The 72,089-nt window shown below is 38.6% G+C and overlaps 4 long non-coding RNA genes across 5 annotated transcripts; 1 reads left to right on the top strand and 3 right to left on the bottom strand.

The window, feature by feature from the left end:
* Positions 1 to 18,186: 18,186 nt before the first annotated feature.
* LOC127387960 (uncharacterized) lies at positions 18,187 to 20,099 on the bottom strand. The gene is made up of 3 exons (XR_007890255.1): positions 19,959 to 20,099; positions 19,570 to 19,696; positions 18,187 to 18,350 (listed from the first exon to the last, which is right to left on the bottom strand). It is a non-coding gene; the product is annotated as an uncharacterized LOC127387960 (long non-coding RNA).
* Positions 20,100 to 27,934: 7,835 nt separating this feature from the next.
* On the bottom strand, positions 27,935 to 37,960 carry LOC127387961 (uncharacterized). The gene is made up of 3 exons (XR_007890256.1): positions 37,902 to 37,960; positions 29,425 to 29,731; positions 27,935 to 27,959 (listed from the first exon to the last, which is right to left on the bottom strand). It is a non-coding gene; the product is annotated as an uncharacterized LOC127387961 (long non-coding RNA).
* LOC127387959 (uncharacterized) lies at positions 30,565 to 48,635 on the top strand. Of its 2 annotated transcripts, XR_007890253.1 has the most exons (5): positions 30,565 to 30,744; positions 30,859 to 30,957; positions 31,952 to 32,009; positions 39,211 to 39,358; positions 48,268 to 48,635. It is a non-coding gene; the product is annotated as an uncharacterized LOC127387959 (long non-coding RNA). The 2 variants fall into 2 exon arrangements; XR_007890254.1 differs by lacking the exons at positions 39,211 to 39,358; positions 48,268 to 48,635 and adding an exon at positions 35,121 to 35,179.
* Positions 46,834 to 56,021, bottom strand: LOC127387958 (uncharacterized). Its single transcript, XR_007890252.1, has 4 exons — positions 55,946 to 56,021; positions 51,394 to 51,604; positions 48,619 to 48,778; positions 46,834 to 47,017 (listed from the first exon to the last, which is right to left on the bottom strand). It is a non-coding gene; the product is annotated as an uncharacterized LOC127387958 (long non-coding RNA).
* Positions 56,022 to 72,089: the final 16,068 nt, after the last annotated feature.

Here is a 72,089-nt window from a genome sequence, read left to right as displayed (position 1 = left end):
TTTTATACAGCAAAGGCATAAAAATGCCAATGACAAAGTGAGTCAGAGTTTCTTCATGTGGAAGCAGATTTCCAAAACACCCTAAGAAGAATGAGGTAGTTGCCCTGGGGTTGGGATGGCGAGGATCCTTTCTTTAATGTACACCTGAACAAATGAACAAATCAAATTTGCACACTACTTGACATTGCCAGAGCTTCTTTTGCCTTTTTAGCCATTTTTTTTTCCAAACTTGATTTTACTATCTTAAGTGAAAGGATATATTTCATCCCATATCTAAGCTAGTGGTAAAACTTCCATTTCCTCACCTTCCCCCTTTCCCAGCTGTTACTAGTTTATAGAAGATACTTGGGCTACACTCATGTAGACTCTGTGTATTGGGATGTGCAGAAAATCATTTTCACCAAATAAACCATCTCATAACGTCAGACTGGCTGTGAGGTAACATTCTTTGAACTGTGATTGTCTTCTAAATACAGCCTGAAGTGATCCCTAATTCTTACTTGTTTGCTTAATCTGGGTCAGATTTGGGGAGATACTAGGTTTGGCCGTTTGCTTTCGCTTAGACAATTGTTTTATTTGCTGTGCTAGGAATGAAAGCAAGCATTTAAATCTTTGACTGGCAGCTGTGCTTAGTGGCAAGTGCAGTTACAGGTCATAAAAATGGACTAAAGAACTTTAGATATATTTTGAAAGTTACATGTTTGCATATCACATATCACTTTATTTTTTTAGCTCTGAATTAAAAATATGGACTGTGACTGGTAAGTCGTAAGAAATATGTACAGATGCTTAAGATTTGTAACAGAATTGAAGCATGAAAGTTGCAGAACTAAAGCTTATTCCTGTAAAATAACCACAGGAATCACAGAAACACAGAACATTGCACAAATAGAGACCAATATAACAAACAAGCATAAGTATTCTTAAGGAAGAAGGTGATTATGAAAAGTAATGGAAAACTTATGCTAGTATAATTTCAAAAAAAGGAGAACAAAAGAATGTAAGTATGAGAATTAACTTGAATATTGGTACTTTGTCAGAAAAAAACTAATTCCCTCAGGCTGTTGGCCATCTGGTGCCTAGTGTATCATACAAACCAAGGTCATCTCAACAAATGTGTAAGGGTGTTCATAGCTAACAAGATTTGTAACTTGCATTGTTTTTTGTGCTTATATGATGGTTATTTAATTGGCTGTATTCCATTGAAAATTAAGCAGTGATTTCATAAGCTTTTTAATTTGTTCCACTTGTTTAAATTGCCTACCTGTCCTTCCAGAAATTTTGCATCTTAACTATTTATGGTGACTAGCAGGAGGAAAAGCTGAACTACTCATGATTTTAATCAGTATTAGGAAACTATAATTGATTGTCAGTATTTTGGTCACTTTCAAAGTCTCTATTAGGCCATTGGGGAAAAGTATATTTATTTGGTCATCCATTCAACACTTGGGATATTGGAAAGTGACCATCATTACCGTAACAGTGAATGCAAAACCAAATTTCCATCATTGCTGTAATAAGTTAAACAGGGTTGTCTTTTTCCTCTTCATTTCCTAAATCTTTCCAAAGTATGATTTATTGGAAGTCTATGCATGCTTTTTATATAGAATGTAAATGCTCTTTTCCAGTACTAAGGAAAAAAAATCCTGTGATGTGTGGGTTGCTTATACAGCTCACTTCACCAGGTAACCTTTTGGGGTCAAAATCTGACCTATTAATTTTTGCTTACTTTAGTACATTTGCTCACATTTAATGCCTCATCTCCTCTCCCTCAGGATTTCTGTGGCAAAATTTGCTCAGTTTTCAGGATGGTAAAGATTCCACTCAGATTCTGGATAGAAAGAGAGTTTAAAATAGTATGGTGATTTTGAAGTCTCTAGCTGTTACAGTTGAGTAGTAGAATATTTGGAATGTTCCTGTACTCTGTGTTTCAACCAAAAAAAAAAAAAAAAAAAAAAAAAGAGGTACAAGAAGGTTTCGGAGGGCAGAGAAAGTGCATTCCAGTAGGAGATTTCTGTTGAGCTTGCAAAAAAGGAAGTTGAGCCTGTATAAACACCTTTCTGTGAAGAAAATATTAAATACTACAGAGTTCTTTAATCTACCAAAGAGACATCCAGGAAGAACCAGTAGCTGGGAGCTAAATCAAGGCAACTTCAAATTAGAAGTTAAGCACGTGCTGTTGCTTTTTTCTCTCTGCTTCACAACTTAGAAGCTGGTTACATTACAGTAGAAAATAGAAGATGTCATATCTCTGGAGGCTTTCAGATACACTCTATCTACTTTCTGAGAGTTGTTTTTTGGCTGAAGACAAGTTATGGGGGCTCAATATCAGAGGTAATTGGATGGAGTGTATCTGTGAAACAAAAGCTCAATATAGATGAACTAATTTCTTCTGGCCTTAAATGTATGAAAATATAGATTACATTACTGAAATGTGTTTGTTTCCTATACTTAATTGGTTTTCTTTCAGGGCTCAAAAAATTTTAGTTACTGCAGCTTGCATCACTAACCTTTAAGAATTCAAAACAATGTTCTTTATTGCTTGCTGAATTGTCACATGCTATATATCTCTAAATCCATCTGAATGTGTGATTTCCACCTTCTGATTAGCACCAGGAGCCCAGTCAGGGATGACAAAACAGCATTCAATTTGCTGATCTCTGCTACAATTACAGCAGTCAAAAGCTGCGTAAGTGCCATCCTACTGCTTAAATCTCTTGAGGAAAGACTGCTATAATGCAGGGATTGTTGATGGAAATAAGGTGATTGCCATAAAATTTTAAAAATGAACCCTTCCTAGGGCACATTTTAGCACAAAGATGTAATCTACAAAGAATGGGCTCTCTTGAGTGTGAATCTGCATGGGTGGATCCCCTACAAAACACTGAAGGTGCCACCAGAGACAGTTGTACTACCTTCACTCCTAAAGCAAGGTGTTTCCTTAACTCCAAGGACACACTGAATATTTTGATATAAAGTTTGCCTGTTGTCTCTGAGCAAATGTTAAATTGCACTGAGATTGTATCAGGTGTATGACAGCAAGAGCAATAAAGAGAATTGTTGGGGTGGAGTTAAGCCATACTCTAGCCATGTCCAAAATGCGCTTTCAGAGAATTTAGATAAATGCTTCTGATAGAGGTGTCAGCTGCAGTTGCATCACTGATTTAACACAAAAATGTGAGCACCTACTCTGCCCTAATCCCCACTCTTCCTTATTATGCCTTGCTGTATTCATTTTCTTCAGCTCTTACTGCCAGAGTGTAAGGGATCCCACTCTTTGAAGCCCTTTTTGTTTTCATTCATTTTGTCTCATTGGATATTTATCTGCTTCCTATTTCCGATTGCCTCTGAAATCCTTTCTCTCAGAAGATAAATTCATTAAGTATTCTTTTTCAGATTTTATTAATGCCAGGTCAGGAGAAAAATAAAATAAAGAACTGTGACTTTAGACTGTTCACTGGAATAAATTGTTGAAGACTTTTAAGAAAATAAAGCTGTCTTCTAAACTATGATCTTTGCAAACAAATGAAGTATACCAGCATAACAGCATAGATAATATAATAATATAATATAATAACTGCTGCCTAAGCTGTCATGACAGGTGTTGAAAATGGAAGGCTTTGGTTGCTGCAAACTTGAACATGGACAGATTGTTGACAATTGGCTTCTCCCAGCTCCTATCTATTCATAAGGACCTGTTATTGGTTTCCATTCTACCTCCATGCTTCTGACCTAGATTTTGTTACAGACAGAACAATGGTAAGAGGAGGGATTTCTCACAGAAAGGCCAGCAGTGCTTTTACTTCTCCCAGATAACTTTCTCTTGGAAGGAAGAGTTACAAAAAAAAGTCCTGACTGACCTTCAAGCCCAATTCAATCCTTTTCGTGGGTTTGACCTTTCCAGCTGGTGGGATGCCTGAGGTTCAGTGCAAGAGTCAAGTGTCCTCATTCCCTCTTGTCTTGCATGTTTGAATTCAGGGGTAGATAGTTCATCTGAGAGCACAGTTAATTTTTTAACTTTTCATTAATTTGAATCCTGGCTTGTGCATCTTGTTGTAAATAGAATGCATTATCATCTCTTCTTTTCACCACATCCTATTCAATAGGTACTTCTTTGGTAAGAAATTGTCTCTGTTAGCATTTCTGTCATGCAGAACAAGTGTTGTGTCAGTGTTGGCAGCTCTCTTTTACTGCAGGTCTCAACTGTGGATTATATTTTATATAAATTTCATGCTGCAACTTAAGTTGTCTCCCTTGAAAAATGACTCTTTGTAACATCCCTTTAAGTGAAGACTCCTTGAAGAGTCCCGACTGTGGGACTCAGTAGTGGAGTTTAAAATCAAGAAGCAGGTTTTAGGTGAAATAGCATTTTATCCAAATAATTTTGTCAGTGACTTAAACTGTTTCCTTCTTGAGGAGGAAGGCTAGCTATGATTTTTTATAATGCCAGGTATTTCTGATGTTATACATTCTGAAGCATCAGTTCACAAGTGTGAAACTTAGCTCTAAGTCAGTAAATCATTCTGCTTTTGAAATCTTCTTCAAAATATCCTTCACATGTAAGGAAGGATAAATTTGGACATCCAAACAGCAGCACATGTGTCATGCTGGCTGTATTTCTTATACATCCTGTCCCTGCAGAAGACTTGGGAGAAGCTCAGGGAAAAAATGTATTTATTTATTTATTTGGTGCTGTCCAGGATTTCACCCCCAGAGCACTAGTGGTACCTCACAACATATACTCTTTAATAGTTTTGTTCCCAGAAACTCCTCTTTAGAACACAAAGAAACTAAAAAACCTTATGAAAAAAAAGTTCTCATTCAAAGGCCAGTAATCTCTAACCTCTCTTCTTCCTGTAGAGGAAGGAATCTGAAAAAGCTGCAGTTGAAGACGTATATATTAGAAAACTTTGTGATAGGACTATTTTGCAGAACACTTTTAAGAAGAGCCTTGATCAGTACAAATTGCAGTGCAGATTTATAATCATGCTTCCTGTTAAAAGAGAATTAAGTTAATTCATTTTCCTATTGTGACCTGCAACATTTTAATTTACCTTATACTATTCTGCTTGTTAATACAGGCTGGACAAAAACATGATAACTTCAGGTTATGTTAACTGTCTGATTTGTGATGCAGTCTGCCTCTGGAATGACTACACCGTTCAAATTAATTAATAGCAGATCATTATCTTTAGATGGCTGGCAGATGTTGAGGTTATGGTGTTTGTGAACCCTAAATGCTTTTTTTTTTTTTCCTGTGCAGATCACAAGCAGTTGCTATATAAATTGAGGACCCAAGGTCTAGGCCTTCTGGCAGTCAATTGGATTTGTAATTATCTTAGTAATAGTTCTCAATTATTATTCAGTAAAGGTCGTCTTTCCTCTGCTAATGGGTCATGGCACCCTCTGGGGGACCCATAGATGGGTCAGTTCTCCTTTTTCTCATGTAAATGACTTACCATCTGTGTGCCATGCAGGTTCATCCAAGGCACTTCTGAAAATACTGTTTATTAATATCAAAATTGCAGGTTCTGACAAGCCTTTAGAAGGATTTTTATTATTTTAAATGATGGGATTTTTCCCCCTAAAATTCTCCAGATTCATTATTAAATGTTGTGGGCAGATTAGTGGCAATTTTCTTGAAGTAGTGCAATGATTAAAAATCCAAAGTTTTTTTTGTTTTGAAACCAGATCATGTATATTCTATCTGCTTATCTCTATCATATATCTCCAATTTAATTCACAAATTCTTATGTTTGGGACACATATTGGAAATGCTTTTCCTCTGAAATTAGTTTCAGTCTGTAATGTTAATATTCAGACAGATTATTTATCTACATGGGTAAGTTCCCAACCTTTGGAGTGTTTAAATATTTCCAAGTCCATTATTTTAAAATAATATTTCAGGCTTTTAGTATGGTGGGGTTTTTATGCCAGTCAATATAACTTCTGTATATGTTCATTCAATAATATTTTGGGTTTTCATAGGTACAGATGAAATGCAAGCTCCTCACGGTTAAAGGGTAAACTATTCTTTTTTTAAAGAGTAGTGATCACATATTGCAGACTATTTCTCCAGAAAAATACAGACTTAGATTTTAATAGAAGCTGTGCTCCAATATGAGGTGGTTATACTGAATTTTCCTGCTGTGAAAGTCACCATGTGTGTCCTTCTGGTTCGCTTTTCTCCCAGTCTGATAATTTTGTATTTCTGCTGACTGCACAAGCTCAGACAGGCTCTAAATCAACAGGCTTAAGAGACACACAGGATTGGTGTCTTCACCCACTGCCAGGTGCTGTAGCAGGCATGAGGCTCTGAACATCCCCATCTGCAGCCACCCTGCTCTTCTCTCCAGCCCTGGCATTAACAAAATGATGGTATCACATGGAGGGAACCTGCCCTGCCCTGCCTCTCTGTTGTCACCACTGCTGTTATTCTCTGTGATGATGTCACTCTGCCTCTCCTTCCTTTCAGGGCCACTTCCAGCAGGCATTTATGGCTCACAAACCCCGATGGTCTGCCTGCCTTTATTCCTGCCCCATTGTATTTATTTCTTGATTGCCTGAGGGAGGTTAGTCTCCCAGCCAAAATTATCAGAATTGCCCAAAACTTTTTTATTCCCTTCACTGCATCATGTTTACATTGCAGGCAGGCTAACAATGAATAAAATGAAAAAGTTAACAAAACTGATAAAGTCATCATTTGCTTCTACTCTATTGTAACAGCCATGCTGTAATTGGCACTGTTTCATATAAAATTACCATACAAATTGCACCATCCAAAGCTGCAACAGAACAGCAACAGTATTTACAATAAATGGCAAATCCTTGTTAATTATTGATAGCCTAATAAACACACCATTATAATTCATTCTTATTATTCATTATTAATAATAACTCTTATTTAGTATTCATTGTGTAAGGATCAATTAGGATTAAATGTTCTAAAAATGAATGGTCCACGTGAACATTTCTATTTCCAGAGCCTTTTCCACTGAAGGAATGACTTTTCATATTAAAATGCACTGTGCAGTCAACAGGCCAAAACACGACTACATCTAAAAAGCCAGTCCAGTGACCTTACCCTGGTGTCTGTAAAAAGCTGTTACAAGCTCTGTCAGGAGCAGTTAAGGGTGTTGTTTCTTTGAAGACCATTACTTGCCCCTAAAGTGGTTGGTTGTTGACCTGAATCATGAAGTTACGTAAAATAGTATTTTTTCTACCTATGGATGTCCATAAATTATCCTAACCTGCACTTGAAATGTATTGGCCCTTTAGGATGGGATTCCAGTGAGTATACAAGGGAATATAACACGAGGCACATGCAAGTTATCTAGGTTTCTCTATGGGGTTTTTTATACCAAATTAAAAAATCTAGCTAATGTTGTTTAAGGTATACTTCACATCATCTTAAAGGAAGTGTTTGCATTTGGGCAGATGACTAGTACCTTAAAGTCCACTGACTAGATTTTTGTTGACTAGAATAGGAACACAGAAAACTAGTTCAGATGGAGGCATGTATATCTTATAAATATGTTCATTTAAATGAGACAATAGAATGGTAGAATAATTTAGGTTGGAAAAGACCATTAGATCATTGAGTCCAACCATTAACCTAGCACTACCGAGTCAACCACTAAACCATGTCACATCCTAGTGGCTTCAAACTTTTCTGGGGAAGCAGGCTGAATTTCAGGCAAAAGTCCTTGTGTGGATCTGCAGAGTGAGAATCAGGCAGGGTATGAATGGAGCTGTCTTCTCCAGAAGCAATAGATGAACTGAGCTCTTGGTTTTACTCTTCTCATATGGATGCAACCAGCCCAGTCTTTCTAGACTGTGTTGCTGGAGTTTAGCCATCTGGAGATGATAGTGTCACTGCTGGCTGTGGGAAGAACAGGACTAGAAGTATCCACAGCCAGTACTATAGATGATATTTTCTTTTTTTTCCACCAGGTTTTATAATTTCAGACTTCCATTTCAACAGATAATTGCCAGTAAGAAACAGCAAAAGAGGTTTCTTACAGTGCAGACTTAATGCCTACCTTCTTTTTTTCAGCTTTTAAGCTTTTGACCAGAGTTTGGCTCATTTTTTGCTTTGTCTTTTGCTTCAGGTTTTTGATGCCCTCCTAACTCCACGGTATCTCCTGTTAGACGTTACATGCTCCAGTTTCCATCTCTTAAGAAGCACACTACCAGCCAGTGCCCACCAGTGCATGTGAAATGTGCCCCTAAGAGTGCCACAGGCCCGGGAAGTGCCCTGGAGCTTTCGCAGTGACTTTAGTTGAACAGGGGGCAGAAGTATGATCACTGCATGCCAAGGTGAGACCTTTCTTCAGATGTGGCTGCATTTCAGACTGCTGGATTAGGGGGAGTTTAAAGTATACTGCCTGCAGGCAGCATTCTTGACGTATCCAGAGTTTCCTGGCACGGAGTAATTTCTGCATATGTACATTTGGTTTGACAATGGTTCTCTGCTGTCTTTCCCCAGCTGCCCACTTCAGAACTTAAAATATCTGATATGCTCTGTATTGTCCCATGATGTGCCAGTTCTTACCAGCTGTGGTTTTCCAAATACAGTGATGCACTATAAAGGGGCCAACTGCCTTATAAAAAGATAAGAATTTGTGTGCCAAGGAGAATTTAGCATAATGATTCAACTGCAAATATAAAATAAAATTTCAGGGAAGGAAGAGAAGAAATTTGAAATATATAAAATATATATATTTATAAATGTTTTTATATTTTAGAAGCCCAAGGTTCATTTTTTTTCAAATAATGTCTTACCCTGCTCTGTATGTAGCATCCAAGACATAGGAAACATTTTTTAACAGATAAGTAATGATCCATTTAGTTTGTGGATGCAAAGTAGCGCATAAAACATGTAGTTCAATAAATGCCTTGTTTCCAATTCTTCTACGCATTATATTGTGATATATCTGGAAGATTTCCAGAAGGTCCTTTAAGGGTGGTTCCTGACAGCAGAACGATACTGCCAGAGCAGTCTGAGCAATCCCTGGCCCCCCTGTCCCCAGCAGCTGAGCCAGGGGGAGCCAGGGCAGGATGGAGCTGGGTTAACACCACCTACGTGCCTTGTGCTTCACACCTTCCCTGAAGCTCTGCAAGGCAAGTGTCACCACTGCTTCCATTGCCCGGGGGAGGTGTCTGGCATGCTTAGTTGCACAAGTCATGCCTTCCTATGGAGGCGTTGACACATCTTAAATAAGAACAGTATTTGATCTCTCTTTAGCTCTTTCCATGGAGTCCTTAGGCAGTTCTCCTAGCTGTCTCCTGAGGTAATTAACTATTGATCTTGCCCCTTTTACAGATGATGAAAAAACTCATGTTGTGTTTCAAGAAATGATCGCTTTGACACAACCTGTTATTTTTCCTCATCAAGTTAGCAAAATGCACAACTCTGGAAAAATATTTTTTAATCTGGTTTTGTCATGCAAAATTCTAAGTGCACAGCCTCAGAATTTAGTCTTGGTCAGAAACAGTTCTCAGGGCAAAATTTATTTCTGTCATCTAAAACCCTATGGTAGGCTGAGGACATGATTCTAAGTCCTCTGATCACTCATGACGGGTACGAATATGTGTAAATAAACCACTTTACAATTGTCATAAACCCAGAGTCCACAGCTTTCATTTCTCCTTCATCAAGAGACTTGAGACTTACTGGATAATAATAGTAACAACAACAACTTCTTAATGAAATGGTAGTTTACATATTTCAATTGACATAATTTTCTAATTAATGTATCTCTAATTGGGCCTTACAAAATGTCTTCCCAGGAAAAAAAAATAGCTCTAGAAATACCATCTAATGCTATTGAAAACAGTCTATGTAACCGTTATGCTATTTTAAATTAATTTTCTAAATGTCAGTGGTATAAAGAACACTACTAAGAAGTTGCAATTATTGTATGCACTTCTATTATGCAATCTAACTAAAAAAGAGTATTGTGCTTAAAAACAAAGAAGCAAATAAGAAATGAAGGATTTTGATCACAGATAAATCAGTTTTATCATGTGTAGTAAATATTACTGAGGCAGCAGCATGCCTACTTTTCAGAAGCCAGATAATGAACAAAACAAAGTGAGAAATATCATGAATCATAATTTGTTGTGAATGCAAAATATGCAATATAGTGAGTCCTTTTAATGTTTTTAAGTAAAGAAATATACATATTTTAATTGCTTTCCTCAAACCTCAAAACTTGGAAATACAGCACCAATGACATGTGAAAGCTACATCAAATGCTTGCTGGAAAGTGTCTTTGTTGCTGGGGCAACTGCAAGAGCTTTCACTATTTTTTCAACTGACTAACATGGGCAGTGTTTCCCACCTAGTGCAGGAAATTGTGGCTGTTTGCATCAACATATATTTAGGGCTTAAAAAAGCCACCTTGAAAGTCTGTCCAACTGTTAGTGTTGATAGGGGAGCTGATGTGTCAGGAAAGTAGCTGCCTGTTTGTCAGCTTGCAAGTTGCAAATCTGCCATTGACATTAGTGAAACAAGAGTTAACATTTTACTCCTGTTAAGGCTACTGTATAAAACTCGGGTGCAGTGTACTCCTTTTCCATCCTCCACATTTTCTTTTGTGTATGGTATTATTATCAGTTTTGTTATAATAACTCTTGCATCTAAGTATTATACTTATCTGAAGGCAACCTGGGAGATTTTATTTTTGCAAAAATCCATTTCATCCTTTTGTAATAAAACTGTAAAGTGAACCTAGGGTGCACAAGGCAAATATCAAACTGTCTGATATTTAGAAGATAAAAGATGAAGAGTATGATATAATCTTGTAAATAAATGAAGACTGGTGGATAAATGAAGGCAACTAAACTACTTAAGCCCAATACACAATTATTTGGCAATTTAATGACTAGAAATTTAATAAATACTTCCTTCTTTGTCAGATGAAACAGTAAGTTAAATTAGGCTTCATAGCATGGGAATGCTAGAAAAGTTTTTCTTTAACTTCATTTTTCTATTTCAGTTTTTCATATAGGCAGATTTTGATAACCTAGGAAAGTAGAACTGTGCAATTTGTGAGTGCCTTGGGAAAATCACAGCACCAAGGAAGTTATATTTTAACGTTTTACCATAGAGATAAGTTTAATAACCAGGTCAGCTTTCCTAGGAGAAAAGAAAGCAAATAAACCCAGCCTCCCACCTGAACTTAATTTGATGCAGATGAATGAAACATCAGTAGGCTTTTAGACATAAGTGAATAAAAAACCAAATAAAAGGCAGTTGTTGTTTTTTTGTGAGATATATTTTTTTTATTTTACACTTCTAGGATTTAAAGCCTGCCTGAAAAAGTGGAACTCAAATATAGGTCTTTGTTTTTTTTAAAAAAACAAAAGCTTTTCTGTTGTATGAACAGAGGGATATAGATATATCACATTTTTATACTAGCTGAGATTTTAAAAAAATATACATAAATCTGTAACGTTATGCGCTGTATTACTGTTCTATATACTAGTTTAATAGCAATCTAGGAAGGTCATTATCCAGGACTCAAGTGTAGTTGTTTTGCATTTTGTGTTGAGGGTTTTCTTGTTGTTGTTGTGGGGTATTTTAAAATTCACTGAATGCATTTTATTAAGGTTTTATTAGGGATCCTTTTACCAATGCAATTAATCTCAATTCCTTCATTACATGTGATGGCATCCACAATTAACATTTTCTGCCTTAAATTCTATAGCTCTGGAAGGTATCATAGGAGAGTTTTTAGCAAGTCTAAATTATAGATATAATTTCAATTTTCCCAGTTTGAACTGTGAATAAATTGATATTTGGAAGAACTGAAGCAGCTGACTGACACTGCTAGACTAATGCTTTCCAGGCATGTCTGTACAATTCTAGGTCTGACTTTCTCCATTCCTACTGCTACAAAAAGGACCTTCCCAATTTAATGAAAAAAATGCTTGGTTTCCAAACTGATGGAGAACTAAGCTCCATAATAATATTATTTCAAATTCTTGATTTAGTGAAGGTCAATTCATTAGAGAGAAAACCTGACACTTGCCTTCCTCAGGGTGTATGCCAAATTTGTTTATATGATCACTTACTAAGGACTTTCAATTTACCACATTTCCAGATAGCAAAGAAAGACTCATGCCTCAATCTCCCATCCTTTTCATACAATACTGAAGACAGCCCTCTGTACATTGGCTTCATGGCTTCAAACTGAGGGATGGCTTGCAAGGGTGTGATGGAAACTGCCATAAACTGAAAGTGGTGCCTAACAATAATTGAAAACTTCAGCCTTTTTTACCCCATTCTCAGTGCAGGACTTCGAGCTTCTCTCACTGGGACCTCTTCTAAAAGGTACAGTATTAATTTGATAATTAATAATAATATATAATATTATATATAATATATGTTACATCATATATATTATATATAAAAATACTATATATATTATAAATTATATATTATATTGTATATTATATTAATATATAATATAAATATTATATGTTAAAATATATAAATATAATATATATGATATATATATTTTATATAATATTATAATAATAAATAATAATTAATCAGTTCTTAGTAGTCTTGTCTTAGTAGTGTTGTCTTTGCAAGCCATTGGTTATAGAGCTGATGAATATATAATATTGTTCAATACACCCTGACCTAAAAAATTTCCTCCCTGGAACTTGCACACACATCTTCCCGGGCAACCAAGTATGGACCTTGTGCTCTTCCAGCCCTGGCATGCCTTTGACTTTGCTTCTCCCTCTCGTTGCAGATAAAGCATCTTTTCCTGGGTCAGTGAAAACAGCACTGCTCTCCTCTGGATGACTCCTCTGCTTGCGTCTCAGGGTGAGAAGAGCCACATGTGTGACTTCTACATTTTGGAGGGGACAGGGTGGGTAATAGAGAACATGCTGTTAAGAGCAGGTGGAAGAGAAGAAAGTCCTGAGGCTGGAGTGAGTGAGGGGATTGATCTGACAGAAAGGAACAGATTACAGGAGTGACATGAACTGGTTCCCGAGCACCTTTTGCTGCAGTTTTTACTAAGGTGAATAACTTCAATGGCAATAGCTCTGCCAGTGGGGGGACCAGGAGCTGTAGTGAGTGTAAAATAATTGAAGGGTCATTTTATTCTTGTGAATATTCAAGTATTCCATGTATAGAAGGTGCAGTTAATATCACAATACTTGGAAATACTTTGTTATATTTTCTAATATTCCTGGTGAGGAAGAAACAAATTAACCTCCTTTCAATTCTGGCAGTATGGAAGTGCCTCTGGCAATCAGAGCAAAGGACTGAGTGTGAAAACAGCAAAAAGCCTCAAAATGCTTCTCTAACCCCATATTCATAATGAGCTCATCCACTGCCCCAAGCTTTCTAGGAGGGCAGGTACACACAGTGTTCAGCACAGTGGGGGCTATGGTTGGCTGCACTCACTGTGGGTGCTTCATAACACTGACAAATGACCTTAGGGATTTAGTTAACCAAGAGCACGAATGATTAGAGAGCTAACACATACTTTCTAACACTGCACACTATATTTTGTTTGTTTTTAATAGTGTATCCAAAACGTAAAAATGGATGTAGGATTCTTAAAGCTTCCCAATAAAGAGAAAACATTGTTTGAAGCCATGGAAGCTGCATATCCATTGACACAGCAGCTAATGCAATTTGCATCTCCAGAATTGCTCTGAACTATCTTTAGAGATTCATATATAAAATGCAAGTATATAATCTGCCTTAAAAGCTACAGTAGTGCCTTTGGCAAGTTTCCTTGGCGTGTAGCAAGTTTCCTTGGCCTGCAGAGGATAGTTACTTGTGGAACGCAAGTACAGCTCCAGACTGGATCTGGTAAGATATCCAGCTTTTTATCATATAGTTGTCATGAGTTTTATTTTTCCTAATAAGAGTATCTGTGATATCTTGATGTGGAATTTGACTTTTAAGAGCCTAATCAGGCTTCCCTTTAGCAAAAGAAAAAAAAAAAAAAGTAACAGCAGGGAGATACTTTTCCCATCAGTTGCAAAAAGGATTTAGATTTGTACAGAGCACTGTCCAGCCCTGCTTCCATTCTGGTGTTGTCCTCCAAGTCAGGAGTGCAGCTGGAGATGTGAGTGGGCCAGAAGGGCTAGCTACTTCTGGATGGAAATGTGTCTACAGCAAAGGCAAGCTTGGAAATAGAGCTTTGTGTTTTAGCAAAGTTCCAGAGTCACATCTTAAATGTTACATTGAACAAAATGTACTTAGGCCTGCTTATTCATCATTGCTAACCACAGCTGGCTGCTTAGAAGGGCCTTACTTTCAATATTTTATAGGAAAAAAAACTTTATAGGCAAAATTGTGAATGTTTCTATGTGGTTCCCGTGAATACCCTGGTTTCTATGAGTATTATATATAACAAGAACAAAGAGACAGGTGCATTTTCAAGAAGCTTCCTCAATGTATTAAGATAATTTTGTGATTGGATATTTTTAGGCATTTACCAATGTTTTAATGGAATTATGGGATTTATGCTTTTAAATCTCCCAGTTGGTCTTTCCACACCAAATGGTCTTCAGTTATGGCTAATACCTGAGACAATCAGAAATGTTTAGCAGAAATAGCTTGTGCTGGAAGAATTATGATATTCCCAAACTATTAATGGAAATATGTGAATTCTGATAAAACTTTACCAGCTAAGTTGCTCCTGTCCAGGATGGAGTTTTCTGAGGAGTTTAAATGAGAAGATTATGAAGGAAAGAGAAAAGAGATCCAACAATTAGTGAACTCAGATATGGAGGAATGAGATTCAAGTATCATTTATGCAGACAGAGTAAGACACATATGCGGGAAAAGAAAACATAATTATACATTACAAAAATTACTGGATAAGAAAATGAGCAATTTGATATAGATTTACTGGGTAAAATTTGAGGTGCTATATTTGTAGTTAAACATTTATATAAGTGAAAGCTGTGTGTATATTTCTGTACCAATGATGAAGGTGACCCTGCTTTAAATCACTCAAAAAAAGAGCATTCAAATATGTGAATCGGAGATGAGCTAAGTTTAGGGTTATCAAAAATGCCTGGTATCTTTGAACATGAACATATGCTCACTATGCTAATTCTGTACACTCCTTATAGATCAAATGCTGGCATATTTCTGTGTTTGGCATGGCTTTACATGTTGATTTTGGATTTCCTCCCCAGTTTTTGGTTTTTGTATGTTTTTTGTTGTGTTTTGTTTTTTTGTTGTGGTTTTTTTTCTGAAGGGAAAGGTCTTACTGTATTCCTCTGTTAGACTTTAAATGCTACATCTTCCTGGTTACTGACTGTTACTGAGAACTCTCCAGAAGAATAAGAGACCAGAACTTGTCCCCTCCATAAACTCATAAGTAAATTTTTTATTGCAGAGTGGATAAAACTTACTTAAATGTTCCTCAAAATATATGCCTTTAAAAATACAAATATCAGAGACCCCCAAATTTTTAAATACATTTGTGTCTTGAGGTTGTTGGTGGCTGTATGTATTTGAACACTAGTCAGTAATTGGTTTTGGAGATTATATTGGTCAGAAAATAAAAAACAGATTTCATGGATGGAAGTGAATTCCTCACTTCATGTTTGTACAAGAAGATTTATTGCAGGTTTCTTCCTCATCAGTTAGAGAAATGGACTGTATGGCATAATGATAGGATGAAGTTTGCTGTTTTATAAATCTTATTGCCATTTGGTTTTGGTGGTTTTTTTTCTGTACGATGAATATAATAGCATGGTGAGAGGTTTATGTTGTTGTTTCTTGCACAATCCACAAAACATTTTTCTATTAGTTTAAGCACTCGCATCTCTGTCTTTTGTGCCCCCCCAGAGCACTTTCATTAAGGTGTAAAAATGTTCCTAAAATAATGGAAGTGCCATTATCACCCTCTTATTCATTTAGGTGCCCAGAAAGAGAACTGAAAAGACATTTAGCTAAAAGCATACTTTAGGTATAAAAAGACAGCATTAACAGAAGAATCTCTGCAGATCATTAGTCGTATTATTCTCTAATGTATACTCTCTTGAGTGTTGTTTGCCAGAATACAGTGTGAGATAAAAATGGCAGGCACATCTGTGAACATACACTAGAAGTTTTCATTTCATTCACCTCTGTCTCCCAGCGCGGGGCTGATCCACATCCTTATCTCCAACCTGAGGAACAGTCTCCATGTGGAACCTGTATGGCTGAATCCCTCCAGAAAAGAACAGATCACTTAGAACTAAGTCATAGTGTAAGACTGCTGACTTATAGTTGGTGAATAAAAACCAAAGGAGACAATAAACGTTGTAGCATTAATCCCTAATTTTTTTTTTTTTTCCTTTTTTTTTTTTCCCTAGAGAGTAGGCAGCTGCTTCGTTTTCCATTGTCCACATGGTGTTCCCACATGGCTCCTCCTGGAACGACAGAAGCACGGTACGTGGTGGGACCTCGTAAAAAGCCTGAAGTAATAATAATATAAAAATAATAACAATTGCAAAAAGGTGGAAAAATATTTCACCTAAGAAAAAATGTTCTAAATTTTTTAAAATTCTTTTTGAGATGACAGTATTTTAACTTTTTGGAAGAAAAAAATTAAAATATTAACTATTTTAATGAAATTAGTAGCCCCCTGTGGAGATTTTAGGTGTGTTAGTATAAGTTGTTGCCCTAGGTAAATTGTCCTGCTGGTTACTTATCTGTAGTATATGTATTAAAATTGGAATTTATCTAGCATTAACTTCTAGCCATTGCATGAAATGACCCTTTTTCCTACCCTATATACCAACTGTAAAAATGTACACCAGTCTTGGAAAATTTTACAAGAGGAGTCTGCCAAATCAGCCAGGCTCCTGGTTACTATACCAGTGTTTCAAATCTTAAAGCATAAACAAGTAGCTTCAGAGAGCAGCCCTGTGGAGAAGGACTTGGAGGTACTGGTAGATGAAAAGCTGGACATGAGCTGGCAATGTGCACTCAAAGCCCAGAAAGCCAACTGTGTCCTGGGCTGCATCATAAGAAGTGTGGCCAGCAGGCTGGGGGAGGTGATTCTGCCTTTCTACTCTGTGCTTGTGAGTCCCCACCTGGAGTATTGTGAGCAGGTCTGGAGTCCTTAGCGTAGGAAAGCCAGGGAGCTGTTAGAGCAGGTCCAGAGGAGACCTATAAGAATGATCAAAAAGAATGGAACATGTCTCCTGTGAAGATAGGCTTAGAGAGTTGGGACTGTTGGAGAAGGGTCCTTTTGGCAGCCTTTCAGTACTAAAAGGGGACCTATAGGAAAGATGGGGACAAGCTTTTTAGTAGAGCCTGGAGTGATAGAACAAGGAGTAATAGTGTTGAACTAAAAGAGGGTAGATTCAGACTAGATATAAGGAAGAAATTTTTTACCACGAGTGTGGTGAAACACTTGCACAGGTTGTCCAGTGAGGTGGTAGATGCCCCATCCCTGGAAACGTTCAAGGTCAGGTCAGACAGGGCTTTGAGCAACCTGACCTAGTTGAAGATGTCCCTGCTTATTGCTGGGGGGGCTGGACTAGATGACCTTTAAAGGTCCCTTCTAACCCAAACCATTCTGTGAATCTATGATTCCAGAGACAAAGGTAATGGTTATTAAGAGTTGCTGTGAATCTTGTCTTCATAGCATGGACCCAAAGTACAATGTTGTTACCAACCCATGTGCAAATAAAATAAAACAAATAAGCAAATAACAAACTTTCAAATATTCTATAGTCCTTGTGCTTTAGAACTAGAATTGGCAATGCCTGTCTAACACAGAGTTGGATTTTTGGTCGATGAGCAGCCAGTCGCTGTTCTTGGCTAAGGCTGCACTCTGATCTTGGATGCTGTATCAATTTAAAGAAAGCTAATGCAGATTTGTGGAAAATTGTCTGGCATTTTTCCATTACTGCTAATAGGATTAGGGAGTGATGAATTGCCCACTGGAGGTTTTGAGACCTCTGACTAGAGAAGACAACCTGCAAGCAATACTTGCAACCTAGCCATTCCTGTTTACTGTGCTACATTGTTTGGATGGCAGTGCTGTTTCTTTTTCACTAACTATAATTTCCATGACCATTTTTACAGATTGATCCACACAGGTTAGTCATCCTTTTTATACCTAAGTGTTGCTTTGCAGTATGTCAGAAGCTTCAGGAGACAGGTAGTGAGGATCAGTGTTCACTTTTCATAGCAAGAAAAAGAGAGAGAAAACAAGGAGAGGGGTCACAGATTTCTTAACCTAGAAATTACAGGCTTGTTGAGATGATCAACTCACCGTTTGGAGAGTCAGCCTCTGACACTTGTCCAAGTGCTTGCTCTCAACTTGAGGAACATGTCAGCTAATGTGAGTTAGTGCAGCCTGTGACAAGAAGGTTAAGCTGTACTATTTTCTCTCTGTGTTTAGCATCCTGCACTAGCTTGCCCTGGCTTATCCATCATGTAACACTTATTTGCTAACTAATGTGTCATGAAAGCAGCACTTTGTGAGATTTTAATAGTTTTCCTTATTATGTTTTGTTCACTGACAATAGATGTGACGAGAAGGAGGAGGACAGGACCCAAAAATGGGAGCAGAAGCTCAGTCAATTTAACAGAATAATTTAGAAAGATATATAGCCCATTTTCACTACCACATAGTACCAGAGCAGCAAAGCAGCAGAAGTGACGTGTACATCATTGATTTTTATCCTTTTCAGAGCAGTTTTTCATAGTGCTTTTAATGAAACATTAAATGATTGTAATGTAAACTGTAACAGAATGGCATACTTTTATAATTGGATGCTAATATCCATGTCAGTATTTGCATGAAAAATGGTGTACTAAGCCAAAATATCAAGGTTTTTAAAACTCATAATCATTCTTCTGCTGATACCATCTGTCAGCTTAATCTTCACCTCCCAGAATTCAAGGAAGAGGGTGCCTTCAGGGAGAGGAAAAGGAAAAAATTGCTGTTATGAAAGTACAGTAAATTGAGTTTAGACCATGGACTTGAAATCCCATGTGATTAGATAGGACATATTAGTTATTAATTGTCAAAGTTGGAAAATAATCAAGAATTACTGTTAGGGCCCTGTCACTCCTCCTGCCTCAAGAAGCTGCAGGGCTCCTGGAGCAGGCGATGGGAAGCAGCGCGGAGGCGCAGCCGGCACAACAAGCCACCTGCAGAGGAGTCTGGCGGTGTCTGTGCCAGCACCTGGCTCAGCTGAAATTCCCTCACTAGCAGCAGAAGTTTATGTATCCCCTGTGCCCCCATGGAGGGCAAGGGAAGGAGTTTGAATCACATATGCAATGTGCTTGATTCTTCTTGAGCTTGTCATTTTTACAGCAGCCCTACATATGCATAACCTGCAGATAGCTATTGCTTGGTACAAGCCACCTGGTACTTGGCATTCCTAGGATAAACATCCTTCTTCAGTGTACCATCAGATACTCACTAAGAAAGCCAAATTCTCAGGAAAAAAAAAAAAAAAAAAAAAAAAAAAAGGAATTAGTGGAGCTGGAGAACACATCACCTCGTGCAGTTTACTCTGAAATTAGAAGGTATGTGCAAAGCAAGCACATATCTTCTCCAAGATTACCTCAAATCTCTGCAATATTGCAAGGGCTACAGGCCAATTCTTTCTCAACGAAAGGAAGAGGTTGCATTTTCAAATATCTCCAGCTGTTAGCAAATCCTTTGACACATAGCTACTTTACTAGATTGCCCTGAAGAAATGGAAAAGCAGTTATTCTCTCAAAACTCCGTTACTGTTCCAATTTAAAAGACAAACAAATGCAGCGGCTCTTTAATGTTTGTGTTTGTACAGCAGCAAACATGAAGCTGCAGGTAATCTCTGCCCATGGGACAGCACAGGCAAGACCTGGCTCGTCTCCATTGCCAGTGAGAGAAGCTACAGAGCAAACCGGTTGGTGTTGAAGGCTGTACCCTGCGTGTTTGGGGCTCACTCTGCATTAGCTCTGGTCTTACCACTAGGCAAATGACCTCTCAGTGGGTGGAGTGAGTTATGTGTTCTTCATGCACATCCTCCACTTCAGGCTCATACAAAAGGCATCTGCTTCACACACTGAAAGAGAAATTTGCAAACAAGCCATTATGCATGGGGAAACTGGTAAGAACTGCTTCAAAGTTGCCCACCTAATCCAAGTGAAATAAATGCTAAGTACATTTTATTTAATTCTTTTCCTTTCCTTTAAACCAGTATGAGCTCTGAAAAAGAAAAAATACAGGGTATTTTTAATATTTTGTTTTTCCATGAACAAAGAAGTCAAAGGGATTTTAATGTTGAAATGCTTCAATTTTTCCTCTTTTTTTAAATTTTTTTTTATTTTTATTCTCCCCAGCAAATACCTGCAGTTTTTTACTAAGCAAAGTTTTTCATACTGCTTTGATAGCTGGTCAGAGGAAAAGAAGAAAGTAAAAACTGCTATCTCTCTGCTGCTGATGCCTCGCAAATATGGGCCACAAATAATAAAGAAAAACCTAAAGCAGCAGGTAAGTATTGCATAGCCTTTGGCATATGCCTAGCGGGTGGCATTTCCAGGAGCCTCCAAGTCAGTATCTATGGTGCCTTTGCTTTAGGTTTTGCAGCTGGGGCAGGAGAAACAATGGGAGGGATGTAATTCAATGAAGGGGAAAGAGAAATTGAGTTTTCATACTAAAAATTCTTATTTTGGAAAAAAAAACCCAAACAGCACCCAAATTGTTCCAGCAAAATTAATTTTCTGAGTGATTTGTCCTATATTTGCTTATCTGTAATCCCAGAAAGACGTCAAATTACTTAAACCGACTGAGCAATTTTCCCAGAATTAGATCCCTCAGATTTGTGTTCTGATAATTTAATGGCAGAAGACTAACTTTCTGAATATCGAAAAAAATAGGATCCCTGTTTTGCACTTCTTTTCTCTTTTTTCCTCCCCACCCTTTCACTGAATAAGTAATTAACAGATTAAAAGAAGGAGAAGAGCGTTTCATGTATTCCCTTGTAAGCAGGTTTAAAGCTCAAGTAGTTTATCCTACTTCCATTTATTAATACAAGACAGTCTGAAGCACACACAGACCCAGCACTTACATTCATTTGGCAGTGACAGGTTAACCAGACTTTCTAAACAAAGAATATTAAACACTGTTCAATCAGTGTCATCCTCTAGTTCTTTTTTTTTTTGATCCATTATCTGGAATCTGAATGAGGAATTAAACTCCCACATCAGATAACACTCAGTCATTCTGATGCAAAAAATTTTCCATAATTTATCCTACAGGGTGAAATTCCACCCTGTGCAGAGGACCACGCAGAGACAAATGAGCCACTTCAGTCTGACATAAGTCTATTGAAGCCTCCAACAACACTTAAGGCCCTGTGCTGCTCCTTGCAAAGATTGTTTTTTACTGCAAGACATCATATCACCTCCCTTCTGGAGAAGTTAATTGTGGTTATACCAAAGGCCAAATTAATTTCATCATCAGCTTACAAATCAAAGTTGGGTCAATACGGACTATCATACTACTTCAAATAATAAAATCCCTTAGAAGGTGAGGAATCATTTACCCTGCCTCTGAAGTATTTCTCTTGGGAAATGAAATGGAGAAGGGCAGTGAATGACAACTCCATCTATGTCATACATTCTCAGTGTCCTTTCACATATGTTAGCCTCAAAGCCAGAGCTTCTTGGCTTTCCATGTTGTTTAAAAAGGTATTTGAAACTTTTTTTGTGAACATGCTGCTCTTAGTTTTGTGTATCACTGACATATTTCTCTAGAAGAGGTCTTAGCCTGAACTTTAACTCAGGACCTAGCAAGTAATTTAGCACTTATTTATTGACACATGTGGATAAGCCTTAAAACCATCAGATGGTTCCAGCACAAACATCTGTCTTCTGAAAAAGATAACACCCTGTCAAAATGCCCTGGAGCTGAATCTCTTCCTTTGGTTTGAAGCAGGAGCAGTAACAGCTCTAGTAGTTAGACAGCAAGTATTTTTGGAAGGATGACAGCTGGGTTGTCAGACATTAATGCTGAATTACACAATGCTTGTATGTTACAGCAGAAATGTAATAAGCAATTATTCTTACATTATCATATATAGGGCTGCCAAAGTACTGTCTGAGAGATAAGATAAAGGACTCGGGCTCTGTACCAGTTCTGTTGGTATTCAGGGGTTTCCATCAAATGTAACTGATGTTGCTTCTATTTTCACTCTTGTCATGTAAGGAAATATCAGCTTAAACATCTGTCATGGAAAAAAGATATCAACGAATAACATCTCCCAAGGCAGAATTACCCCCAGTATGAGAAAAGCAGGCAAGCTAGTTACTGTAACTGCTGCTGATGAGAATTTAGCTTCTTCATCCGCAGATTTAGTATACAGAGTAAAACAATATTTACTTAATCTTCAGTGCTGGAAGGCTCCAGCAAATTTCTTTGTATTTCATATAAGTCATTTTTACACAGCACCATTAAAAGAATTCACTGCAGTCTTCAAAGAAATTAAGGGGTTTCTGGGTAGTATTTATTTAGATCTGTTCCCATCTTGAAACAGGAAAGAAAAGAACTGAAGTCAGAGAGAAGAATGAGCAAATAAATTGAATGGCTTCTTTGTCAAGAAAAAAAAAAAACAACAAACAAACAAGCCTAGAGCTGGAAAAGAGAACTGAAGCTGAGATGACACAGGTTTGTGCAATCATAAATGAAGAAATTAATAGAGAAAAATTATTTGTTGTTTCTCAAAATAGAACTAGGGGACAACGAATGGACTGATTAGGTAATAGGTTCAAAACAATCAGGAGATAATTTTCCAACATCTAGTTAACCTTAGTTTAGTTGACTAGTCAGTTAAACATCTAGTCAAATTCATGGCTATTAGCCAGAAATATATTTGAGGTAAAAAGGGCAGCAGCCAGACTGATGGAAGAAAAAAGATAATCTATCAAGATCTTGGAAGATATACTCTCTGCCTCAGCCACAAAGTCTTATTCTTATATTTTTTCTCTAGATATACACTGCTGATCCTTACTGGAGAGTGGCTAATGCCCTAGACCAGACCTGACATGGCTTTTTTCATGCTCAAAATTGCAAAGCTAGAAATTCAACTCAATTCAATTGTCAGGAGCCCACTGAACTCAGTTAAACTCTGCAGATCTATTCAGAGGACCTCTCTGCATACTTTTAACAAACTGTCATAGAAAAGGAAGGCACTTAGGAAAAGAAAAAAAATATTAAAAGTAAAGGAAGACAAAAAGCTCTTCAAAAGTATTTTCATTACCTTAAGGTATGAACTATTAGAAATTCTATTTGAAACACTTGCGTGGTTTTCCAAGGGTCAACATTCAGCAACTGCTCCATCTTGCCTCTTGGTAAAGCTTAGAAGAGCTAAGCAGCTCTCCAGACGTGCCTTTGCTAAACCAAGGCAGGGGGTTGCCTCAGATTCTCAGTTTCAGATGTGCTGGGGTTAAAAAAAAAAAAAAAAAAAAAAAGAGTCCTCCTCTCCCCAGCTCTTGCAAAGCCCTCCAGGGAGTCCCTGTCCTGTCACATTTAGTCTTTCTGTAGCTTTCTGGTTGTTGAGGTGTCTTCTGAATAACAGCAGGTCTATCTATTTTATTTGCTCTTACACACTTGCAATTTAAGGAAAGTAATTGAAAATATGGCATCTCACCTTGCAGTAGCTCTGTAGTTTGAGCAGACAAGTATATAGAGATCAAATTTCTGCTTATCAGCTGCATAAATGTCATCCAAAGCCTGGAGACATCAGTGAACTCTGCAGGAGCTCACTTGCTGAGCAGGTGTTCATGGCCCATCACAGGAAAAGAAGTTTGGGATAGAAATAGCTTTTTACCTCTTCAGACTGTGTAGATTTTGCTGCAAATTGCATCTCTGGACCTACCAGTCAGATCAGTAACATCCAGCTCACTTTGAATCAGACTGGCAGGCCAGGCCAAACACAAGAGTGAGGCATCACACCAGTGTGTGTCTCCTGCCCAGGTGTTGCTATGCTCATAACCTGATGAAGCTGCAGGAGCTCTGTCTTGCCATGCTGGAGCCACAGCAGCTTCAGTGAGAGCTTCTTTCCATGCCATGATAATAGACTTCTAGGGCACTTGCTGCCAGATACTATTTCACATTTTTAGACAACTGTTTATGTTGGGTTTAGCTCTGCTTATTTTATATATATATTTTTTTTTTTAAGCAGAATGCTGATGTAATTAATTTTTTACAGATAACTTCTTAGAAAAAAAATCAATCACAAGTGTTAAGCTCCTATAGAAATGATATAGAAAACAGGCTGTTCAGACCTCATCAGACAAAATAGTCTTCTGTTGAAAAAAAAAAGCACCCTGCTATTTCCCAGAAATTGAAATATCTCACGAAAAACATCCCTGCTTCTAGAAACAGAGCTCTGAGCAGTGATTCATTAGGCATCTACACTGCCCTCTACAAAGGAGAGAAGCTATTAGCAATCGGCAAGACTTTGAAGACCTTCTGTCTCCCAGGCAGCTTCTTCCTTGAGGAACCTCAGCAAGGTGTTTGTTAAAGACTGTGGGCAGCCCTGCCTGCAGGTCACCTCTGAAACCTGGCCCTCTGTGGGCAGCTGTGTGTGGGTGAGAGGGAATACTCACAATTTTTAAAAGTTTTAGAATTTTTACTGTTTATTTGTTGGGGTTTTTTTTGGGGGGGTTGTTTGGCTTGTTGGTTTTTTTTTCTCACAGTGGTGTTTTCCTTGCACTGAGAACCTGGAAACCAAGAGCAGGAACCCAACTGACTATTTGGCTGTTCTTCTGGGGTCAGCTGTGGTGTCTCAGGTCTTCAGAGCTGAGAAAACACTGAAATTTTCTTTTGAAGTCTGTCTGAGCTGCCCAGGATTTTGGAGAACACTTCAAATAGAATTTACTCCTTCTACCATGGAGTAAAATTTGGTTGTACCAGCAATGCTCTAAGTTGAGGCTCTTCTTGTAAAACTCCAATGCTGAATGAAACAATTTTGGACCTTGAGCATTTATGAGAGAATTCATTTTCCTGGGCATCTCCAGTGCTGTGCTGCTTGTTTCTAACTCTGTGCTGACATTCTCTCCTTGCGTTTCTATTGACAGAAACATTTAGAAACTTCAAGCTGATTTATTCTTTTAACCTAATGACTGCATGTTAGGCTCGTGAAAGTCTCTTCCAGGGATTTATGCTTCAATTTAATTCTCAAACTCTCAGTCTTATTACGTGACAGTGATCTTAGAATATTAAGAAGTCAATTACAGGATGATTTTAGTAGTCCCATCTTTTTTCAGACCCTCAGAAATTATGATTTTGTTATTATGGTCCCTGGTAGGAACCTGTTCTTGGCGTGAGTGATAAGACAGGTGTTTGTCATTTTGAAGACTCAGGTAAAGATATTTAAAGGCATTACTTAGCAGCATACTTGTGTGTTCTCTAATTATGTGAAATGTTAAAGAAGATTTTTCTATTAAATTATATAAATAGACTAGGGAAATTATCTCACACTCTCCAGACTGGATTATTTTTTTAATGTCTTTTCATAGAGCAGTTAATATCTGTATTTTTCTTTAGTAATAGCAGGATGTAAACCCAGTTGCTGGCTCTTTCCAGAGGCAGGACTCTGGATACCAATGCCAGTGCAGACTGTAAGTTACAGGGGCATCAGTCACCCAAGCAGGTCTTTGCACCATTGCTTGGGATCCCTGCATGGTGGGAACTTTGTGGTTCCAGAGGGAAATAAAGGATCCCAGTGAGACACCAGCCAGAAAACAGGCAATTCAGGGATGGAAATGCTCTCTGACTACTGTGCTTCCACTGCTGTACATTTTCTTGTGCTTTTGTCCAGCTTGTTTTGTGTTTTACTGATTCCAGTGAAACAGGGTTTTTTTGTTCCCTTGGGAAACCATCAGGCAGCAACCACACAGCACTTGCTGTCAGATAATTTTTTTTAATTTTCACTTAGTTTCATCTCTCCTGTTCACACGCTGTTTCATAGCTTTTTTCTGTGCATTTCAGTTCTAAGTATTTCCCATGCAAACATAGCTTTAAAATACCTGCTGGCTGCTTTCCTTGCCTCATGTTTTAGCTGCATCTAAACAACCTTGAATTTCTTTTTTTTTTTTTTTTTAATCACATTAGTGCTTCAAATTCTACAGGCAGGTTTTTATAGATTTTTATAGGTTTGTATATTTTGTATGGGTTTGTAGTTTGTTACCCCTCTCAGTGCCACCTCCCTCTCTCCTGCCATCAATGGGCTTCTGGCCCTGTGGTGTCCAAAGGCAGCTGCTGGATCACATGTAAAGAGCTCCCCCTGAGCTCCTGGTGTGGCAGTGCTGGCACAGACAGGAAAAAAAGCTATTTTTTAGGCATTGTAAGATAAAAGAGAGCAGATGCAGCAGCACTGTAAGAAGCTAGAGTGCTGCTCTTAGTGCTCTTAGTTGAGTGTGGCTGTATGCACACTTTGCCTGGACTGCCCAGTCCTTATGTTTTAGTCAACTCTTAGAGCGGGGCCTCTTCTTTTTAAGATGACCAAAAAAAATAATAGAAAGAAATCAGGTTTCTCAGCAAACAGGACATACAAGTGGAAGGTTTAGATAGTATGTAACCATTAAAAAAAAAAAAAAAGCTTCTAGAGTCAGAACTGAAAATGTTATACATTTTTGATATTTTTCTTATTTTACGACCAACTCTACTAAACAATGGAGTATTGTGATAAAATACCCTATAAATATCTCTACATAAATGGAGTTGAGTAGATGTATTTACTGCCTAAGGATCTGGATTAGTATATAGGTTGAAATATTCCTATATTGCTTTAAGAAAGTAGAGAACCTAAATATTATTGCTGTGCACCAGAAGAGATGGGGTACTTGAGAACATGACTGGTAAACAGTTCCTTAGATTAATGAGCTGGGTGTCTGCAGTCCACTGAACAGCGGTGTCACTCAGACACTGAGATAGATACTGCACAGTGAGGACATTCAGACCAGAAAAAATTAAATATCATGCTCAAAATCCATAATATTTTTGCTAACAAATGAAGCTTGGAGTCATGCTCAATGAGTTAATAAACTAATTAACAGAGGAGATAAAAAGTGAGTGGGAGATGCATGACTAGAGGTATAATTGGTAAGAATAAAGAGTAAAATGAATCAGAAATATTAAATGGATTTAAAGGGGGATTATTAACTGGATTTTGACCTCTGAGGATGTTACCTGGCTATCTCGGTACCCTCTTACACTTGTTATGTTCTGTTCTGCCTGAGCAGAGGGCTCTGCACAGCAAACCCAGTCCTGAAGGCACCTGTGTTTAGAGGTAGCTGAGTGAGCCTGTGTTTGGTCTTTTGCAATGAAGATATTTGTTTCAGGAACTGCAGAGAGAAGGAGGATGAAGAGTCAAAACCTGAATTCCAAGATCAGTTCAGACTCAGTTAAGTGACCTTTCTGCCTTTGCAGTTCTCTGTATCTTGATAGACAGTAGTTAATAATTTTAATTATCTGCAAGCATCTTGATATGAACGACTTGTCAGGGCAGGTAAATGCACAGGGCTTTATAAAGCTGACAGTGACTCTCTAGGCAGCAACTGCTCTTGATAGAGGGTCCCTGAACTGTTTCAGATATGTTTGAAATATTAAAAAAGGAAATGGTTGTTTTGTTTTCTGGCAATCTCCAGTTTGAGTATTAGATCATGTCAAAGTCAAAGTGTATTGGCTAATGGTCAGTGCTTGCTGTGATGCTGAACCTTGAGGGATTAAATGGGAACAGGGGATTAGGACTAAACCGGCATATCTTCTAGATCTTGGGAAGAGAAAGGCAAGCAGAAACTCTCAGGAAGGGGCAATGATAATGTCCCATACTTACCCGTCAGTGCATCTCACTGAAAAACAGAAAAAAATAAATGTTGTTATCAGTGAATGGATGATCCATCCTCTATGCTTGTGCAGCAACTGGTATCAATCACCGTGTCAGACTTCAGATCATTACTGGCGCTGTGAAGATGTCAAAATTTGAGGTTATTTTCCTTAATCCACCTCCAATTTGTTTCATCCAACAACTTGTCAAATAACACAATGACAAGTTTGGATAATTGTATCTGAATTAATTACCAATATTTCTCCATGCCACTGTTCCAAAAGGTGGAGGAAGAATACCTCTAACAAACACATTTTCAAGGAAATTATAATTTTCTTTGTGTTATGAGTAATGAAATATTAAGCACATACCTCAGCTCTTGAATTATGTCTGCAACTTTGATGTTAGTGATCAAATATTCATTACCTTGATTATTTAAATAATTAGTCATTTTATCAATTTTCTAAAAAGCTCAAAATAAAAAGGCAAATCCCTTGAAGAGGTGTTCAATATTTATTTAACTGTAAGTAGAAGAGTCACCTGTCAAGAGGATTCTGTGATGGGAAAAAAAGTGTTTGTTGCAGAAGGTTTCAAATTTCAAAGTGAATGCTTGAAAACTTTCTCCATGCTGTAGGTTCTTCTTACTCCAAAATTGAAGGCCACATCCTCACCTGGGGACACTTAACACAGCTTCAGTAGCTTTAATGGAAGGAGAGCCAGGTCAGCCTGGGGAGTGCTGGTCTTGGATTAAATCCCATACGCAGCTTCGGGCCATTCCAGCACCCATTCTGCTCTGACTTAAATGGTCTTTACAGACTATACCAAGAGGCAAACTGCATTTTATCATCGCAGAAGAGGTGATGAATATGCTTAGAAACAGGCTTAAAGATCATGTATAATTAAAACTAGTTACGTAAATCCCTCAGTCTCTATGAAAAAAACAAACAGGGGGGGCAATGAAATGTCACCATTTTTTCAGGTTATAATTTAGTAGTGACTTAAAAAGAAAAATTACATATTTAGATCTTTACTATGCTTAATTTTTTCAAGCTTTCTGGCTATTGTGTGGATATCAAGGAAGATGAGAATAAAATCAGCTCAGTGCTTCAGTGCTCATGCATAATGTGTGAGAAAGTTTTTGTTTGTTATAATTAGTACCCTTTCATATTAATTGTAATCAGCAGAGAATGCAGGTTCTAGTTGACTTGCTAATGATAAATACAAATATAGCAAGTGTTCTTCATTCTTTTTACTTCTTTCACTCTGGATGTTCTCCATGCCAAATTTATCTCTATAGCAACAATGGCTGCTTGTGAGTGCCCATGCCCTGCAGAAATGGGTGTGTATAGAATGTAGGTATGATATTTTTCTTGAGAGAAAATATATAAACATGTTAGACCTAAGTACAGGTAACCTTATGTATATAAGTATGAAATGAGTTTAGAAAATAAACTGGGGAACATGTGAGATCTATCAAGTTGTTTCCAGAATGTCTTTTCTTTTGGGACAGTGCATATCCATCACAGCTATATCACAAAAAGCAGAACAGTGACAAACAGGAGAAAAATGTAACTGTAAACATGTTTGCATGGTGCTTCTTACCTTATCAAAGGCTGTGAAGGTCTGGAAACTCATTTAGCCTTCTTCTGTACGTTTATTCCTGACGGACCCACAGATTGCAACACTGCAGATGAAATGTGTTTTGGGACAGGCATGTGAAGTCCTCAGGGCTATGGGAGCAGAAGGTGACCAGCCTTGCAATGGAGGAAAAGTCTCAGGGTAGGTGGCCAGGTCTGGTGCCCACTAATTACTGCTCACACACTCCACAGTTACAGATGCTGGAAACGTCAAACCAGGAATATGCCAACAGCCCTGGAGCCATTTGGTTTCAGTGTCCTAAATTACTCCACTGCAGTAATAAATAATACAAAGAGTTACAAACAACACCTCCTTTTTTTTTTTTTTCTTTCTTCCCCCCCTACCTTAAATGTTTGAAGTATTTTAAAAACATGCAAAAAGTTAATTGATTTCTGAAGAATACATGCTAATCCATATTCAAACACTACATTTTCAAGAGTCTTTTTCTTTTTCCTAGATACTAGATCAGAAAAAAGAATATTGCATTTGTTACAACGAGGAGGAAGAGGACGACTGGGAGCATTAAAAGCAGGCAAGTGTTTTTATTTTCATTTTGGTTTTGTTACTCTTCAAACTAAGACATGACCTCACTGTGTTCTTTCCTTCACCACTGATTTTCCATTCATAGTGAAAGAATCCAGGGTTTCTATGTAATTCAAACAAAATGGTAAAATAATTTTTAAGCAATATATTAAAAATTAATTTTCCTGTGAAGTCCAAACAAGTTTGAGTACTAGCAAAGGAATGCACTGTCACTCTCTGATGGGCGTTATTGCTGCTGAACAGCATGGGGGTTGCACAGATTGTATTTATTGCCAGCAAAGGGACAGAGAAGATACAAGTCAAAGGAACACATTCTGGAAGTGCTCGCTTGCCACAAAGCCTCACCATTCACTCAATTAAAACAAATTAAGAGCCAAAGGGCAGCAGTTGTTGTTAATTCATATCACTTGACATAAGGAGCAGCAATCATGACATTAGTTGACTCTCTCCTTTATTTTCAGATGTTTGTAGCTAGTTTGTAACTCCTTTACAAAAGGTCCATCAGTAGCAAAGGTGACAGACTACTGATCAGAATTTTTCTGCTTAGGATGTAGGAGCAGAGGTTTTGCTGTTTGCTGACTGTGGTTACCCTATAATCACAGAAGACCAAAGAAGGAGGAGGGGAGGCTCATTGTCTCTGACAGCTCAAAGAAATGGAGCAAAGAATATTTATCCTCTACAACAACCCACAGGGGAGATGAAATTCTGCACAGCGGATGCTAAATCTGTCAAGCAAATCAGGTCAAAACATGTAACACCTACAAAACCTTTCTGAGTTCTTTCTTGGGGGGTGATCTCTGCATGGAGTGGCTTACAAATTCAGTTAATGGCTGTGCTTTTCTATTCCTTGTGTAGTCTTTAGTCACTGCAAGATTTTACAGAGAAGCCTGCAACAGTGAAAATGAGCAAGAAATAGAGCCACAGAAATACTCTGCTTGGAAGTTACTTAAGCAGGTAACTCATTTCAATAGGGAGAAGCAAGTAAACAAACTCCTAAGTGGAAATACTACAACGTATTTTTGTATTATTTTTCATAACAAGATGTAACCTTCATAGTCCTTCAAGTGTTTAGAAAGCTGCCTGTGTAGTTCTAGAACAGACCTTGTCCTAGAGAAATTGCTGAGCACAGCTTTTATATTGTTGTATTAATGCAATTTATTTACTGTGAAATGTTCACATTATTGAATCCTATTTTTCTACCAGCTGGTCATGCCGTGAAAAGCAAACCAGCCAGCTTAAATAAATATAACACCATTGTGCTGGTAAGTGAGAAGGTAGGCTATTCTGTGTAATGGAAATGCAAATATGAATGCAATAGTTATTTCATGGATAAATGGAACTTAGAGAAAGGTGATGCAATGATTTTCCCTCTCTTTTGTTCATATACTCGTTAGGTCACATACTAATCCATCCTTTGCTGTGTACCATACATTTTAGTGCCCTCTGTTATACAAAAGTGGTATTGCAGAGGGGCTTAAGAACATTTATTTTCTGATCTAGCAGCTTGGTGACCAGAGGTTGAGGTATTGAATTACCAAAGGTCTATAAAAGTTGTTTCATAGACACATCCTTTGGCTGAAGATTACTTGAGATAATAGCTGTTTTCCTGTGGGTCTCTTTCATGTTGGGGAGCATTCTCAGTGCAGCATCCTTGTGGGCACTCTCAGCACTCCAACCAATAAGGTGATGCTTGTGCTACTTACACTCTGTATCCTTTGCCTATTTTCACACTCATTTCAAGATTCAGGAATTATGTTAATTAAGATAAAGAATTAATATATAGCTAGGAAAACTGAAGATTACTTTTAACTTTCCAATAAATATTTTTGTTGCCACAATTTTTTTTTTTATGTTAAAAAAAGAGGTGCATATCTTCTAAATACTGATGTTTTTCTTTTTTCTTCTTCTTCTTTTTTTTTTTTTTTTCTGCACAAACTGAATTATGCAGCTGAGGTTCAGAAGGATCTGGGGGTCTCAGAATTGGAGGATTGCCAATTCTAAGTAAGGTAGGTGGAGGTGTCATGTAACTATTGAGGGACTGGAGCTGCAGGCTCTGAGCAGGGCAGACTTCTGGATGACAAAGCAATGCAAAGCGCAGTACAGAAAGTGTGGGTTTGGCAGTTATCATATTAATCTTCCTTTAATACTTTTAATATGTACTCTGGCCTTGAAAATGGGGGCCTGTGTACAGAACATTCCTCCCTGTCATCCCTGACTGTATAGCTCTCAGATGCATGGTAGACCCACTTGAATAAGCAGCTACATTTCTTGGTGCTTATCCAAGGCAACTGAAATTGTGAAACTTTTGAGGATCACCTTTCACATTAAATCTGCTTTCTTCAGGAAATAAATTCTCACTTCAGCTTGGCCTGTGCTATATGAGTATACAAATCAAGACATTTTTCTGATTGAAAGGGCACACAGATATAGCTCCAGGCTATTAATACCATTCTTGTGTGGAATAAAAAGAGATAACCAAGAGAGAGCTCAAAAGAGATAGTACCTGCACACTGAGAGCTATTCTTCCAACACAGTACTTCTGCATCACCACTTACTCCGGGAAATAGTGTTGTCTTTATATTTAGTGACACTTACAAGGATTCCTGCTAAAAGGTGCAATGGTAGGATTCAGTTCCTGTATTAAAGCTACATTATTTGAAAATTGGCTGATGAGTTACATTAATGGTACCTCAAACAAAATCTGGATGAGAGCAGCAAAATATGATAGTTTTAATCCAGAATTAACACTGAAATGGAAGAGGAAATTCCAAAGTAACTTCCAACCTAGGACTTTTATGGCCTATCCTGAATAGTTTTGAATCTGAATTTAATTTTTTGTACCAGTTGAGTATGATTTGGTTCTCCTGTAAATGACAGGGAATTTTCCATCTGTTTCAATGGGTTAAGTGAGGTGTTATGGGCAAGGTCAAACAGGTGAGTGAGCATTTACAGAATCAGGTAGGAGCATTCACAAATCACAAAGGGATTACATGGGAATACAAAACACCCTGTGGAAATGCATAGCACTTGGAGAAGTATGTTCATCAGGCCAAGTCCTGCTTTACAGCTGGGCCTCTCTCCTCTGAGAACATTGCAGCCTATTCCACACATCCAACCACGTCAGCTTTATGCTGACACCCAAGAAATAGGGGGGATGAGTATGTAGTGGGTCCTGTGTTGCCAAACAGAGCCTGAACCAGTTCAACATCCTTTTGGCCCAAGAGGGGGTTTGTGTCTGAATGGATCATGCTTTGAGATAGATATTTTTAAATTGCATTTCTTTTCTATATTCTATTTCTTTAATTCAGTATAGTAGAACCAATAGTGTTACAGGACACTTCTCCTTTCAGGCTTGTTAAATATTTTCCCAAGTTGTAGGTAAAAATGTCCTTATCTCCAAGAGATGAGTGTAGGACATAGTCTTGTCATATAGATAACTTTTGCTTGCCTGTCTAGAATTCTTATTGAAATGCCATATCCTCCACAGGGCAGAGAAAATTACAGGAACAGTCTGGACACCATTCTCCAGTGCCTGCTAAGGTCCTTAGCCTTTAAATTTTTCAGGCAGCATCTCTGATTCAGAATGAAAGTGGAAGGAAAATATGGACTGAGTTTTTCAGAGTGGCAGTTGTGATAAGAGCTAGGATGAGACTTATCGGGGTATGGAACAGGTTTCTAGTGGGAAGTTATGGCAAATTAGCCTGAATATAGTACTCAAATATGTGGCAGGAAGCAACTCCAGAGAGTTATAGCAATAAGCAAAGTAGCCTGTGCCTTTTTCATCTGGACAGTTTGAGAATGAGTCTGTGGTTGGTTTCTCTCACAGTGCAGTCTGTAGCTGGTAAGATAGGAAGGAAAAAAATGTCAGTTCTAATTTTTTATTTTTTAAGTGTTCCAAATATTTTGTACTCTGGCCACTAGGTCATCCTATTCTCCATGTACTCATTAATGTATCAGCTGAGTTGCCCACTTACCCTATAGCACTCTGGAAACAATTTTTATTGTAGCAAAAAGACTCAACAGGACCTTGGAGGTGGTGGCAAGAGAGTAGGAGGGGACAAAACCAGAAGGGAAAGTCCAAACCAGTTCATCTCATCACTCCCCTCACTGCCATAAGAGCATTCTGCTCAAGAGAACATTTTTTTCAGGCCACGTTCAATCTGCTGCAGCTTTAAATGTGTCAAGTGATAGGGAATATTTTCTCACCACTTACTGGGAAGTTAGAGTGTGTCAGTTCAAACTAATAAATATCTGGTTTGATGGTGACATTTACAAGTTGTGTGCTCTGCTGAGCTCAGTGCACCAGTTAACAGCTCACATTCTAAAGTCAGTTCCTTAATTATCTTGTCTTCCCCCCAAAGATTTGTCAGGAAGCTTCCTGATGATATCCTAGATAGATGTGTGTACCAGTGAAGCATGGTTTTGACTTTGATAAGCTTTCTGGGTTACTGAAGACGCCTTGTATGGTAGGAGGAAGTGTCTCAGCAGCCTTTCCTATGCTTGTTCCTCCCACCCCCGTAAGATTTTCCTTAAAATGAGTTGGTTTAAGGGCTATTCAAGTTTTTCATCGTATATTCAACAGAAAGAAAGAACAAAAATCTTCTGAACAAGATTCTCTATGATTGAAGGCAGTGAGAGGAAAAGATCTCACATCTAGGACAGGGTAGAATATAAATTTACATGGAAGGGACAAAAGGTAGTTCAATACAGTGTATATAATCCAGAATATTTTCATAATAAAGTTCTAACTTCACAGTTTTTTCTGCTGACAATTTTATATTAACAGTCATGAGGCAGGGAAAGAAGAGATCAAAAGATCTTATCACTATGTGATTTCATGTATTTTTCTCTATCTATCATGAAAAATTACAGGGGACAAATAGATATACATTTTAGGCTTGTGGAATGATATCTTCTTTATATGCAAAAAATAATTATAATTCCTTCCAAAAAAACCAAATTATTGTTATTGTGAAGGTATTTTTCCTTACTGTATTCAAAATAATGATAAAAATACCTTTTAAAATGAGACACTCAAATACACAAAATGTAAATTAATTCTCAGGAAACCAGCCTAAATTGAATGCCTGACATCTGTTCTGTGGGTGGTTTTACAGAAATGTGGAGAAATTTTCTTCTTCAGACCTACAGTGTCACAATAATGAACTCTTCAAGCCATCCATCTTTGCTGCAACCATGACACAGAAATTAAAGAAGGTACTTTGAAACAAAAATTCAATACAATTTTGTTAAGATATTTTACTCCTGAGCATCTGAGGCAAAAATAAAACAACCCAAGGAACCACAAAAGCTCCAATATGTGCATTAACAGAATAATTGCTTAGTAGAGAAGAGTTGCAGAAGGGGGCATCTGTGTTTGCCCTGGTAGAGCCACAGAGCATCCACACAAGCAAGCTGAGAAAATACATACTAGCACTAATCAACAGTACCACCAAAGTGGCTGAAAATACATTTTTCCAGATGATTTAATACTTTGCTCTAAAGCTATGAGGGCATTTCAGACAGAGGCCTGTCAGTGCTTTCATTAACTTAAATGATGGAAGACTGTGCTCATAAAATTTGCAGTGTACATTAAACTTTCAAGGGTAACAGCATTCTTGAAGCCAGAATTAAGATTCAAAATGATCCTGATAAATTGGAAAGATGGTCAAGATTCAATGAGATGACATTCAAAGTGGACAAGTGGCAATATTCTATACAGTATGACAAGAGAAGACCTGAGCTGAAGTGCTTGTCAATAGCGTAGCGTGGTGGAAGTGCAAATCTCATCTGGCTATTTGTTAACAGCCATGTCAAATATGAAACACGGGAGGTAATTATTCTTTGGTGCTTGGCACTGCTGAGGTCTGATCCAGAGAACTTCATACAGGACTACTGAATTTTTGGGGAAAAAAAAAAATTAAAAAAAAGAAGGAAAAAAAGTGTAGGTTGATTGCCAGGATTTGAGAGGAGTTTTAACAAACAGCTCTGGGTAACAAAAGAATTTATTGGAGAAGTTTGATTTTTTAAAAAAAGACAGACAGACAGAAAGAAATACAGAGACAAAGAAACAAAGAGAAACAGAGAGAGAAGACAGAGTGAGACAGAAGCAGACAGATGAGGGCTGGTGTTGGCCAGCAGGAGCATTGCCTGTTGGTACATGAAGTTGTTAAAACAGTGAATATCATTGTCCTGAGTTAAAGCCAGCAGACATTTCTAAAGGATAATGACACTTGAAATATTGAGAATATATGACCATGCATGGTTTTAATCTATACTCCATTAAATATCTAAAGATGCAACTGAGGACAGACTTACCCCAATAGACTGAAAACTGCGATGTTGGCTTAGAAGGTACTTTAAAAGGCTTTTAAAAACAGCCAGCAACAAAAGTAAGATAAAAACTGTAACCCAGTCCTTGCTCAAGACATAGTTCTGTACCATTTTTTCTTCTGAAAAACTCCACAGAACTTGTACAGAGCAACAAGGAAGCCAAACAGTGGAACTGACATTAATCACACATTATTCTCCACTTCAGTGTCCAAAAAATTATCTGCATTATTCACTGGGTTTGACACTTGCCATAATAGTCAAACAAAGCCTATTCTTCTTTCTTTTTCACAACTCAGCCTACAAAACCTCTCTCATTACTGCTAAGGACAAGACACAAGAATTATGATTGCACCCACCCTTCTACAACACTAAGCTCCACACAGTTGTCTCCAGCCATTCTTTCCCACATTCTGACACACAATATAGGCTAAGAGATTTAGATGCTGAATCCCATCTACTGCTGTTACAGCAATAACAAAGTAACTCTGCTGACATATTTTAAGGTATTTGCAGTCACAGTTAATAAAGCCAGACAGTCCATACTAGATTTTAAAAAAAAATGCTTGAGCTAACATTACATGGTGAATTTATTCTTTTTTTTTTCAAATAATGTCTGATTTGTATATTTAATAGTGGCATTGACTAAAGACCAGAAAGCCTGTATCTTCAGCAGTGGAAAGGAAAATGGTATCCATCTTTAGATCTAAGCAACTTAAAGGACATAATTCCTCTGGGTTCTCATAATTGGATACTTAAGGTGGATTTCAGACCAAAACGTTAAGTGCAGATCTGTTCTAGTAGTTGTCATAACCAATGAATGCTAAAGCAGAAGGCACTCAGAGGTTACAGAGAGCATTTGGGTATTTCAGTTTTAATGAAAAACGATGAGGCTGATGACCTAATTGTTCAGAAATATCCCTGCCCTTTGGTAGAAATTTTTGTAAAACCTTTCCTGGGTGTTGCAGTGGTGTATACAGTGGTTGTTTGGGCTGAGCAGCTTCATGGTCCTTGTGAATTCATCTTCTCAAATGCATCAGCTATTTGTGAAATGAGTATTCTTTGTGACGTTGGTTTTGCCCAGCTCCAACTCCAAGCAAGTGGAGTGCTCTTGGTTATTAACAAGAAGTAAGATGAGGAAACATTTGTCCCAAAAAAAAGGGTAATTCTGAAAGAGTCAAGAAAATGCCAGTGAGTTTCTCTGCGTAGGATTGCAGAGGTTTAGAAAGAAAATAACAGGATGTTAAGGGGAAAGCTGGAAGAATTAATGACTGCATGGCAAAAGATAATAAAAGCATAGGATATATTCACAGCTGCCTTCAGAAATACACTTCTCTGCCTAGAAAAAGGCTACAGCTTAACCAGAAATTAACCACTATAAGATATTTTAAACAAAAACACAATACTTCTTTTTTTTTTAAAAAAAAAAAGTAAAAAAGAAAGAAAGCAAGCCCTTTCTCTCCAAAAACTGGCTGGGGAGCAATATAAATACTTCTTGGAAGCCTCACTGTGTTGATCACCTTTTTGTGGCAGGAAGTTTTGAACAAAAGAAACCAATCTTGTCTCACCTCAAAGCAGTCCCTTTGGAAAATTTGTCACTTGGTCTTGTTACTGAGTCAAATTCAGTCCGAATCTGCAGGAAGAAAGTGAGGCCAAGAAGAATTGTAAACAGTTATTTTCAGAGAATCTACTGTGAAAAAAGAAAGGTCTGCTGTGCAACTGGGCTGTCAGGAGTGCTTAGAGTTAGAGAACCCCCATAGCCAGAAACTTCATGGTGCATATACACTGACAGCCTCTGCACAAGGCACAGAACATGAGGCTATTTTCTGAACACAAATCATCCTCAGCACTGGCAATGAAGCTGCCCGTGCCATTCCTGAAGCAAACAGAATTGTTTTTTCTTCAATACATGTTCACTCACTATAAATTTCTTTCAAAGTCACCTTCTTGAACCTGGTAAGTTCTGCTTGGCTTTTCCGCCCCTGTCTTGGTAAAGAATAAAGCCATAGTGGCTAAAACTACTTCTCTTCTCAGTTCTGCTTAACAGCACATGCAGACTTGCCTTAACCTATGGCATTTGGCCCAGTGTTTGCATGGTGTTTATTTTCTTTCCCTTGGTCAACTGGATCTTCAGTGCCATATGTCCAGAATCCTCCTTTTATGTTCACCTGCTTCTACCCTAACCATTTGGGACATCAGTTTTTTTAAAGAAAGGGTGATCCTGTTTATTTAGGTACATGCTCTGCTGTAAGACCACTCAAATGACTTGACTTGAGATATTGGCTGATACATTAAGAGCTCAATTCACTGCTTCTTTTTCCTTTAGTTTGTATCTTCTCCACTTTTGTGGTTTATAAAATATGTTAAGTACCCAGAGCTTGAATGTCAGCCCACTGAGGAGGCAATATTAGTGAATAATGTGAATGTAGATATTTAAGCAGAACATCTAAAATAACACTGTAATACCTGAAGGAATATTCCTCAATTCTTTGAATTACTGTAGATAATTAAAGTATTGTTTTAAGCAGACTGAACTACTAATTATTAATTTAAACAAGATTCCATTTCTAACAAGCTACATTTAAAATTTCATCAACAAAGCAAGCACAAGAGGCATCATTAATATCTACCTTGTTTGTGGGGCAGCAGTACATTCAGTTTATCAGTAAGGTATTCAAATTAATACAAAATAAACCAGCACATTTGCCGGGAGACAATTTGTTATCCTTTCTGAAGCTCAAATAAACCAGAAAGTAAAGAAGGGAAAAAGATATATATGTATATGTTACAGCTCAAACATGAGACAGTAATTGGTAAGACTGTCCTTTGGAGAGTTGCAGCCTAAGCTGTTGTTTTTTCTGTGCATGTTGACTGCAGAGTGCATGTCACTGTTCAAGACAATGTCCCTGCAGATAACTCAGGTGAGCAAGAAGCAGCAGAGCTTGCTGGATAAGACACTGGAAAAGGTCTCTGAAGACCTGGATTTTGCTTCTGTCTCCAGCCCAGGCACACTGAGCAGCTGTGGGTAAGTCCTTTCACGTCTCTGTTTATGGGCTCTTTGCATATTTGGAATTCATTTTCACAGCTTTTTTTTTTTTTTTAAGATTAAGAGCATTGATTCCCATGCTCTTATATAGAGTGTTGCATCATGTGGCCCTGATGTCCCCCAGGTTTATTGAAGTATCAGGAAATAACTGGAGGGGGGGTCCTACATTTCAGAGTGGCAGATAAAGGCTGAAATCAGTAGTACAACTGCCAAGTCTTATTACTGCAAATACAGATACTTATTACTGGTTCTTTCCTAAAGACATAGTCAAAATTATCTCTTATTTGGTATACAGAAGAAACCCCAGCCTTTTAAGACCAGACAAAGTGTGTGGTATAAAAGGAAGAGGTGACGTATGCTGAGAGAAGGAACCAAATTGGTTTGCTTATTCTTGTAAGAGAGCAATGACATGCTTCCAGGTATAGAGATTATTTACTTTCTGAAATATTTTTAGAGAGTGTATTATGGTCATACTCACAATTGGCCTCAAAGAAGGACATGGACTTGGAGCTAGTTCAGAGTAATTTAATCAATCTTATTCCAAAAAGCAACAGCCAACCATTATGGCCCAAGTCAATACTAAAATGATTTCCCAAACTCATTTCAAAGTCGCTTCCAGGAAACAACTGGTAACTGCAAACTCTGAGGCTCAACTATAAATTTAATTTTCTTTAAGGTCTGTAATTGAGCTTTTTTTACTAAAGAATAAGGCATACTGCCATTTCCTTTAAACAAAATATTGTGCATTGGGTGGCATGTTATTGTGTTCATGCTAACTCCTCATTTTTTAACATTAATCAATTTATCTTGTAAGATTTTCTACCACCTCGTAGTGACTAGAAATACAAAAGCAGCTCATTTTGTTACAAGAAAACTAAACACGTGGCATAAATTGAATCTGCCTGTTTACCTACCAGATGGAGAAAAGAACAAGACCAAGTCACTGGCTGAGTAAAATCACATCAGCTTGTTATGAACTTACTTATAAATACAGAGAAGTCCACTTGCACCTTTGGGAACTCCTCATGTTTTCTCTCAGCTTCTGAAAGAGCACAGCAGTTAGTGTTGTCCACAGATTAGCCAGATACATGAAATGGTCATGAGATAATGAGGAAATAACATCATAATCACTACTGACTCATTTGGATACCTGTATCATAACAAGACTTGAGTGCTGAACTCTTCCATTTCATGCACTGAGTCCACCTCCAATAAAAAAGTCCTAGGTTTTGATGGACTTTTATTACAAAGCACTATAAATGTATCATAAATAATTGAAAGCCACTTCACAGGCAGCATCACTCACTTCAATGAGATGCTTATTCAGGTACAATCAATGGATGTTTTGACACTGCCTTCACAAGATGAGGGTTTGGTCAGTGCCAAAAAGCATATCAGATTTTGGCTATTTTTTTTTTATACTTAATTTCTGTTTAAATCAATGAAATTATTCTGTGGGATAAAAGGATACTCAAAGGAGCAAAGAATGGTCTTTGTCTCAGAGTATTCACTGTTGGTTACAGAGTGAGAAGTGGGCACAGCTCCTGGAGCCCTGCTGACTCACTGAAATATTGCTTGCAAAAAAGGCCAGTTCTACCCTTCCAAAAAAGCAGCACGATGCCCTCTCTAGTTTTTTTTGTGTCACTGTGTTGTCATTGCTATGATCTCCCTAAGCAATCCTCACATGTTCTACAAATCAACTCAATTAGACTCAGGGGGAATATTAGGGAACAAGGAGAGAGTTGTGTTGGAGGGAACAGGTGGGGTCATAAAACAAAAATATACACACACTTTGTCCAGGACTGCAGGAATGTCAGGGTCTGCCTGCCATAGATGTGTCCAGGAACATCCTGAATGTTTTAAAATTCCTCAGATTAATTGTCAGTTTTCAGTTTTCTCTGCCACCTCTCCCCTTTTTTATTTTCTTTACTTTTTTTGTTTGTTTGTTTTTGTTTTTTTTTGGGGGGGGAAGGGTAAGGCTACAAGGAGAGAACAGTGAGAGGGAGGGTAGAAAGAGGAAAGAAAGGATATTAAAGCTTCAATGATCCATTAATTATAAAGTTAATACTAATATTACAATAGGAGGTTTACTATAAACTCTTCACGTATCTTTAACTCCAGGAAAAAAAAAATAATACTCCTTTGTCTGAGAGATATCTTAGTGTTTCTGGGGCACATGTAGACACACATACAAAAAAATCCTGTGGAAATATGGATGTAAATATGATATAAAAAATAAACTGCAAACTTCAAAGAAAAAAAATACCTTCAGAGCTACTTACACAAGTACCCAGTAGATTTTCTATCCCACCATCTTTTCATAAGCAGTGGATGGCTTTTGGAGAAAAAAACACAACACTGTAATTGAACCAGAACTTGAAGGGCTGATGCAATAACCACAGGGGGAGGTTCTGTGGTCTTTGCTGTGCAGACAGTAGGACTAGATTATCATAGTGGCTGCTTCTGGTCTAAAATCTATGATCTTATGAATCATGGTAATGATACTGCCACCAAGTCAATTAGTGGCATATATTCCAAGAGAAAGAATTAATTATCATACATTCACCTTCTGCCTTGACACCTGTGGAACTTTCTGTTCGGTCATTTACCTGTGCTGGATTCTTTTGAGTATTTCACCCAGATCACTTCAGCTGTGGCCTCTGGTTTCAGAAACCTACAGAAAAAAAAAAGCTTTCGCCTCTCAAATGTCTTAGCTTGATTAATTTTGCTGATAATAGTCAGAGGGTACTTAAGGTCTGACAAAGACTCTTCATTCCAACCACTATGGATACGTAGGACAGAAGGTAACTAGGATTTGTACAGATCATAACAATTTTCCATGAGATCACTGAGAAGACTGAAAGCTTAAAATGATAAAATACATATGTTTAGGTTCTGTATGTACATATCAATGTCTGTAATATGTAGAGATTACATGTGGAAAAGAAAATTCTTTTTCCCCTATAAGTAGGATTAGGGGAGTCTATTATTCCAACATTTAGGAATCTAATCACAATTTAAACACTTGCTTAATTCTTGCATTAGTTCCTGATACTCATTTAAATAACTATGGAGTAGAAAGTAACAGCAGTTTAACTATCCCATTTCAGAAGCTCAGTCTGCTTATGATTTATTTGAAAAGTCTAGTTCTGTGCTGACTTGAGAGTCAGCAGCTCCACAGAATCTTGTCTGGACCTCTGAGAGACCTCTTGGGTTTCTACTCCAACCTCTGAAAAGATTTTCAAGTGCTCCAAAGCCTGTGCTCTTGATGAAGTCAAGAAAAGACAAATTATTATGACTTTTGCCATTTATAGTGCAACTACAATTTTTTAATATTTTTTTTTTTTAACAGAACTGCTCTTTCACAGAGGCAATTTATTATTTTTTTAATTCTTTATAGATTTCATACAACGCTCCCTGTGGTGAATGCAAGCAAAGTTAGGAGCAAGGAAGACATGCAAAGGCTCTGGCCCCACTCAGATTCAATAAGTGCATCTATAACAGCTGGCTAATTACAAAGATAACTATTAACCAGTAACAGTTTAATCTTCCAAAAATGTCATGAAGAGGTATTCTGGCACACTGTGTTCCAGTACTACAACTGAAGTGCGCCAAACATACCCTTGCCCTAGGCTGGAGATTGAAAAACCAGAATATCTGTTGTCCTGATGACTGATTTTAATTCTCTCTAACTGTGACCCTTTATCAACTATGGAGCTCTATTCAAGGCCAGCAAGGGCTGAATAATTGGATTAGCTTGGCAGGCAACCTTTCTTATTCTGCCAATTAATTCTGGAGAATAAAAAAAGCCACTGATCTCCTGTGAGAGGAAACACCTAAGGGATCAAAGACTGGATTGGCTCTCCCAGCACCACTGCCAGTTGTACTTGGGAGTACTGCTCATGCACCATGCAGCTGGAGTGGGCACATCATCAGGATTCCAATTAATCTGGAAGATCAGCATGAGCTGCTGAGGTGCTGGACATTCATAAATATGGAACAGATGCCCAACATCATCAAATTTAGCCTGACAAAATTTCTGGCTGGAGAAAGAGAACTTGTCTGATAGAGGCATATGATAAAAGTGTGTGCTCTGGTGGACAGGCCAGTGCAGTGATTTTCCCTGTGCTCTCTGGCCAATTAACCTTAAAGTGCTTTCTGCAGTGCCCTGTTTTCCACAAGACAGTCTCCCCACTCCTCCCCCTACAACATCTAAGATGTAGGCACTATTTACAGAGAGTGAACTAAAGATGAACACCCTCTCAGGCAGGTAAGAATATGGACTGTGGAATGCAAACCTCCTGGAGGAGCTGATCAGGCTGCAGATGACTGCAGAGGAGGTGCAGTGCCACACCACACTCACAATGCTATGTGGCTGGGTCTGCCTGGGATCACTCTCATCTCCCCAGATGGACCTCTCCTGGGTCACTCATAGTTCTTTAGTCTCCCAAGTAAATCCACACTTCTGTTGGTGACCCCTGCAACATGAAGACTTGGATTTTTTTTTTAGAGGGAGCCAAGGTTCTTTGAATGTAAAGGCACAGATGCTTATTCTCTATGTTCCTGAGCTCTTGGACTGGAATCAGACATAGGTGTGACCTTCCAGCCACACAGAGCACACCTGATAAATAGGATTCCTGCTGTCTAGCCCTAAGAGGCTGATCATTTAGCATGCTGACGGCCCCAGATAGCAAATCTGAGACATCCAATTTGCCTGCCTCACTGCACAGGGAGTCCTGTGCCCTAATACACTTTTGTATTTGTTCCTGGCAGCTGGGCTCACAAAGGTGGGAGCTGCAGCGAATAAACCAGTCACTGGCTCTGGCTGAGCCTGATAGGAAAGAAGAGGAGCTGTGCTTTGGATTCTCTGTCACTGATCTTCAGCTCATGTAAATCAACTTGCTTCTGGCAGCAGTGAAAATGAGCTGATTCATGCTATTTATTGTTTCTTCTTTACTTATGGCATCTTAATGACCACCAGGCACAAAAACACCTGACTGAGGACATTAGATGCAAAGGCTTTATACCCTTAATCTTTTGTGCAGTTAAAGACTAAAAAGATTACTTTAACTTCTGATGAGAAAGACAGGCCCCTGAACACGTACCACTAATAAGGTACTTTTCAGTTTCTAAGTGCTTTGCAAACATTAATTAATTATTCCTTTCTACAACACTTGGTTATTTTCTGTTACTAGAGTGCATATTTACCAAGTTAGCTCCATTCATGCACAGCACGTTGCTGGCAGCAGGCAGGAGCATGAATTGATCTACAACCACATGCTGTAATTTGCAGCAGATTTGCATCAGCAAACACCATCAGTGCAGCTCCAGAGACAGCTCGGAGGAGTGACCACTCCTCCCCATGACCTGTGGTGGTGATGACCTTTACCTTTCCTGCCACACTGGGCGGAACCACAAAACCTGTTTGCTGCCCAATCCAGCTAATGCCACAGAAGCCTGTGGCAAACAGGAGCTTCCAGCTTGATACAGCTGCAAAAAGTAGTAACAAATGCTGTCATGTGCACATTGAAAAACTCATTACAGTACAGAAAGGATGCAGAGAATATGCAGATTTCTAGTCAAACACATAAGATAGCTGAATGTCCTGCATGCAGCAGTTATCAAAGATAGAAAATACCCTTGTTCTATAGCAGCAATGTGCCAACAACTCTCACAAAAACAAAAAATTAAGACCAAGAGTCCAGTGGAGAGGAAGATGACCAGAAGGCAGGAGCTGGAGGTGCAGATCCCTGCTCTGTTCAAGCCACACCAGGGACTTGAACTACTGCTTGGGATTCTAGAAGAGCGGTCCAGCAACTAAGCTCTTTATTGTCACATCCCTGTGTCTCTCTCTCTCCCCTTATGTCACATGCTAAAGCAGAGGAATGCTTTCTGGCAAAAGTTTTGTCTGAAACAACGTTTCCACTGGAAACTGTGCCAGACATGGTGCCTATTGCCATAGGTAAGATAATTCTGCAATGAAAAACAGGGTCTTGGGATGTGTTAAGCTAGCACATTTTAATTAGAGCTGCCCAAAATTTTTCCAGGGAATGGATTGCTGGCACAAAATACTGGAAAGTATCAAGCTGACCATAACTGTCAGCAGAAACCAGGAACAACTGTGTACTGTGTCCCCTGCCACCTGCCCTGCGAGGTCCAGGCGCTGGTCAGCAAAGGGTTGGAGCACAGCAGGTGTGAAGCAGAATATTGCATGTACCTAAATCTAGTTTCATTGAGTTCAGTCCTTCTGTTCCCTTTCACTTCAAGCTGTCTTTGCTTTGGGCAGCTTCAGGGGCACTGTCCTCTCACTGGCATCAATGACGTGGCTTAGTGCCACATACACAACAGGAATTAAAATTGCAGAATCAGGAACTAAATCTTCCAGTACCAGTAACTTCCATCCCAGGAGTGATAAGGAACACCAAACTTTAATACTCCAAGACATGCCATCTAATTAATTAGCCACTGTGCACCTTGAGCTGCACTGGCACACTCTGGAAGTGTGGCAAGGAAAGCATCTATACTGGCAAATACATCTTATTGTAGAGCTCTAAACAGAAAGAAAATGTATTGACAAGTAGATCCTTTTGCCTGCATAACTGTATCTATAGCTGGGCTTTTGTCAACAGAGCTGTTTTCTCATAGCCCTGCTCAGTAAAGCTTTCTGCTGTATGAAAGCCCAAGACTGGTTACTGAGCATTATCTTCTACATGGGTGTTTACAGTTTCCAGCATCTTTCCTGAAAGAATCTCACTGCAAGCAATACACAAGTATTTACTGGAATCAGGCAGACAAAATTCAGTCTATTTGCAGTCTGAATAGTTTAAACCATGCTCCGGGATTCTTTGATTGTTTGTTTGGGAAGAAAACAAAACCTCCTCCTGCTGATGAGTTCTTATTTGCCTCATCTATGCTTGGTACAAAGGAATGGTGAGGTAATCAGACACCCTTCTGCTGTCTGCTCTGCAAACACACCCAGCTTTCATTTGAGAAAATGGCACATTGCTCAGTGATGCAAACAAAAGATTTCAGATTATATTCATTCATTCCAAGCCAAACACAATAGTAATTTATTTTCTGAAGTGTTGAGAAATAAGAAAGCCTTTCTATATAATGAACTATGAACATCTCTAGCTCTAGAAAAAAAAAAAAAAAAAGGTTATTTTAAACTTAGAGCAGAATTTTAGCTTCTGATAGATAGTTATCTTCCTGCTTCAGACTTTGGGAGATTGCATGCAACACCATTTTTTTCTGCATGTTTGTTAATAGTGCATAAAACAATTAATTAAATCACATGTTGTATTCTAAGGAATACCTTTTCATTGCTTGTATACACACACATATATCAATATATTTTACATTGATACCCTGCAAAATAATTCTATATTAAAAGCTCAGTATTTGCTATAATACCACATGTGACTTCAGGATGAACATAATAGTATCCCAGGCATGTGCTAAACAGTGGTTTGCAGCAAATACATTGAGTTACACTAAGGATACCAACCAGTAACGTGCAGAAGACTCCATAATATCCTTCCTACAGAGAAGGGACATACCAGGGTAGTGGGTCATCTTGTCCAATAATCAGGCTTTGTCGTGAGCCAGAAGGAGATATTCCAGAGGAAGATGCAAAATCTGCATGAAAAATGTGGGATTAAATGACTATACTTAAAATGCCTTTTCAATATTAATCAGGTAAATCTTTGGCTCATGCTGTGAAACATGAGTTTTATCTTTCTGAAATTGGGATTAACAGCACCCGGCCCTGAAACTCAATCTCAATCATTCACCTGTGGCTGGTCTCTTTATTCAAAATAATCCCAAGTTTTAGATTTTTGCTATGTTTTTGGTCCCTACCTTCCTGGCAATAAAAAACCCCAACAAACTAAGTTAATAAATCGAAAAAAAAATGTCTTTTTTTCCATCTTTTGAATTTGCTGAATATTACCTATCAGCACTTGAGAAATGCAGCCAGTTAATACAATCTTCATACTAATAACTTGTATGAAAGCATCCAAACATAATGGTAATTTTAAACAATGTAAACCTGTGATTTACTCATGCCATGGAAAAGTTTTTTGGCTTTTTTTTCTTTTATTATTATTATTATTACTGCAGGGACTGAGAAAGATCTAGCACTTGCCTCTTATGAATTTGTAGAACAGAGAAGGAAAGAGGAAAATAGGAAACATGTTCCCTCTTGCTCTTCTCCAAAGGAGGGTGTTGGATGTGTTTGCAAGATAACTGGTTGCAGCCAACTGGCACCAAGCCCTGACAAGCTCCCTCTCTAATAAAGGGTGTTTCTCTCAATACCAAAAATCTAATCATTGAAACTCGCTTGATACGTTCAGAATGTAAAACATGTTAAACATCCTACACACTGAATATGTGAGAGCATCATTATTCACAGTCTTCTAATCAGAGCTTCATTTTGCATCATTATTTGTTTGGTTTTACCTGTTTCCTCCTTGCTTGAATGAAAATGTCTGATGTTGGAATATGTCACATCTAGCTCAGGAAAGCTACACAAGAAGCATTCAGAAATGCCCGGGCATAATGGGTTGTTGGTTTTGTTTTGTTTGTTGTTTGTTTTTTTTTTTATCTTTTTGAAGAGGCTGCACTGTTTGTTTGGTTGTAAATTATTGATGTATTTGGTGATTTCCTTTGCAGCAAATTGAGATTATATGCAAGCTAAATACAGCTTCACTTAAGCTAATTATGATGATGGGGGCTATAAAGATTCAGAAATCGATAATTGTATTTGTTTGACATGTAGACTACAAGCCACAAGTAAACACCTCTTCCACAACACACATACACACTGTATAGGGCAAATGTAACTTAAAACGTATTTCATTAACAGTTGCAACTTCTCTGCCTTTAAGGTGCTATGAAGCAATGACATGGAAATATTTAAGGCTCTCCTAGCTTGTCTGCAAGGACACATCACTTCCATGTTGTTGGTGGGGCCACAGAGGATCTAATCCAGTAAATGAGGCTGGGACAACATGATTTCCCCCACTTTTTTTTTCACTGAAAATCAAAATACAATTAGTAGTGTTTGCCATGCAAAAAACTAACCAAACTAGCTGTCCTTATCTGTACTTGTTGGGGTCACAGACTTAAGTAGCAAAAGTAGATTATGAAGGCACAAGGATTTGGGTGGAATAACTGGAAGTGTGGCATGGAGCTGGTTAATGGTCCAAAGCATGGATGGCAGCACACCAAGACCTCACCTGTGGGTCACTGGAGGCAGAGTGCAGTTCCTGGAGTTTCAGTGTTGCTCTGATGGCTTTCCCAGAGAGAAAGGAGTTTGACTTTTCATATGGATTTTCTGGAAATGAAAATACACCACTGGAGATGTCTCTCTCGGGAGCAAACATCAAGTGATCGTATCTGGAATGGGATGCAGAAGTTATGAACAGAAGTCCAAGTTCTGTCACAGAAGCCCAACAGATTATGGCATGTTGGATTCTCATGTAGATATATTCCAGCTAACTTTAAAGCTAACTAGGCAGGATACCTACAGCAGCATAAATCTGGAAGTGCCTGGGTGGGATTCCCAATCTGCAGCTTTCTGTACTTTGTCTGTACTTTTAAATCTCTGCTGCTGTAGGTATCCCACCTTGTTAGCTTCAAAGTTAGCATCCGCAGCCCACATGCCAACTTCTGTGCTGCAGGAAAGGAAGATATTCTGAGCTGTACCTCTACATCAGGGTGTGGGGAAAGACTGGAAATCCTGTTGGTGAGATCCAGCACCATGGGATACACAATGTTATGTTCCTGCACTTTGGACTGGCCTGATGGAGCTCTGGGAGCCAGAGACCTCAAGATCCCAGAGCCTGCAGCCATAAGCAGTCATCGCTCTCAAGCTCTCTCCTGTGAAGCTGAGCACATGAAAGCCCTGCCTCTAATCTGAAAAGAGATCCACCCCAAGCCCTTGCCTGCTGAAATCAGTATTCTGGTCAGCTCCAACATTAGAAAAAGCAGCTGCAGTATGCAGGGGACCATATTTTGTTTTCCCAGCTCCATGTGCTGGTCTTTTTCAAATGAAATTTTCTCTGACTTTCAGGCTGTATGAAATCTTTAAATGAAAATGAAATGTAATTGTCAATGAATGGAAAGCATTACTTTTCGGGCAGCTCTATTTGTACAAATAAAATATCCTAGACTTTCCAAAGTGTCTCTCATGGCATCTCAAATTATTTTCCTTTATTTTTTTAATTGAGATCTCCAAAGCCAGCTGCTTAGGGGTTTTCAGTGCCCAAATTCACACTCATTTTTTCACTTGACACTCAGATCCCTTGAGCAGCACTGAAAAATTACCAGGCCTTAATATCTGTGCAAGAATTCCAAATAATAGCTACAATGAAGAAACTGGTCCTGGCACTAAAAACCAATGAATATGTAAGACAAATTGTATCTGGATAGAGTAAACACATTAAAACAGCCTACCAGTAGTGTCTTTCAAATGATATACAACATAAGCTGTATACTCTTCAATAGCTCAAGGGGCTTATAGTCAATAAATTTAACAGGCTGCAACCAAAAAAGTCAAAGCTAAAGTACAGTATGTAAAGGGAAGAAGAGTGCACTCTTCTACCTTAGGACAGAGTTAATAGAGAGGAAATGACAAAAAAAAAACCCACATAAAAAGGAATGCAAAGGATTTGACAGAGTATGTTCTTTTTCTTTTAACTTCAAGGCAAACTACCAGACTATTTTGGTTTACAGATAAATCAAAGAACTTTTATCAGTTTGCGTAAAAGTCTCATTTTTAGCCTTGGAAAGATTAAGCTTCGGAACCTTATTCTGTATGTGAATGAATGAGTAGCTTCAATGATGATATGGTCAAATAGTTACGCCTTCTGCACTTATGGATTAAAATATCCATGGAAGCTTCCTATAAACTCATAACATGTGAGGGTATTTGCAGTACTAGGGTAAGGACAGTAGCAACATCTGACAGCCCCACTGCTGCCTCTTGACATTATTCATGGTATTCTGATGCTCAGTCTGGGGAGCTGGAGACTCAAGTCTGGCCACATTTGATTGCAGTGGGTCAGCATTTATGTGACAAAAACCATTTCCTTTAGGAATTTCCCTTAATTTACAGTTATGTGATCACACTAAGTACAAATGTATGAGACTCAACTAGTTCTGTTGATTTTTCAAACCTATCCCTGACTGCTCTCATTTGACTAAGAGCACATAAGGGTTGATTTTTTCACTGACTTACCCCTCACATCGGTATTTATACTTGTTTAAGCTACCAGTAAAATTGAGGGAGCTGGAGTCTTCCCACTGAGATTCTCTTTCCTTTTGCTGTTTCTAAAAAAGCTCTTGTGAGGAAGATGGGAACTATACATGTGGGGCATCCAAACCCTGGTGTTGGGTATGGCAGAACTAATCTCTGCTCTGACTAAGTGCTTATTCCTTGGATTGAAAAATCCTGTTCTGAGGAAGGCAGAGCAGAAAAGGGTGTGAAGGCTCCTGCAGACCAAGTTGGTATCTTAATAGAAAATGCAAGAGGCAGCAATCCCCTCTCTGAGTGAGTGGCTCAGTGGTTCTGAACACATTCTACCTAACTTACTGTTCCAAAGCAAGATGAAAATAAACTCACAGAAATTGTCAGATGGTTGCATCTGTGTCTATAAAATGGTACAATAGCAAAAATCTCTGCTTACCTTGGTGATATAATTTTGAAGTTTGCATATATATTGGTAGCTTTATATTGTGCAGTACAAGGAAGAGGCTCGCTTTGTTTACTTGCTACTTACACAGACTAATCATAGAATCACAGAATGGTTTGGGTTGGAAAGGACCTTAAAGGTCATCTAGTATTTAACTAAATCTGGCCTTCAACACTTCTAGGGATGAGGCTTCCACAACTTCCCTGGGCAACCTGTGTATTTTTCTCACCACCCTCACAGGAAATAATTTCTTCCTAATATCTAAATCTACCCTCTTTCATCTTAAAACCATTAGCCCTTTTTCCTGTTGCTACTTACCCTTATAAAAAGTCTCTCCCCAGCTTTCCTGTTGCCCTTTCAGGATGCCATGAAGTCTTCCTGGAGCCTTCTCTTCTCCAGGCTGACCAACCCCAACTCTCTCAGCCTGTCTTCATAGGAGAGGTGCTCCAGCCCTCTGATCATCTCCATGACCCTCCTCTGGACTCACTCCAGCAGATCTGTGTCCTTCTTAAGCCCTATGGTAAAGTAACTGGATAAAAGAATAAAGACAACTTGGTTTGCAAGAGAAACATTTCCTTATGAGGGACAAGACAGCACATAGTTGTGTAGTTAATCTAGGGCAGTCCCAGCTGACACTGATTGGGGTCTTCATGCAAAGCACAGTGCAGACTTTTGCCCAGCATACATCCTGGCAAAGATATCAAGGCTTTATAGCAGCCTGTAAAAATGTTGTACTAGCACAATTGGTTAATGCTTAATATTATGTTCAACAGAGAAAGATTTAAAAGTCCTAGGTTCTGACTTCCTAAACCATTTCTGCTGAAGACAGAACATGTTAAGATTTTTCTTGAACAATATTATCTATGATGTCTATTAAGCTGTGTGAACTAGGGCCTGGATTTCTGCTCTCATTTCATTACAATGGAAAGTGAGATAAGTAGATAGGAAAGAGAATTGCACTGTGGATTGTGGTGGGTGCTTTTTGAAAGTATAGCACAAAAAACCAGTCTTAGACAGGTCTGTGAAAGGCAGCAATAAAAATTGGGCATTAAGTCTGCAATAAGGCTGTTAATCATAATTATAGTTATTTGTACCCTCAGTATGCCATTGCTTAGGCTGTGTCTGCACAGCAGTTTGTGTCTGTGGGGCAACGGGGATGTAGCCAAAAAATATCTCACACGGGCAGTGGCAGCATCCCATCTTCAGAAACAGAGAGCACAATTAAAGCTGCAGAATTCCTTCAGAGAGCTGAGAAAACAAGGAGGATAACCTATGCTGAACTCAGTGCTGCTCAAGCTGGTTTAAAACCTGGGCTGTGTTTACACTGAAGTTTTGTAATGGTGGTCACACAAAAAAACTGAGCCTCAGCTTTGACTGTGCATGCCAGTAACTGGCAAAAAAATGGCCTGTCTACCCTTGATCAAGGGAGAAGTGCTTGGACATGCACAGGGTATGACAGAGAAGTTCTCTGAAGAACAGAAAAGCATTAGTAACCAGTTACCCAGGGAAGGTAACAGGCTAATCAAAAAGTCCAATGAAAACAGAAATCTTTCAACAGACATAAAACCAGTCTGTTTTGTGCAGTTAAGCTGAGAAAACTTGATTGCATGTAGGTAATGAAAACCTCACATCCACTATGCTAAACATGCACCTGCATGTGGCTGGCATGTCACTTCTTGGAACTACCTTTTCTCCCTGTTAGTTCTCCTTGTTTCTTTAGAGAAGTTCATGAAGTTATTAATGAACACAAAGAACTTGTGGTCTTCTAAAGCGAAGAGAAAACAAAAGGGTTTATTAAGTCTATATTCAGCTCACCAAGCCCAGCTGACTTCACCCACCATGTAAATACACTGACTTGAGTTTAGCAGTAAAAGGCAAATGATAAACATATTCCTTATACCCACAAATTGGTATACAGATCTGGGGGTGTTGTGCTTTCAAGCTGCATAAACAAGGTGCAAGATTAGATGTTTTTGGTTTTTTTTACTACTGCTTAAAAATCTTTAAACAAAACTTTTCCCAAGGTTTTATTTTCCAATGGTTTTGTGCCTGTAATAGCTGCTTTTAAAACTCTGGTGACAATTTTGTATTCTGGAATTTGAACATGTTCTTGCACGCTTCAAAATATACCTACTTGCTTATTACTTAACATTAAAAAAAAATCTGGCTCATTACATTTGCAAAACTAGAAACTTTAAAAACTCCACATTCTTTTATATAAAGTAATTTACTTGTCAATTTTATCTCAATAAAGAAACAACATTTAAATTATGGTCATATTAGCTTCTTTATGAAATACTAATGATAGTTTCTAACTGTATTTAACTAAACACTAGCTGAAATATGTGATCTCTCTTAGTTACGGTTTATTTTTCCTTTTTATTGAGAAAAAAAGTCAATTATTAAGCAAAATGATAAAGAAGTTATTATTCAATTAGACAGAAAACTACCTCTCAGGCAAATCGTATCATACAAGCAAGCAAGATCAAATAGAAGTGAAATGGGATTTTTATAAACAGATGAGAAGCATTAGCTCTACCTACAAATAACCAGTTAAGGATGAGATTCTCAGAAGCCCTAAATAAATTGTTGGGAAGCTCCCACTGACCATTGACAGCCAACTCTGAGCAGTACAGAAAGATTTAACCAATCTATCTAATTTTTTCAATTCATGTACTCATTTATAAGTAATTTATTGTAAAGTAAAGTTTATCCAGCCTAATATTGGATAGGAAAGGGATGCAAACATTTGATGTAAGATGTTTTGGATAATAAATTATTTGTGCACCGATTTTATAATTACATTAATGCCAAAGTAGTGACATTCCCAGTTTGATGGAGAATATTGAGCTGTCTCTTGAGATATGTATGCAGCTGACAAAATCTGGGAAAGGTACTGGGATAAAACTCTTGCCACTCATGTCCCCCACAAAAAAGACACAACATTGTGACCTGACCTTCTTCCCTGAGCAAGTAAAAATTGCTTGAAGCAAAATACTGTGCGGCCCTTCTCTCACTGAGGGCCTCAGACAAGCATTTTGATTTCCTTGAACACAAAGGTCTTCAGCACAATGACATGGTAACAGCTTTACAAGTGAACAGTATCTCACCAGTGACTGGAAACAGTTCTGTTTTCAGAGAACTGCTCACACTCCCTGTGCCATCATCTCTTCCATCAAACCTGCACACACTGAAGGGACCGTAAAATCCATTCAAATCTAGGTGACTCCTCTTATCAAGTTAAGGACTAAGCTCTGCAGGTCAAATCTTGATTCTAAGTTGCATCCAAGTACCTTTTAAATTACAAAATTATGAGAGAGCTGAGAATGGTCATTATAATTAGATTCTACCCCTGAAAAATGCTTGAGAAACATTGCTGATTGTTCCTAGGAAGGAAGTTACTGTTACAGAGATATTACAATTACTGAGTATATTATGTCATTTAAGTGCATATTTAGCTTAATTGTGGTAAAACTTTATAGTATTCTCTTGATTTCATAATTACTAGAAAAAATTGCAAAATAAAATACATGTTTTGGGGGACTGGGAATTTGATGTGGTTTATAATCAACAACATTGTTCACAATGACAGATCTGAGTACACAGAAATTATTTCACGTCGCAGCACTGGTGCTAACACTTGCTTTTCCACTTGCTTTTCATTACCATTGCAAAGTAGTTTTCATAGACAGTGCTTATTTTAGTCATGGCAGAAACTAATGAATTTTTCAGACTTGTGTCTGGGTTTTATTATACTCCTATACAATCTTTTATTATACTCCTACAAAAATCTCCTTTTTATAGTATTGTACTATCAAAGAGTGGGCTGAGGATTCCCTTACTTCCTTTTGAATCTTTTTTACAACTTTATAATTCAGAAATTTAAACTTTTCTTAACCCATTCTGAACTGCTAACCTCTGAGTCTGGCCTTGCTTCTCCCTCTGGGTCACCAGGAAAATTATCGGCACGACAGTGGCATCCAGAGCCTCTTGGCTTTGGCCCTGTTGTACTAAACAATATAAAACCAAGGCTGTAAATAGTCCCACTCTCAAGAGTCTGCAGTCTGGTATGTTTACAGGACAGATTTTAGTGAAGTAAAGAGATGGTTGAGTTACTTAATTTCAAGCTAACATTCATATCTCTACTAAGTACTGGAGCGTGAACCTCATCTAAGACAAGAGAAATGGGAGCAGGTGCCAAATAAGTGATAGGGAAAGAGAAACTCATCTTTCCTCCCTCCATAAGGCTGACATGAACGTGGTATTCACAGCAAGAAATCCAGCAGAGAAGACAAGGCATTTTGTGTGAGCGAGTGCTAGCCTGAACATCATTTTGCCCTTTCTGAAAAATGGTCCTTTGAAGAGACATGAAGGCCACTGGCGTGATTCACAGCCCTGTTACATGTCAGAGCTGCTGGAGAACCTTGCCATAAGGTGAAACATGTGGCTGCCCTGGTGCCCAGGGAAGACAACGGTGCTGAATGTATTAACTTTGTACTGCTTTCTAGAGGAGTGTAAAGAAGTAGAAAAAATAATCTGAAAGAGAAAGACAGTTGGTTTGGTTGACAGAGCAAGGCACAAGCAGCCAAAAGACTCTAAATCCTACTCCCTATTTCTTCTGCTGCTTTCACCCAATCAGGTCATTTTGCTCCATGGATTGATTTCCCTGTTGGAAACAAAGACTGGCAAAGGTCTGTCTTACCTCTGTCATTCTGAAGGAAAGGAATGGTATTGTAGCAATAGGAAGGTAGACACTGTAGTCAAGAAGAGCTTTAGAAAATGAAATGCAATTGAAACAGTAGAAACATGAGACCTTCACATGGGTAAAACAATGTGGTTTTTTTCCCTCCTATCATCTGTTGTTACTTACCTACTGCTTCTTCCCTATTCCTTGCTCCTCTCACAGCTTCACACTTCAATGTTTGGGCTGTTCTTCTAGAGAAGACTAAAATAATAAAATTGGAAAGGCAACAATGCTGGCATTTAATGTTGCAAAGAGCAGATTCAGTTAAAGCATTTATTTAACTTGAGGGTGGATAACCCTCCAGACTGAGAGCCACATACTGACAGTTGTAAGACATGGATTGTGTATCTTGAAATAACAAAGGAAAAGCCCACCATGGGAGTCATTCCTTGGTAAAAGATGGTAACAGCTTTATGTGGACACAGGTCTCCTTCAGAGCAAGGTTAGCCAGCCAGCAGTGTCCCTGGCTCACTCCTTACAGACAGGGCTACAGCTGGGGACAGGAGAGTGACCATACACATTGTCCCACTGGTGAAATGCAAGTGAGACTTACCAGTTATTTCTTCTGTTTGAAAATTGCCAAAGTAAACGTGCACAAACCAACTTGTCAACGTGTACAAGCTTTCTGGGGACAAAAGTAACAAATGGGCAGTCAGGTGGAGAAGGCTATAAAGGAGAATTAAACAATCCCACATGGAGCCAGAGTTTTACTTCCAGTGCTTATGGCAATGATCTACAAGTGAACACCAGGGCCACACTGATTCATGTAGGAGTGGTGTGTGCCTTCCTATGGGTTAAGTGCCAATTCAGACATGGCAGACCACCGTTAATTGCAGGTTCTGTAAAATGGCTGGCATCTACATACTTTAAGACTCTATTTAAAGCATCCTAATAGAAAATTATAGCATGGTTTTTGGTAACATAACCTCTAATTTATTTTCATTAACTACTCCAGTTCAATTTCAATACTGTAAAACTAAATGCATTTGTAAAGCTTTTACTTTCATCAATCATTTGATTATTGTGGCACATGACGTATCTTATTCAATGGTATTGGCTGTTCTGTTTTTAAATAATATTCTGTTTTCCAGAACACCAGTACAATTGTATTTAGACATCTATAAAAAATGTAGCGACAGCAATTTCAATCAAAAATTATAGGGAAAAAAAAAACACCCCACAACTTTCTTTACAATGAATAGTAGCAAGTTAGAAATAAGAAAGGCAAGCCAGTATTGGAATACTTTGGTTTCATTCATACTGCAGTCTGTGGTGTTGTGGAAGAATTATATGGGCTTTGTGTATAAGTTCATACTGTAGTAGATCACCATTGCCATCTCCTGGTAAATAAACCATATAACTGTATTCTGGAGCTTTTTCTAAACAGTCATATATTGTACAACTGTAGAGAGATTACACCATAAATAGGCAATAAAGGATTTAGGGTATTTATTGTGAGACTATCATTGCATTTTTATTCTTAGCTCATGTAAGACCTTTATAAAGAACTGCATTACAGTTGATAAATAGTGGCATTTGTTCCAATGCAGTCTTTATGCTGAAAAGAAATAGTGATAGTTATGACTCTGTAAATTAAGGTGAGACGATGGGTATTGTTGTGATTGAAACAAATACCAGGGCTGCTTAAGAAAAAACTCACCATAACCAAAACAAATACACGCTCAGACAGAAGGCATTAGTTTCCACTGTGCTGTGATGGGACTGTGCTGTGGTAGTCAGCCAAGACAATGCCAAACAGCATTAAGCCCCACTATGAAGTGACAATAGGGATAACAGCAGTGACAACAATAGGCTGTCATTTCCCTTTCTGATATTTTTAATCATTTTATTTTCCAGCCATTTCTATTGTCCTTCCCATTCCACCCCCTCTCTCTGTTTTTGTGCAGCTACCTGAAGCCTCCTCATAAATGTGTCCTCACTTCCTCATGGGGCTCCTCCTGAAGCCAGCATGAGCAAGCCCCTCCCCAGTAGAAATTTTCCTGTGTCACACCAATGCCTGCAAACACCTTGCCTTTCAATCCCACACTCACATGGAAAAGGAGCATGAGATGTGTCTACAACTCATTACCCTTTGGACCAACACACAGCATTCAGTGTGATGTTTTAAATCACCCTTTCAATCAAATCAGTAAACAGTGAGAAATGCTGTCTAACTGGCAATAAATTTCAAACAAATTCAGCAAGGAGTGACAGGTCAGTCAAAAGTTGTGCCTTGCTTTCTTGGCATATCACTTTTGCAATGTTTCTCTCCACAACAGAGAAAGTGAGTTCCTTTCCTTGCAGCCACACATCCACTGCCAGCATTGCCAATTAACGTGACAGGGAACAACCCCTTTAGCAAGTTTTTGCTTTTCCCCATGGAAGCAGAAGAAATGTTTGTAAAATTCTGGAATAAACCAGAGTCAAATATTTTTCTGCTAGGACTGAAGCCAGAGCTGCATCACGAAGAGCATCTACATCCTCAAAAGTGACTGCCAGGATGGTGAAAATTTGGTTTGGTTCTTTCAGCTCAGCAGCCACAAAGCCAAGACTTCAGTGGATGGGGTCAGTCTCAAACACTGAAAAAGGGGATGATAAATGCAGGCAAGTTCAGTGGGATTTTAGAGCTGCTACAGTGTCAGAAAGAGTAAAGATTAACTGAAGCTCAGAAAGAGCTGCAAAAAGTTGCCAGCTGTAGATACCTGGATGGAAGGAGAGCTTTGCAAACAGCATCTTGAGGTACTTTATATTGCCATCAACCTAGTTCCCTCACAAGGGGATACAGTCTTGGTCTTGGACGCAGATTGGCATTTAGAAACCACAGTTTATGGCAGGTTATGCTTAATGATCATAATACCTATTAAGGCCAAAAGGGACTGGAAAACACAAGCTTAATTACTAGATTCTCCCAGGGGACCTGGAATCAACACACCACTAATGGTACCTCCAGTCATTGTTATTAGATTACGCCTAGAAACTTTTCCCTAAAGAAACACTGTAATTATGTATTTATTAATTTATTTTTATTTCCTTTAGCTGTTCTCCACTCTAAAGATATGCATACTTCCTATTGCAATGAAATTCAAAACAAAGTCATCTCAGTGAAGAAATGGGTAAAAACACTCGAGCGCTAAAAATAGAGGAGTACAACTAGTAGCTTTCTTTGGAAATTACCAGGAAAAACATGAATGCAGTTATTAGGGAAAAGGAGAAGATGAATGAAAATTAGAAGCTGAGATATATTCCCTTTTCTATAGAGTGGCAGTCAGGTCTGCAGCTGAAACGAAATGAAGGGCCTGCTCATTCTAAGGGGTTGAGAAGAGTGTGTGCCTCACAAGAAAACCTGGCCTTAAAACAAGATAGAACAAAACCAGGAAAGGAATGCCATTCCCACTGCCCTGCCTGTGATACGGTACCAGGTCTCCATGAGACACCCTAAAGAACTCGCTACTGTTGCTCCCCATGTTCCCTCCCACCATGTGAGTGTTGCGACAGCCAAGGTTGTTCTAAAACACTTCCTAGACCTGGAACATCCCTCTGACCTGTAGCAAGTACAGCAATACTACATATGTCAATGAGCAGATAATAACTGGCACAAATTACTAAATCATTTCAGGCAGTAAAACGTAAGATAAATTACAAAAGCAATAGTCACAAGCATGGGCTTGAAGTCGTATGTGGACTTCCAAGGCACAGTGCTAGATGCCACTCTGTTTGCAACAACCATAGACCCATTCACCCCTCAGTCAGCTCCTTTCTAAGTAAAAATTGTTTTACAATATCAAACCAGCCAGCAATATACATCCTGGGCACTGCTATCATGGGTTGGCAAGCCTAAGACACAAACTATGAAGGTTCTATGACACTGAGCATCAAACGCATGGAGGACAAAAACAAGAAATGTTGCTGTTAATTGCTGCTGGTGCAGGTTCATGCCCTGGATGATCCACACCTGGCTGACAGCACCTGCACTGGGCAATAATGCTTGTCTGCTACTTCTCTGCACATGTTGGAACCAGTACAAGGGGATTGACTTAAAGTGGATTCAAGTTGCTATAATTTTCACTTCTTCCAGTGCTAAATCTCCTGTCAAGGAGGAAATCAACTTTGACTACTCTCTTACATTTACAGTGACCATTTCCTTATGGGAACTAGTTTGACTTGGCATGCTGGAGTCATTAAACACAGCTTGACTGTCAACAGTTCCTACAAATCATCCAACTATAAAACTGAAAGCATGGGGTTTCTCAGAAGTATTAAGTTTGCAATGGCATGAGAAGGAATTCAGATAGCATAAGATTTTTAGGGAATACACATACTTTTTTATATATATATATATATATATATATATATATATATATATATATATATGCAAGGGTAAGTGCCTCAGCCTACACCAGCAACCATGTTCTCTTTCCAAGGCTATCCACACATCAGAAAAGGACAGAAACTGTCTGATTTTTTAAAAATTCTTTTAAGCTCTAAAAATCAGGAGGTGGAAAATAACTGTAAGCGACTTTTTTGCACGATAGAAGTAAGGGTTGCAAGACTGCCCCCTTTCCCTTGAGACTGCATTTTCAGTAATTGTGCTTCAAATATATTCCTTAAAAAATAGGAGGAGGCAGTAAGGGGAGACAGGGATAAAACAATATTTCAAAGACAGCAAAACACAGATCATTGCTGACTGCCCATCATATCTTTCTATGCCACATTTTTGAGGATTGTGAGTTTGCTTTCAAGCTCTGCATATTTTTCTTAGCATTCATCAGTGGCAAGACAAAGATTCAAGGCTTTACATTCTAAAAAAGGGACATTTTAAAACAGTGTGTGGGACAGATAAGACAGAGGTACATTTGAGAAACACAGAAAAATGTGTCTTCATAGAATTGACTGTACTATCTAACAAGACCTATATAGCAGGATTATACTCTATGGCTTAAAAGAGTATTGATCTCTGCGTACTCCTCAGTGGTGTTACATTCATTTTAACATTGATCTCCTTTTCATTACACCACTGCATCATGCACTCTCAGTGTCATCTCAGTGCCCCTCTAAAACCTGAGTGTCTTCTGTTGCTGTCAAGATGTACAGATGCATTGTGCACCTTGCAATTCAAAGCATCCATTTCAAAGCTTGTTTATTCAGACACGTACCCCCCTACTTTTAAATAACACCAAGGACCTACCATGCCATAACTCTCTAAAGTGAAGTAAGTATAGAGCAAAGAAGACATTGGCAAGTGCTTTTTCTTCAAATAATTTTTTTACTCTGCGCATTGTTTGTGTTACCTTTCAAAGAAGCTTGAAAATACCATTTCTTTTCCTCACGGCTTCTTTCTATTCCATTTGGAAAACATTGATTTTGCTTCCCCTTGTGATTCTTATGCAGCACAAGTAAACACGGCTCTGTTTAATTTATGTCCAAGTCTGTGCAATGCCACCTAATTCAGTATAGCTCTGGGAGGGAAACCAGTCTCTTTGCTGGCTTCTAGCACTGCTACAACACAATGGAAAATATCACGATTCCTGCATCTCCAGAGAGGTTACTGGGTTTGTTAATTTGCTTATGCCTGCTTTAGTCTTCAAAGCACATGACTGGGCACCAGGGCCTCATAAATTCTGATCTCAGCTTTAAGAACATGCTGTTGTTCAGCTGCAATGCCATTACAGAGATACATGGATCAAAAGCTAATTGCACAAAACACTGTGCAAATATACAAGCAAAAACCTTTTTACCTAATGGGTTACCAAAATAGCACATATGATCCTGGCCTTACCACCTAAACCTCAGCTCCAAGTCTGCTTACTGTTCTATTGATGAAAGTTAGAGATGAGTCTGTTGTCTTCAGGCTTGTAAATAAGAAGGCAAAACCTTTAAAAACCTACTACAGTTCCCTGCAGGGACTGTCTCCTTCCCTACGGAGTGTAACTGCGAGATCAAGTGCAAACTTGATAGTTCCCACTATATTAAGTAATTCTGGGCAAAAAAATATCTGATCTTGCAGCCATCTAATTATGTCAGCCTGGGGAACTAGTGCAGGACATCTCAACACTTGTATCTTGGCTTATTCTACAATAATCACTCTCTATTTCACTGTGTGATGTATTTCTGAGTCTATTCCTTCACATATTTAAAATAGGTACAATATTTATCTGAGTGGAGAAAAATGCTCTGGTTTTCCATTGCATGTATGTTGTAACAGATGTGAACAAAGTGGAGAAAACACTATTATTTTAATCTTCAGGATTCCCAAGTTTCTTCTTGATAAAGTCTCTTTTTTTGCCTTCACACAGCTCTTGCTTTTGCTTGTCAGTATTTCACTATCAACCTATGTTGCCTTTCTCCTACTTTAAAACAGTAATGCTGTATTTTATTGTTTCCAAACCAAACCTCAGCACTTCAGCTACTGCACTGTGGACTCTGATCCAGTGTTTAAAGATGGGAATCCTTCCAAGGACATCCTTAGGCACTGGCACTGGATCAGACACTATATACGAAGATGGATTTCTCATACCCGTAGGTTAACATCTGAAAGAAAAACGCTCTATCCAGCAAGAGAGTTACTTACCAAGCTAATATTTTATGCATTGAGTTCCAGAGTGTTGCAAGATGATTTTAAGTATCACAGCAGACAGAGTAATTCCATATAATAAGTTAGTTCTTTAAACTGTTACATCACTTACCACTGAAATAACTAATGAGGGCAAGCAAAAAAACCACCACCACCACCAAATCCCTGCTTGTGCACTGCTGTACCACACTGCATTATTACCCACATCTCAAAGTCTTTTTCTTCTAAAGATACTAGACTTGATACTACACTTGATCTTAGCCAAAAGGCCAAGAAGCTAATCTTGAGTGAACTCCCATGGCAAGTGCAGAACAGACATGGGATCCGGCCCAGCCAACATGGGTTCAGGAAAGGCAGGTCCTGCTTGGCCAACCTGATCTCCTTCTATATCAAGTGACCTGGTGGATGAGGGAAGAGCTGTGGACATTGTCTATCTGGACTTTGGGAAGGCCTTCAACACAGTCTCCCACAGCATTCTCCTGGAGAAACTGTTGGCACACGGCATAGATAGGTACACTCTCTGCTGGGTTAAAAACTGGCTGGCTGGCCAAGCCCAGAGAGTTGTAGTGAATGGGGTTGGATCCAGCTGGTGGCCAGTCACCAGTGGTGTCCCCCAGGGCTCAGTTTTGGGTCCTGTCCTGTTCAGTATCTTTATTAATTACCTAGATGAGGAGATTGAGTGCTTCCTAAGTAAGTTTTCAGATGACACTAAGCTGTGAGGAAGTGTTGACTTGCTTGAGGGTAGGAAGGTTCTGCAGAGAGACCTGGACAGACTGGACTGATGGGCTGAAGCCAATTGTATGAGGTTTAACAAGACCAAGTGCTGGGTCTTGCCCTTTGGTCACAACGACCCCAGGCAAAGCTACAGGCTTGGGGATGAGTGGTTGGAAAGCTCAATGTTGGAGAAGGACCTGGGGGTGCTGATTGACAACCGACTTAACATGAGCCAGCAGTGTGCCCAGGGGGCCAGGAAGGCCAACAGCATCCTGGGCTGCATTAGGAATAGCGTGACCAGTAGGTGTAGAGAGGTAATCGTGCCCCTGTACTCGGCACTGGTGAGGCCACACCTCGAGTACTGTGTCCAGTTCTGGGCCCCTCACTTCAGGAAGGATGTAGAGCTGCTGGAGCAAGTCCAGAGAAGAGCTACCAAGCTGGTGAAAGGTCTGGAGAATAAGCCCTATGAGGAGAGGCTGAGGGAACTGGGATTGTTTAGAGAAGAGGAGGCTGAGGGGAGACCTTATTGCTACCTACAACTACCTGAAAGGAGGTTGTAGGGAGGCGGGAGTTGACCTCTTTCATCAGGTGAATAATGACAGGACCAGAGGAAATGGCCTAAAGTTGCACCAGGGAAGGTTTTAGATTGGATATTAGAAAGAATTTCTTTACTAGAAGAGTGATTAGACAGTGGAACAGGCTGACCAGGGAAGTGGTGGAATCACCACCCCTGGAAGTATTTAAGAGAAATACGCTTAGCAGCATGGTTTAAGCACTGACTGGGTAGATTTCATTATGGTAGGGGGATTTAGGTTATGGTTGGACTAGATCTTCTGGAACGATTCTGTCCAGGGTTAGGACTCTAGTGTTAAGGGTCAAAGTTTAGGGGTCTAGGCATAAGCATCTAGATTAAATGGTCTAGGGTTAAGGGTCTACTGTTCTAGGTCTATGGTTAAGCGCTGAGGGTAAATGATCTAGCTGATGTGGTGGTGTTAGGTCATAGGCTGGACTTGATGATCTCAAAGGTCTTTTCCAGCCTTGGATTCTGAGATTCTGTAAAGATCTCAAAACTCCAGAGTGTTTTTACTTGCTTGCATTGCCCTTTTTTAATAGCATCCAATAGGAAGTGACAAGCTACCAGTCAGGGGGACTTCATTTTCACTGAAATGACACATCAAAGATTCAGTAGCTGTGTAAATATAAACATGTAACTTAGAGAAAGGGGTTCATATTTTTAAAGGATGGATATTTAACACTGTTCTTAAGTTACCATACCAATAACAAAAAAATAATTTCAGCTTCACCAGTTACTACTGTGGGACATGGACTGACCAGAGGAAACATGGTCCTGAGCAAAAGAGAACATACTTGCTGGTTCCAACTACTGCTTGTTAATACACGATCAGAGAATTCATTAGATTTATTTTTAAAATACTTGCAAGACCATCCCACACTGGGACTGGGGCCTGCTCTAGCTGGCATGCTCAGCGTTCAGATACTGAAGCTGTGAATATTAACCTTATGCCAATCAACTTTCTTGTCTCTCCTGGATAGGAGAGCACCCTTTTCTCCCTGTAGTGTCACTAAGATGGTGAGGAGGAGGAGAAAGGGGTTGTCATTTCAGAAATGATTCAGTCATAGCTGTTCTTCTCTTCCCTTTATTTCCCTGACTATCTGACAATCAAGAAAGGTGCAATTATCTCAAGCAAAGAAACTGCAATATTAACAGAGATGCTATTTTACCACACAGCTTAAACATGGAATTTCAAGGGCTCATTCATCAATGTGTTTCTTACATATTACAGGTAATCTCTGAATATCAGTAGCGTTATACCACTGGGAAAGACAGTGATTAATGAGGTCCTGACTCTGAAGGACATATTTCAGGTAAAGAGAAACAAAATTAGAATAGACAAGTGGTAAGGGACAATTAATTGTAACCATCAAAAACTAATTCACAGACGAGTTATCAGGCTACGTGAGGTTCTGGGGTTTTAAGTTCCTGTATTTTATGAGTTCAGCAAAGACATGGCCAATCTGCATGGTTGCCATGGTAATGTAAACTGGTATTTAAAATGCATTTCTAATACTGGGAGAAATTGTGCAGCCAAGGCCCTAAGCAGCCTACTGTGCAAACAGGGCCTTCCATTTGCACTGCACTTTGAAATCTGAGGAAGTTTTGCTCTCTTTCCTCATCCCAGAGCTTGCCTTTGTTTATGCCTCAAGTTTTCAATACTCCTTTCAATTTTTAGTCTTCATTCTATTTTTACTACCACTTGTCATCCAGCTTAATCCGTGGGTATTTTATTTCTCCAGACTCACTATTCTCTTCCATTTTTATTACTCTAAACTTAGCCTTTACTTTCACAGCCCCCAGTTCTGTGACGCCAAAATGACTTTCAAAAAGTAATTCATTAGCAGCTATTATAATAATAACTTCCAGTCAAGAATGACTAATTGTAGAGGATTGCCTTGATGGACACAGTGATCCTCTGCACATTCAGAATCAATGGTGAGGGCAATGAAATCTCAACCCTACATTTGGATATGTGAAACTCTATTATGGCAGATATTCTAATCACATTAGTTTACTAATTTCCTAATCCTCCACTCCAGCGTTCAGTCAGGTAAGGTCCTAACAGAAGGAAGGAACAGACAGATGAAAGGAGAAGGGAAATGGGAAGTGTAAAGGGAGAGGCAGAAGAAAGGGTGAAGTGAAGCTGTCAGCATCCCTGAAGTGCCTTCCCTCAAAGGCACCACTGCTCTGCCCTCCACCCCATCCCAGGCAGTTCAGCTTCAGCCAGATGTCACTATTCTAAGTAAAAAAAATTAGGTAGTCAAAAGTATTTCAAGTTGCAGGAGATTATATGCAATGTGTATACAAGAAATAATAAGTATTTATATAATATATACATGATATATATTATCATAGAATCATAGAAAGGTTAAAGTTGGAAGGGACCTTAAAGATCACCAGGTTCCAACCTCCCTGCCATGAGCAGGGTCACCTCACACTAAACCAGGTTGCACAAAGTCTCATCCAACCTGGCCTTGAACACCTCCAGGGAGGGGACATTATATCCGTGAAGTCTGAAAAGGTTCTCAAGTGACCCCAACAGGCAAAGAGAAATGTAGAATAACCCCAAGGCTCTGGCATGAGGAGCAAAGGGAAATCTCTCTTTCCAAGAAAACAGAAGTCTAGCCTTCCCTTACTTGGCTGCGTAAGTGGGTGTAAACAAGAAGTCAAGTCAAATTATAGGCATTCCCTAGGTATAAGATTAATTGCAGAAAACAAGATAACTGTATGCCATCACTTTGTTTACAGCCTCTTCTCTCCCTCCTGGAATGGTGCAGCACAGCTCAGACCTGGGCTGTGTGCTGAGGCAGCCCGTCCATGCGGCTGCCCACACCTGGCACATTCAGAGCATCAGGTGCTGAGAACAGCTCCTACTGCCAGCGCTGAGGGAAGCAGGGCTGGTTTGGAGAAGGAATTTAAACCATAGCAAGAACATCATTGCAGTGCCCACAGCTCCTGCTATCTTTAATGTGGTGCTGGCATTTTCATTATAAGCTCATATTTTCAGGTTTTATAACTCAATCATAAAAAAATTGCTGAGGGCTAAATATTGGCAAGCGACTCTGCTTGCCAAGAAAATGAAGGATTTCCAGAGTGCAGAGAGACAGTCTCAGGCTCTGATTATTCCAGTGGGAAAGTGGCTCCAACATGAACGGGGCTGCACCAACAAGCAGCCTCTGCCAGAACCTGTGTGTAATGTGCCAGCAGGCCCACAGCCACACACTAAAGCCACAGGCACAGTCCATGGCTTCCTGGTCCAGAGGCACTTCACTGGAATCCATGAGACAAAATCCACATGTCAGACATCTCCCCAGGCTTCAGATATACTTGGGGTTTTTTTGCTTTAAATCTACTTTGAACCACAAAAATAATATTCTAGCTCACTGACGCTACCCAGCAGAGACCTCCTGCTGTTTGATGCTGCTGTATGAGCAGACATGAATATTTAGCTCTGACATTTTGGACCTGTTTAACAGGCCTTGTAGGAGCCCAAAGCCGCAACCAGGCAAGCCAACAAGGGTTGTGCCTCCAAGCTTTTCTCTGTCAGCTCTCTGCAATGCAGCCTACTTGCATGGATCACAAAACAGGTCTGGGATGTGGGATGCTGCATCCGAACAGGAAGACGAAAAGAAGCATCCTTAAAGGCTCTAATATGAATATGTGGAGCTTCATTAAAAAGTTAGAGACAAACAAAATGACCTCCACTTTTTTGCAGGAGAGTACCTGCAAAAATCAGTTTGAAAACCTAATCATATATATATGGTAACCATTTGTATCTATGTGACCACTCTGACCTTGCTTTGACCTTATCATTGTACTATGATAGAAACAGAAAAATAGAAAAATAATGGCTAAGAGAACTAACAGAAAGACAGACCAACAGAATATCAACCTCTCACACCCCTTCCCTCTCTTCTCTTACAGCCCAGTGATCTCACCTGCATGAATGACTCTCATAATGTTAATGGTTTTATCACAGAACTATGCTATTGTACGTGCATTATTTTATATGATGTTTTTAATGTAAAACTAGTATTTCTTGAGAAAACATCAAAACAAACATTTGCTAAGAAGAATGTTATTTTGTAAAAAATTGCAGGCTATAATTTCTTTCCAGACTCAGCCTCTTTAAAGACCCAAGTGGCATATACACGTCTATGTTGTGTGATGCAGTGGTTACCATGGAAATATATTTTTTTTAAGTTTAGTGAAGATGATGCAGTCAAAATCATAAATAGCCTGAGCCCCTGGCAGGGTAAGTTGTACAATGGCATCCTAGAATAAATTTACATGGCTTTTTTTCTGTAAGTAGCTATGAGAAACTAATAATTCTTTGAGAACAAAAATATTTCACTTTTCTTAAGATGGAAATTATAATTATAATTTTTAACTACATTTGCTCATGGTGATATTAAATTATATAGCCCTTCATGTCCTCATAATCTATGGTTCCTCAAAGACAATGATCCAAGCTGGTGGGTGTGGGAGAATTTCCTGCAGTACTGCCTGGTGAAAGATTTTTTTTTTAAGTTTTGCAGGAACACCACCAGAGAGATTTATACTGTAAGATTTCTTAACAGCTTAGCTAACATAATCAGAAATATATCCTGGAATAACTAACTGAGTTGTAGGTCTGTAGAGACCTCCTACATCTCTGCTAGCCTGGAAGCCAGGAAATTCGTTTGTATCTTGATTAGAAAAGGAAGGACAATATTTTTAAAGTTGAAATTTTCATTTGCCAGAAACGTTTGCTAACGTAAGAGTGTTGTACAGAACCTGATGAAAGCTCCAGGTAATGCAATATCCTGTCTCCAACAGTGGGCAAAATGAGATATCAGGGAAGAGTCTCAGAATGGGGCAGACTTGGATGAAACACTTCACCTGTGTGCTCCAGAAGCCTCCAGTTGTTTGCCTCTCACAGACATCCCGGGCCAGACAGTTGCAGCAACCTCAGTAGATTCACTGGTATCGACAGATGATGTCCATGAGCTTGTCCTTGAAGTCCAGAAACCTTTCAGCTTCCAGGGCATCCTGTGGCGAGAAGTCACTGTTAAGCTGCCAGGTCGAGTTATATGGACAGTAAATCATCACAATATTGAAACAATGTAATGTTGCCTTGATGAAAGGATAAATGTCTAATTTTACTAACGATTCTGTGCAGGTTAAAAATGTGTGATATATGGCTCACGACAGTTTTAAAATGCTTGAGCAAGGTGAACAAAGTTAACGAGAGGGCATTTTTAGTCCAGTTGTCTTTGGAGTTACTTCTCCAGGGTAAGAGCTGTTGGATCTTGCTAGCAAAGTTTTTGCAGAAAGTAGCAAGACAGCTGTGCACACACTAATGAGCTGAAGCTACTCTTTCCCTTGTGCTCCTGCTTTGTCATGGACAGAGATCACTACTTTGATTTTTTGCACTGAGAGATTATTGTCTCATGTCTTGGTTTGCCTTCTACTGGGCAAACATATGGTTTTTCCACAATTATTTTAAACTCATTAGGATAAATCTGGCAAAGCAACAAATGTTTAACTAGCCAACAAAGGCAGTAACAATCTCATTCCTGGAGGAGTTTCTGCTAATTATATCACACTGACACCTCCACATACCTTTTCACCTGGTACAAATTAGTGTAGCTCTGTTGATAAAAGGAAACTATGCTCTTGGTACCACTTGAAAAATCTGACCTCCTCCAAATTCATGATAGGGTATGTTTATTAATGAATTTGAAAGTAAGAGACCTTTAAAATCAAATAGCTGAATTTCTATGCAAGCCTTCTGAAATACTGGAATACAGTAATTTTTTCTGTCTTCATAAAGTCTTTCTCCCTGGTGGCTGTGCAACAGAATTTTAAGGAAATGGACCAGCAAAGAAAAAACTTGCTATCCTATATTTTATGAGAGGAATAACACATCCCTTCCTACTGTCCTTATTAATTTATAAACAGTTTTGATTCTAGGTTGTTCTGAGCATTCAATTTTATGATTAGAATAAAATTATTCTTACTTGAGAGTGAAAAATACCTTTTCTCTAAAGCTTCATACCAAGTGATAAGTATCCACTGGACCATAATTATGTCATTCTATTTTTCCTGTGCTGCTTCAGGTTTTAATTTTTTTGTTTGTTTTAGCATTTTAATTAAGCTTTAATCTTCACAGCACTAACCTAAATTAAAAGGATCTTTATAGTATTGCTTTGGTAAGCAGCAGAGGGGGTAAAATTATCTGTTTGTTCACCATGTTGCAACTGGAAACATATTGGTTATGGTCTTTAATTTGCTTGTTTTTACAAAAAAACCCAACAAGAAACCCAAAAAACAAACAAACAAACAAAACCACAAAAAAAAACCCAAACAAAAACCAAACACAAACAAAAAAAAGTTACACTGGAGCTGATTATCAACATTGGAACAGTCCTCTAGCAGGATCTCACTGTGCTCCTCATGGACAAACACGTAGCAGGGAATTCTTTGCTCCAAGAGATGAAATACAAGCTAATTAGGCAAGACTCAAAGCAGGCAGAGACAGGTGAAGCAGCAGTGTCCCTCCCAGAAATTCCTACCTTCTTACGCTTCTTTCTTGTCTTCTCTATTTCCTTCAGCAATCTTTAACACAGTAAACATTAAACATGAATTTCATACAAGATTCCAAAAGCTTCTTGCAGATAATTAGCAACAAATCTTTAAAATGTACCTGTCATGTACCTGCCATGTCATCATCCCATTTTCTATCTAGGTAAAATACTAAACAACAAATTGAGTTGTCCAAGATTATCAGCTCTGAGGCACAGCTCACTTCATTGCCTAACTTCTCAGTGAGGTGACTTCTTTGCAAAGAGCACGACTGTGAAGATGTTTTTGAGCACAGTCACAGATTCACATTTCACAGAGATTCAGCAAAATCCCGTAGACAAATGACTTCAGACTCATTTCACCATTCAGTTTGACATTCCATGTGTGTTTTTCCAGTGTTCTCAGCAAAGCATCACCATAGTTATCAGCTGGGCCAAAGTTTTGTCTTGCTTTGTTTTTTAAAAAAGGTTCAGTTAGCAAAAAGAGTTTGAAATCTGCAGCAGTACACAACAAAGCGGTGCTGGAGCTCTGATTGCAACTTGTTTTGAATTTTCAACTTATTTTCAATTTTCAGTTAAACATGAAGTTTAATGCTATAAAAAAAGCCTGTAAAACTGAGGCATGTAATAAAGTGCTGTCAAGCTGTAACAAAGTCAGTCTTCACCAAGGATCCATCTTCCCCCATGGAGAGATCCTAAATTTGAGGCTGAACTAAGAAAGACAGAACAAGCAGCACTGAAAATCAAAAGGTTTCAGTTGGTGAGATTTCTCTGTTTTCTGATTTTGATGGACAACAAAATTGTTGAAGGTTACAACTCATTTAGAGACATGAGGAAAATGACAGAAAACAGAAGATACAGAACAAAAAACTAAAAACTGTCAACCACTGAATATAAAAGGGGAAAAAAATATGACATTTTATTTTGCATCACCTTAACATATTATGTACTGGGAAAACCTTATTCTCAAGTCATGTATATTAAATACCTTTGGTCTTTTTTTCAATAATCCATAGAAAAACAAATCTTTCAAGTAAGCTTTAATGTAGGCCTATGACATAGTAATTAAATACGAAGTAATTATGAAAAAGAATTCCTGTCATTCAGTATTCACTCAATACTCACTAAGAGGACTTTTCCTGAAAGTATTTTACCAAACATATCCTACTTAGAATTACGTAAACAGATGAGCTGTATTGATGTCAATAACAGCCTGAACTGCTCTCCTATAAAATGGCTTTTTTACCCCTAGGAATGTTTGAATGTAAAGAATATTTAAGTAGCACTTATGCAAAATAAAATTACTCCTTTCAACTTTAAATATTGTCCAAAAAAATCTGTCTGCAATGATGCCATAGGCTGTTTGCTGATTGCTAATTGTGACCATCATTTTTATCACAGAAGAAAAAGAAATCCCCTGCAAGTATCCTGTGAGCACTCCAATAACCATCTCAATGCATGAGGGGAAAGGAGCTGCCAGAAATCAGTCAGATTGATGGTGAGACTGCAGCCAAGCTCTTTGTGTACACTTAGCAAATATAATTATTTAGAACCTAAGGATGCTTCCATGTTTCCTTGTTATTGGTTCTATTGTGTAAACGGAAAATGAAACCCTCACTGAGCAGGGACCCAAGCTACAGACTGAGGGCAATATGTTATCCTGCAGTAAAGTGCTTTTCATAGGGAATCTAAGCAGCATCTCATAGGAATTTAGTATAATCCATGAAATGCAAGAGCAACTGTGGCCACAGCTGGATTCCACCTGTTCTCCTCTCTGACAGATGTTCAGGGCCCTTGAACCCCTCAGTTAAATACCAGCTGTACCTTAGTGAGGGAATAGAC

Source organism: Apus apus, chromosome 8 (assembly GCF_020740795.1).
Source record: "Apus apus isolate bApuApu2 chromosome 8, bApuApu2.pri.cur, whole genome shotgun sequence".
NCBI lineage: Eukaryota > Metazoa > Chordata > Aves > Apodiformes > Apodidae > Apus > Apus apus.
This window is presented reverse-complemented; position numbering and strand designations above follow the sequence as displayed.